The sequence below is a fragment of the Beta vulgaris genome, chromosome 4 (assembly GCF_026745355.1).
Source record: "Beta vulgaris subsp. vulgaris cultivar EL10 chromosome 4, EL10.2, whole genome shotgun sequence".
In the NCBI taxonomy this organism is placed as follows: domain Eukaryota; kingdom Viridiplantae; phylum Streptophyta; class Magnoliopsida; order Caryophyllales; family Amaranthaceae; genus Beta; species Beta vulgaris.
In genome coordinates, this window is record NC_079205.1 from 53817753 (window position 1) to 53889841 (window position 72089).

The 72089-nt window shown below is 39.1% G+C and overlaps 4 protein-coding genes and 1 non-coding gene across 6 annotated transcripts in view; 4 read left to right on the top strand and 1 right to left on the bottom strand.

The window, feature by feature from the left end:
- Nucleotides 1-10317: 10317 nt before the first annotated feature.
- LOC125497200 (small nucleolar RNA R71) lies at nt 10318-10424 on the bottom strand. The gene has a single exon (XR_007273834.1). It is a non-coding gene; the product is annotated as a small nucleolar RNA R71 (small nucleolar RNA).
- Nucleotides 10425-41304: 30880 nt separating this feature from the next.
- Nucleotides 41305-43783, top strand: LOC104885073 (putative pentatricopeptide repeat-containing protein At1g12700, mitochondrial). The gene is given in 4 exon segments (XM_057394366.1): nt 41305-43018; nt 43021-43281; nt 43284-43349; nt 43352-43783. Coding segments are annotated over 4 exon segments (1845 nt in total). The 5' UTR covers nt 41305-41607; the 3' UTR covers nt 43459-43783.
- Nucleotides 43784-52940: 9157 nt separating this feature from the next.
- LOC104886320 (putative pentatricopeptide repeat-containing protein At1g12700, mitochondrial) lies at nt 52941-54863 on the top strand. The gene has a single exon (XM_010670779.3). It carries the CDS (start codon nt 52960-52962, stop codon nt 54556-54558), a length of 1599 nt encoding a protein of 532 aa, XP_010669081.3. The 5' UTR covers nt 52941-52959; the 3' UTR covers nt 54559-54863.
- A 7923-nt stretch (nt 54864-62786) lies between these two features.
- Nucleotides 62787-66953, top strand: LOC104890784 (putative pentatricopeptide repeat-containing protein At1g12700, mitochondrial). Its single transcript, XM_019248726.3, has one exon. It carries the CDS (start codon nt 64805-64807, stop codon nt 66713-66715), a length of 1911 nt encoding a protein of 636 aa, XP_019104271.2. The 5' UTR covers nt 62787-64804; the 3' UTR covers nt 66716-66953.
- Nucleotides 66954-68902: 1949 nt separating this feature from the next.
- Nucleotides 68903-72089, top strand: part of LOC104890783 (hypothetical protein) — a 3631-nt gene continuing 444 nt past the window's right edge. The window contains exons 1-4 of one of the 2 annotated variants that reach the window (XM_010676373.4): nt 68903-69061; nt 69586-69704; nt 69852-70066; nt 72018-72089. The exon at nt 72018-72089 is cut by the window's right edge and continues 444 nt beyond it. In XM_010676373.4, coding sequence (XP_010674675.1) covers nt 69615-69704; nt 69852-70066; nt 72018-72089 — 377 coding nt within the window. In that variant the 5' untranslated portion in view covers nt 68903-69061; nt 69586-69614. Of the gene's footprint in view, nt 69130-69585; nt 69705-69851; nt 70067-72017 lie in introns of both variants that reach the window. The other variant, XM_048643309.2, reaches the window with a different exon arrangement.

The window sequence follows — 72089 nt, forward strand, 5'->3', positions numbered from 1 at the left end:
ATAGAGATAAAACGGTGAACTAGAGAAGAGGAATTACCAGTAACAAGGATATCATCGACGTATAAGAGAAGATAAAGGAGATCTGTGCCACGACGAAAGATAAACATGGAAGTGTCAGCCTGACAACAAAAAAAGCCCTGTTGGAGTAAGAAACTGCTAAAACGATGAAACCAAGCGCGAGGGGCTTGTTTGAGACCATAGATAGCCTTCTTAAGACGACAAATATGATGTGGATACTGAGGATGAGCAAAACCAGGAGGTTGTTTCATGTAGACCTCTTCGGTTAGGAAACCATGTAAGAATGCATTTTTGACGTCTAATTGACGAATAGGCCAGCCAAAGGAAATAGCCAAGGAGAGAACTAATCGAACAGTGGTAGGTCTCACAACAGGACTAAATGTTTCATCGTAATCTATACCAGCTTGTTGGTTGTAACCCTGAGCGACTAAACGAGCCTTCTTCCTCTCAATTGTTCCATCAAAATTATATTTAGTTTTATAAATCCATTTTGAGCCCACAACATTTTTAGATTCGTCAAACGGAACTAAGTCCCAAGTGTGATTAGTAATAAGTGCATTAAACTCGTCGGCCATAGCATTACGCCACTCAGGATCCTTAAATGCTTTTGAAAAACATGTAGGATCTGGAGAAGCTTCAATTGCACTGTAAGTAATATAGTTTGAAAAATCTTTCGGTTTAAAAATCCCACTTTTAGCACGAGTTTGAATAGGGTGCAACGAGGGAAGCGGGGAGGGTGACACAGTAGAGGAGGAAGGAGTCGGGGCAGACTCAAGTACCGGGCTGGAGGGGGAGGTCTGGGTTGGTGGACTGGACTGGGCAGAGGGGGTTGAATGATGGGGTTGCTGTGGCACAACATGGGGGGCAGCACTACTGGGTGAAGAAGGTGCAGCAAGAGGACTGCAGGGAGGAGGCGACTGGGCACATGAGGACAACGACCTGGTGGTGTCATTAGGGGGCAACAGAGAGCCACAAGAGGGTGGCGGAGAGGAGCGGGGCAGCTCATGGGATGCTACAGGAGAGGCAGCTAAAGTATCAATGGGAAGAGGGGGGGATAAGGGTGACAAAGAAAAGGAGGTGGGACTCCAGGACTCAATCCAGTGACGGGGATCATTGTTACGAGATAGAGGCGAGCCAACGAGCTCGGTATAGGGGAAAACAGACTCATGAAACGTGACATGGCGACTGACATAGACACGACCCGTCTTAGGATCTAGACACCTATATCCTTTATAATGAGGAGCATAACCCAAGAAGACACACCTGACCGACCGCGGGGAAAGTTTATTAGAGGGTTTTGCCGGGAAATTAGGAAAACATTCACACCCAAAAACCCGTAAGAAAGAATAATCGGGAGATTTGGAAAAGAGTTTTTCAAAAGGAGATACACCTTGCAAAATAGGAGTAGGCAACCTGTTTATTATGTAGGTGGCAGTATAGATGGCATCTACCCAAAAACAGAGTGGCAAGTTTGCTTGAATAAGCAAAGTACGTGCCATTTCTAGAAGATGCCCATGTTTTCTTTCTGCGACACCGTTTTGTTGTTGGGTATCAGGACATGATTTGCGAAAATGAACTCCGGCTTTCAGGAAGTCATCAATGAATTTACGATTGTCAAATTCCCGTCCACCATCACTTTGAAAATATTTAAGTTTAGAATCAAATAAATTTTCAACTAAGTGCTTGAAATTAAGAAAGTGACCAAAAACCTCTGATTTATATTTCATAGGATAAATCCAAGTAAAACGAGAATAATCATCAACAAAGCTAACATAATAACGATACCCAAGATTGGATGGAAAAGGAGATTGCCATACATCGGAATGAATAAGTTGCAAGGGTTTATCAAAAGTGTGAATTACATCCTTAAACGGCAAACGTTTAGATTTTCCTAATTTGCAACAGACACAATCATGCACAAAACTAGTGGCAGTAGCAATGGCCTTATTTTTACTAAGAGTATGTAAGACTCTATCACCACAATGTCCTAGACGCTGATGCCAAATTGGGCCAGTAGAAGTACGAAGGGCAACAGAAGACTGGGATGTAGAGATGTTGTGAAAAGGGTAGACACGACCGCTACTGGTGGCTTGAAGAAGTACTGCCCCCGAAGTGAGATCCTTAACACAGAAAGAATTTTTATCAAAATTAACAGTGCAATTGTTATCTTCACAAAGTTTTTGAATGGATAGTAAATTATATTGCAAATTAGGAACATGTAAAACAGATTTGAGTTGAAGGGGGCGACCAAACGAGTTTAATGAAGCATCACCAATATTAACGATAGGGAGATTAGTTCCATTTGCAACCGTAACTTGTGTAGGACCAACATATTTGGATTTAGAAAACAAAATACCTTCATTATTGGTCATGTGAGAAGAGGCACCCGAGTCGGGATACCATAAAGACTCGTTAGTGTCGCCCATAGGCATATCAACTAGAGCAGGTGCAGATTGAGGAGTATAACGAGAAGAACAAGTTTGAGCAGAATGACCAGGATGATAGCAAATTTGACACACTATAGGAGGATTAGAACCATTCACTCCCTCCACTAAGGATGTTCCTGCAGACAAGTCATGAGAAACAAACGAAGAAAGAGCAACAGTACTATTAGATGACAAAACCGACTTACGAAATGCCATACCTGACCCTATGGGTTGTGTTTGGTTGGAGGGTTGGGTTTGCATACTCCCAGATTGCTGAGCGCGATTGCCACGACCGCGTCCTCGAAATCTATGGTTACGACCTCCTCGACCATTATTATAGTGGCGATTGCGATTGTTGGTGTGATTAGACCGTGGTTGTAATTGAGTGGAGGAATTACCAGTAGAAGTACTAGTTGTAGCAGAACTAGTCTGAACACCAAAAGCTTGATGTTGAGAAGGAGTGGTCAAACCTTCACGACGAGATCGAACTCGTTGTTCCTGAACTAACAGCTTAGAACGCAAATCATCAAAGGTAAGTTCACCAGGATAATGAGTGATAGCTGTGATAAAGGACTCATAATCATCACCAACCACACCAAGAATAGTATGCTGAACAAGATCGGATTGCGAAACTGGTGAGTTAATAGCAGCTAGGGAATCTGAAATTAATTTGATGTCACGAAGGTATTGCTCCATAGTTTGGGATTCAGATTTTTGAATAGTTGTGAGCATTCGTTTAAGTTCCATTGAGCGAGCAAGACTGGCAGACATAAAACGGTTTTGTAATCGCTCCCATATAAGTGCTGAAAATTTTAAGTCATGGACCTCAACCAATAATTCTTTAGACAACGTAGCAAATAGCCAAGACCGAACAGTTTGATCAATCTTTAACCAGGCAAAATAATCAGAATTCATAATTTCACGACCTATGGGATCATAAGCATACATAGGAGGCATCGGGATAGTGCGGTCAATCATTCCCAATAAGCTATTTGATACAAGAAACGCTTCAAATTGAGTACGCCATGGAAGATAATCCTCAACAACATTCAAAATAGTGGTGACTATATTTTTAACATTGGGTGCAGAGAATACCGTATTTGCTTGAAGTGAAGCAAGATTAGAAGAGAGAGGATTACAACCATAATAATTTACATCAGCAGGAGGTGCTCCAAAACCTGGCGGAAACGATGGTTCGCGCACGAAGGTGGAACCCGCAAAGGGCGCAGTCGACGGTTGGGCTGATGGCCGTGAGGAACTGGATTGACCCACTTCCAACCGAGTAGGAGGCGTCCAACTGAACGCAGCAGGCATAACATGGGGGCCGACCATGGTGGTGATCGGTACAGCAGCGGACAGATGCGAGAGAGGAGCACAAATCGACCCGAAAGAGGGGGAGGCAGAGACCGGAGGGAGAGAACCCTCGACGGTGACTGGCTGAGCAGTGGCGGCAGGGCTGCCGGTGGCCTCTGATTGTGATGCAGGGGATTCCATAGTGTGAGGCAGAGAGTGAAATTAATTTGGGGAAAAAAAATGACGGCTTAATTTAGGGTTAATTAATTTCTATGGCTCTTGATACCATGTGAGAATGAATACGGCTCCCTAAAACATAGGAGCCCTGGCGTTCTATATATATATACGATAGGAAGAGTATTACAACCTAATATAGAGTTACAATAATACCCATAGGTATGATCTATTAGTATCTTTCTTGATAACATGGTGCACGTCTACAGAGAGTGCCTTTCGCAACAACTTTTCGCCAAGCACGTCTACAGAGAGTGTGCCTTTAGGAAGAACTTGTCGCCAAGCAGTGTGTGAGAAAGAGAAGTTAAGTCAGTATTCATTGATGCTTATATATTTATAAGGAAGCTAAGACCTAAAAGCTCAGAGTTCGAAGCTAAAACTCTTGGGCATATGTTTCAAGAGCTATGTTTTGCAGAGTTCTGAGCACTTGAAAAAAGTTTCGAGCTACTAATTCCAAATTTTCCATGATTTCTGCCTAAAATGACTGTTAAAGACTTGAAATGTTGATGGTTTGTTACGAGTACTTGAGGTAAAATGTCTAAGCAATGTAGTTAAAAAGGTTGTCTTCTTGATTACCAATTTGCAACCTATTCTATTTTTCCCCAGGTAATATACTTATTATACCTCTGCCAAGATGATGACAAATAAATTGAATTCGAGAAAAGGCTGATGTTGTGATACAGAGACACTGAAGAAATCTTCAAGAAGAACCTGTATCAGCAGAAAATCTCTTCAATGAAACTGCTTGTTAAAGAAAACTTCATCAATTAAAGCTGGTGCAAACAACTTGAATCGTTTTTATTTTCTTCTATGGTGTATATATATGCCTATTTGGTAGGTGGCATGGAAATTTGATGCACTAAGGGGCATTATCATTTCTCATCTAGAGTTTTTACTAAAGTTTGAAACCTGAGATCATGAATTATTGAATTCAGTATCATCCATATTTTAATTACTAAAGTTTTGATCCATGAGACCCATTAGAAAACAACTAATTTTGAATTACAGACTACAAAGCCTTAGAAATATGGAGAATAGAGTATTTTTATTTGCTATTTCTATTGTTGGTGATTTGATCTTTTTCTTGAAAAAGTTAACAAAATAGTAATGATCTTGTGCATGGTTCTAAACCATCTCTCTCATTCCTCACAACCATCGGTAACTCACATCATTTAGTAACTAGTCCTGTTCCGGTATGGGACAAATCACAGGGTTCTGAACCGGTAAGTCCTTGTATTCAAGCCGGGTTGGATTCCTGCAAAATAGAATAAGTGAACTAGCCTCGGGGGTTGATCCGAGGAACGCCCCTCCGATGCCTAAGTCAGTATTAGGTTTAAAGCCGGTAGCTCTCAAGTATAATGTATTGGGATTCGTGTACGTACCTTATGACTCAGATCAACGGAGTATATATAGGGACTTGATTAAGCCCATCTCTTTGTTGGCCGGTAATTCACGGGAGAGATTCCCAAGAATATTCCCTTAGGATATATTCTTATCTTTTACTGAAATATATCTTTTAGGCCCGTAGGCGCTGTGCAGATATAAAATGGATCTTAGCCCAGACTCGTAAGCCCAAAAGCTATTAGACCGGTATCAATTGAACCGGTATGGAACTTAGTCAGCCCCCATACAACTAGCCCCCAAGCCGGTATGCCTATTATAGGCGTATCCGGTTTAATAGGTTGCAAACCGTTATGGGAAATGCTGAGTTACTTTTAGCAAGAGAATGTGAATCGTTGTCAGGGAATTCCAACGGTCACCTCGAGCTGCGCACCTACATTGAAAGCTCTTCGAAGAGTGATTGCTTCACAGCTGGGTGCTACTAAAACACGTGGCATGATCATGTCGGGAAGACGAAGCGTCACTTAATCTCGACCGCGACTTTTTCTATAAATACCTCTTGCTGACCTCCGCTTCTCACTTCTTGCAATCTCTCTCTTGTGATCGCGCTCATATCGGACTTTCTCTCTCAAAAATCCTTTCGCTTCCTTGACGGCATTTGCTTGATCTCTCATTCCGGCCTCACGCTACCAGTTGATTCCGGCATATTTTCCTTCGCGTCTTTACTTCCAGGTATTTTATCAAAACTTTTTCCGATCTTTCATACCGTCTTATTTATAATGTCATCCAACTCTGAAAATTCTGATTCCCAAGACATATCTAAGTCTCCTCTATTATGAGTGAGAGTGATGCCGAGTCTGATAACACCTCCATTAGGTCTGTAGAGGTTACCACATCTCCCCGGCTACTCCTACTTCTGAACATAGGGTAAATAGCCAAAATGGTTGTAGTACTTCCGGCAGACAAGATGTGGAGCCGGCCATTCATGCCTCCCCCTTAAAGATGGTACTGGGACAAGCCGGGGCTTTAGGTCAGTATGGAACCATGAGAGGTCTAGCTGAACATTCCCCGAATTATTTCCTTCCGGCTCGTCTCCTGTCAGGCGCTCTACCTTTGAGGTGGGTGAGACATCCCATAGACCGGTACCTAGGGAGATCCCGGCCTCCCCTGTCCACTCCGATGCTGTAGAGAGTATAGAAAAATATGTAGCCGGGACGGATGAGGAGTCTACCACCTTAGAAGCCGAGTCGGATTCTGACCGAGAGGACCCTCCCGAGATAATCCCTGAGGATTCTGATGAGGATACCCTAGCGGAACTGTACATGCCGCCCAGTGATGAGGGCTGCTGGTAGTGTCCAATTAGATAGCGGCTGGGCGGAGGACCTGCCGGCAAAGCAAATTTCTGATTAAGGGTCCCCAATATTTTGCTTTTCCGGATGATTACAAATTAGTCCTTCCGGCTGAAGGGAGCCGTGTAACAGATTGCCCTTCCGGTCATGTGGCTATTTATGCCCACATGCTTGATTTTGGACTGCGATTTCCCTTGGATCCATTCTTCGTCAAGGTCTTTAAAGCCTGGAACATATGTTTGGCTCAGCTGACCCCTTTAGGATGGCGGAATTTAATGGCCTACGCTTGGGTTGTCCGTTATAAGGGTTTTCCGGAAACCTTGAACCTCTTCCGAAAACTCCACTGGATTAAGGAAGATGGCTCTGCCAAGGGTAAAGGGGCCGGGAAGAAGAGGAAGTCCCGTGATGACGAGCTTGAGGGCCGTGGCGGATGGATGTCGATATACACGAAAGCGGGTAAGTTGACGGTTTACCCCAAACCTAGCTCCCTCAAGCTCTGGAGAGGCCGATTCTTTTGGGTGCGTGTTCCTGACGACTTCCCTTTAAGACGTCAATGGACTAAACCCCGTTCTCGCATGGAACATATCAGGGATAGGGGTTTAACCCGCCGGGAACGTGTGGCCTTTGATTATTTTGCGTCGGACTCTATCCCGGCGCTGAGAGGCAAGAAGAGGGTACCAGTCCCCAAGTACTGGCTTCCTCACACCAGCTATGTTTTTACTAACCCGGCTTTGTCGGCCTTAGGCTTCTGCCGGGCTGACCCATACGGTGTGTTTTGTTTTTGCTTTTGTTTGCTATACTTCTGCTTTAATTGCTGTTTTCTGACCGCGATCTCGTCCTTTGTAGGCAAGGATTTCCTGATCCGTGAGCCCTTCACGTCGACAGATCCTACCGGCCATTAAGCAATATGCCTCCTAAGCCGCAAGCAAGTACGTCCCCATACAAATGCCGGCTGGTGGCGGCCGAGGAGGGCGCGGTGGTCGAGGATCCGGCCGGAAGTCTGGTAACGAGGACGATGTCAGGGATACCATCCCCCTGCAGCGTCGTCAGGCGGAGGTCTTGGCCCGGAAAAGGAAACCGGAGCAGACCTCTGTGGCCAAGCCGGCGGCCAAAAGGGTTGCCTCAAAGACCGGCAAGGATAAGGAGGCTCCTGCTTCTAACGCTCCTCCTCTTCTTTCCGGTCGTGTGGCCGAGGTGGGCACCTCCTCCTTGCGGCCCAAGATCTATAAACAGCTTACCCTACCGGACATGGTTCCCGGCCTTGAGCCCTTCACCAAGCCCAGAAAGCAGGCTATCTGGAGCGAGACGGATGGAGATGCCGGATATTCTGAAGAGGCGCTGGGCTCGCTCTCCGGTGAAGAACGGCGAGAAGTTCGATCCAAAGATAACCGTTTTGGACGACGAATCGCTGCTCTTGGACCGTCCTCTTGAGGGCGGGAACCTGGGATATTGATATGTCATATTTATATATAGTTTTTAGATGCATTTTGATTGCATTTAGAACTCCTTTTAGAGCATTTAGGTGTATAATGGAATGAATTACGTAAGTTGTGCTCTACTACTCCCCGTTTGCGTGTTTTGATCATTTTCAGGTTACTTTGATGCAAATTGATTATGATTACCTAAGATCAAGCCTATTAATCATTGAAGATGAAGATATCTTACACAAGGATCACAATGCATCATTTCGGGACAATTTGAGTTAGAATGAAGCAAAGAGTTGTTGAAAGAAGTGTCAAAACTGACACCTGTTACTATTTTGATCATAACTTTTGATAGAAAATTGATAATTAAGAAATTCCAGTTGGGTTGGAAACTAGACTTCAAGGGCTTTCCAATGATAGGTCCACGCCGAAATCGACTTCTGGTTTGAGAGATACAGCCTTCGCAAGTTGACAAAAATCGCAATTTCTTCGCCCGGTCGACCGGGCGGATCCGCCCGACCGGGCGAAATCAAAATTTCACTACGATGCAAGGCAAATTAGCCCGGTCAACCGGGCGAGAAAAGATCCAAAATCGCTTGCGCGCCCGACCGGGCGGGTTCCCGGTCGACCGGGCGGATTTGCTTTTTTGTCGTAATTTGCTGATCACCGTCGCCCGACCGGGCGGATTTCGCCCGGGCGACCGGGCGGATTTCGCCCGGGCGACCGGGCGGTTTCTCGGGACGCGTTTTTTCGGGTTTTTTTAGCCGGTTTTGTTAGAAGTATAAATTGGTTTTTTATTTTCGAGGGAACTACTTTATTTTCTACGTTATTAGAGCAAAACACTTAGTTTATTCTCTCTAGTTTTGTTGAACTTTTACATTGAAGATTATATAGATCGTCGATTTGGTTTTTCATCGTTCTTCAATCATTTGGTATTCTTCTCTACTTAGTTTAATTTTATGAATTCTTTTACTTTGATTATGTTTATTGCTTTCAATAGCATCATGAGTGAGTAGTCTATTTATAGGGTTTAGAGAGGGAAGCCGTGTTTATACCTTTTTGATTATGATTTGATGTTCTTCAATAATTGGATTGAATTAAAATAATTCCTATTGATTTTTATACTTGTTTAATTCATGTAATTGCGCAATATCATGAGTTATGTTTAGCTAATAGAATTAGAATCGAAAGATCATATTCATTAGAGGCTTATTACAATAGGTAGATTTGATTATGTTGAGCGACCGTACTGGCATATGTTAATCTAGGAGTTGTTAATGCCTGACCAAGGATTAACGAAATACTTTATTATTTGAACCTCAATCCAAGTGTTGTTGAACTATATTATATTGATTAAACTGGTATAAGCATGGTGGACCGATCGATTGCCCTAGGCTTTTAATTATTTGATAAATTCCATTTTTCTGCGTTCTAGTTATTTAGCTAGTTATTAATTCTCAATTATTTTCCTTTTGGAAGTAGTTAGATAATTGAATAAATCTGTAGAACTCCTCTCCCTGTGGATCGACCCGTATTTGCCAGTTTCTGCTAAACAGACACCGTGCACTTGCGGTATATTTTAAAACACATCAAGTTTTTGGCGCCGTTGCCGGGGAGACGGCTAGTTTCTATAGCTTTCTGATTAATTATTTGACTATTTTTGCTGTCTCATTGGAACTTCAAGTTCCAATTGAGGCCATCTCACTGCACATTTTTCTTTGTTTCTTTTATGCCCAGGTCTAAAAGAACAGGTTCTCCAGTTCAGACTGATCCTGATCTTGAGAAAACCATCCGGCAGCTCAAGAAGACACAAAAGAAGAAAAAGCAGTCGCTAATCAGAAAAAAGCCACGGAAGAACCAACTGAACCAATTATGCCTCCTAAGTCGCTGAAATCTTATGGGGTACCTTCTCCTGGCAATGTTCCACAGGCCCTACTATGCCTGATATACAAGCAGTCAACTTCGAAATCAAGCCTGGCCTCATCAACATGATCCAGCAGAATCAGTTTGGTGGCCATCCATCTGAAGACCCTGCAAATCATTTACAACGGTTTCAACAGCTTTGTCGTACCGTTAAGCACCAAGGGGTCACTCCTGATCAGTTGAAGGTCATAATCTTTGAATTTTCACTAAAGGACAAGGCACAGAAGTGGCTGAATGATGTTAATGAAACTGAGTGGAGTGCTATATCTGAAGCATTCCTGAAAGAGTACTACCCTCCCACAAAATGCAGAAATAAGACACAAGCTTGCCACCTTCCAACAAGAACCCGATGAAACACTGAAGGAAGCATGGAATAGATTCAAGGATCTGCAGAGAGAATGCCCACACCACAATCTGGATAAGTGGTTCATCACCCAAGCATTCTACAATGGTCTACAACCCATATCAAGAGTACAGTTGATTCATCTGCAGGGGGAGTCTTCTTAGATAAGGAGGTGGATGAAGGGTATAATTTTCTGGCCAACTTAGCAGAGAATGATCATAGTTTCTTCCAGGACTATTACAAAGAAAAGTTGGATGTTGATGCATATGCCTTGTTGTCTTCACAAGTAGCCCAGTTGAGCATGAAGATGGACTCACTGAAATCTTTGCAGTCTAGTATTCCTCCTATGAGTATTAATGCAATGTCTTCCATGGCTCCTATTACTTCTTCCTTTTGTGAAGTGTGTGGTGTTCAAGGCCACTTTGGTCATGATTGTTGCTACAATCAACCTGATCCGAATCAAATGGCGCATGCAAATGTTTTTCAGCAAAGACCTCCACACAACCCATACTCTAACACACCAACCCAGGTTGGAGAGAACATCCTAATTTTTCCTACAAGAACAACAATGTTCAAAATCCTCAACCTCCACCACAATCTTCCTACAACCACCACATCAAAACCACCACAACATGCTGCTAGACAACCATATTATCAAGGGGCTCCTCAAAACCCCCTCCTGGTTTCAATAGGCCTTCACCCCAAGGCTATCAGCAGCAAACTCCTCATAATACCAGCTCTCAAGAGCCTACTATGTCTGATCTAATGAAAATGATGGTTTCTATGCAGAAAAATCATGAGGAGAGCATCAAGGAGCTGAAGAACACCAGCATTTGGAGACTCAACTTGCTCAGGTGGCGGAAAATAATGCACAGAGGCAACCAGGTCATCTGCCGGGACAACCCATCCCAAAGGAGACTGTCAATGCCTTACACTTCGTAGCGGCACTGTTTATGATGCTCCTCCCATGCCCATTGATGATGATGCTCCTAGCAAGGAGAAAGAGGTGGTAGAGGAAGAAGCGGAGAAGAGTTCGATGTCTGAGGTCGAACTAGCTAAGGAAGATCAGACAGGAAAGCGGAGGGAAAAGGTTTCTGAAACGCCTATTACACCAAGGCTACCTTTTCCCCATAGGATGCAGAAGTCGAAGGTCGATCAACAACTTGGTAAGTTCTTGACTATGGTCAAGAACCTTGAGGTAACAATTCCTTTTACTGAACTTATTTCTCAAGTGCCTGTTTATGCTAAGTTTTTGAAAGACATGATTACTAAAAAGAAAGACTTTGGTGGGGTAGATCGAGTCGCTCTAACTGAAGAGTGTAGTGCTGTTTTACAAAATGAACCCGCCTAAGTTGAAGGATCCTGGTAGTTTTTCCATCCCTTGCCATGTAGGTGCGTTATTTATAGATAAGGCATTGTGTGATTTAGGTGCTTCTGATCTGTCATGCCTTTATCTGTTTATAAGAAACTGAATATGGGAGCACTTAAGTGCACTCAAATTACTTTGCAAATGGCCGATCGTTCTATAAAATACCCTCTAGGTGTTTTAGAAGACGTCCCTGTTAGGGTGGGAAAGTTTTATATTCCTGTTGATTTTGTGGTGCTTGATATGGAGGAGGATGCTCAAATTCCTATTATTCTTGGTAGGGTTTTTGTGTACAGCTGGTGCTGTTATAGATGTCAAGTCTGGGTCTTTAACTTTGAGTGTTGGTGATGATAATGTCACTTTTAAACTAACCAATGCTGTTAAGTCTCCTATGCTTGAGCAAAATTGCTGCAGGAGGAAAATGTTTGATGAGGGGGGCACTCATTGCCAAGCCCCTCCGATTTGAGATTGAGGAGGTAATATGGTCGTGCGGGACCTTTATAAACCAGCGCTAAGCGGGAGGCAACCCGTAGTTTTTTTCTTTCTTTTTTTTTCTTATTATTTTTTTATTTTTTCCCTTTTAGAGAGTGAGAGAGCGGGAGCGTACTAACGTTAATTTTTCCTTAAGCATAGTCCTATAGTTCATCTTGCGGCACTGAGGACATTGCCACGTTCAGCTTGGGGGAGGATTTTTGTATGTATTTTCTCTCTTTTACTACCTTTTAGTGTAGATTTTTTTGCTTTTAGGCCAGATTTATTTGCTTTCAGACAAAAAAAAAAAAAAACAAATTTGCTGAAAAAATACAAAAATACGATTTGACTGGATTGGTGTGATTGCTTCCCGTGCCCCATGATGTTCTTTGAAAGTATATTTGGGCTCTTTATCTGGATAGTTGGGCACTTGAGATTGTGATGCTGGAATGTGAACTCTAAATGCCTTGACCCTCAATGAGTTTTGATAATAAAGCGCTTATCTTGACTGCATACTTGAATTGGTTAGACTGTGAGGATTCATTCTTGCCAATGGATTCATTTCTATATCCATTCTGTTTTCTTGTGTGTTAGTTCCTCATTAGCTGACTGATCTTGACTTTGACATCGTACGCATTGATATCTGATGGCTTGTGGCAATTGTTGTGATAGAGGCGTTCTTTTGTTTGCTTTTTGAGCCTTAAAGTGATTTTTGTGATATACTTTTATCCTCCTTAGCCCCGCTGAGCCTAATGACTATTTCAGGTTACTAAACCTCATTACATGCCCATGGCCCTTATTTTGATATTAATCCCAAGCCTAGCTTGGGGGAGCATATGTTTGAGTTAGTATCTGAGATAGTTTTTATGAGTTACTTTGGATGGAGATGATTGTATTAAGGTACAAAAGTTGAGAAAAAGAAAAGAATGAGCAAAATGAAATACATGTGATTATGGGATTGAAAAAAATGCAAAGAGAAAGAAAAAGAAGATTGAAAAAGGAAACGAACAAAAAGTCAAAAATTCTTTTTTACAAGTGCTTGCAAAGAAAAAAAATTCATCACACTGCTTCAAGGATGAGTTTATTGAAAATTTTGTGATTTATAGAATTGGGACACTGTTATTTGCTATATTCAGGTTGATACTTCTAGTAACTTGTGCTCCCTATTCTTGGTTTTTCCACCACATTTCCCATACATAATCCATACCCATACCTAAGCCCCATTACAACCCTGAAAAAGTCCTCTTGAGCTTGCGCTTACATTGTCTATCAGATTGATGTGGTCAGTTTGTCAAGGTTAAAGAGTACGTTCGCTATTGAGTCGACATGGTTAGGATGAGTGGCATTATTATTTTCTAAACACATGAGAGTGTGAGTGGGAAGGGTTATTATGGTTGGGATGGTGAGTGATCGGGCACATCTTTTGCCTGCCACAAAAATGTTGAGAGGAGTGACACCCTAGTTAGTGCCTTTTCGAGATTTGCATGTCATATAAGGCAGCCGCATTTGACTGCTTATTTGGGCGATTGATTAGAGTAATCTGAACAGTTGAACTTGAATTGTGCCTGCTTGAATGATTTATGAGCTTTACAAAAGATTTTGATCTCTGTTTTCATATTTGAAGGGGTGAAGCAATCATATTCATGTTCATGTCTTGTTTGCTTGAGGACAAGCAAAGGTTTAACTTGGGGGACTTTGATATGTCATATTTATATATTTTTTGATGCATTTTGATTGCATTTAGAACTCCTTTTAGAGCATTTAGGTGTATAATGGAATGAATTACGTAAGTTGTGCTCTACTACTCCCCGTTTGCGTGTTTTGATCATTTTCAGGTTACTTTGATGCAAATTGATTATGATTACCTAAGATCAAGCCTATTAATCATTGAAGATGAAGATATCTTAACAAGGATCACAATGCATCATTTCGGGACAATTTCGAGTTAGAATGAAGCAAAGAGTTGTTGAAAGAAGTGTCAAAACTGACACCTGTTCACTATTTTGATCATAACTTTTGATAAAAAATTGATAATTAAGAAATTCCAGTTGGGTTGGAAACTAGACTTCAAGGGCTTTCCAATGATAGGTCACACGCCGAAATCCGACTTCTGGTTTGAGAGATACAGCCTTCGCAAGTTGACACAAAATCGCAATTTCTTCGCCCGGTCGACCGGGCGGATCCGCCCGACCGGGCGAAATCAAAATTTCACTACGATGCAAGGCAAATTAGCCCGGTCAACCGGGCGAGAAAAGATCCAAAATCGCTTGCGCGCCCGACCGGGCGGTTGCCGGTCGACCGGCGGATTTGCTTTTTTGTCGTAATTTGCTGATCACCGTCGCCCGACCGGGCGGATTTCGCCCGGGCGACCGGGCGGTTTCTCGGGACGCGTTTTTTCGGGTTTTTTTAGCCGGTTTTGTTAGAAGTATAAATTGGTTTTTTATATTTTCGAGGAGAACTACTTTATTTTCTACGTTATTAGAGCAAAACACTTAGTTTATTCTCTCTAGTTTTGTTGAACTTTTACATTGAAGATTATATAGATCGTCGATTTGGTTTTTCATCGTTCTTCAATCATTTGGTATTCTTCTCTACTTAGTTTAATTTTATGAATTCTTTTACTTTGATTATGTTTATTGCTTTCAATAGCATCATGAGTGAGTAGTCTATTTCTAGGGTTTAGAGAGGGAAGCCATGTTTATACCTTTTTGATTATGATTTGATGTTCTTCAATAATTGGATTGAATTAAAATAATTCCTATTGATTTTTTATACTTGTTTAATTCATGTAATTGCGCAATATCATGAGTTATGTTTAGCTAATAGGAATTAGAATCGAAAGATCATATTCATTAGAGGCTTATTACAATAGGTAGATTTGATTATGTTGAGCGACCGTACTGGCATATGTTAATCTAGGAGTTGTTAATGCCTGACCAAGGATTAACGAAATACTTTAGTTATTTGAACCTCAATCCAAGTGTTGTTGAACTATATTATATTGATTAAACTGGTATAAGCATGGTGGACCGATCGATTGCCCTAGGCTTTTAATTATTTGATAAATTCCCATTTTTCTGCGTTCTAGTTCATTCTAGCCTAGTTATTAATTCCTCAATTATTTTCCTTTCTGGAAGTAGTTAGATAATTGATATAAATCTGTAGAACTCCTCTCCCTGTGGATCGACCCGTATTTGCCAGTTTCTGCTAAACAGACACCGTGCACTTGCGGTATATTTTAAAACACATCAGATATCGTATTTTAAAAGCTACACAGCTTAAATACGATATTCCGGTGGACGAGGTTTATACGCTTGCCGCCTCGCATGCGCATAATTTGGCCCTGGTAAGATTAACAAACTTTATCCTTTCTTTTGCAAGTTTGCTATCGGTTTATTTGTTGTCTTGACCTCTTTGTTTCTTTTTGCCTTTTGCAGTCTGCCCAGTCTGGTAAGGAGCTCTGCGATTTCTATCGGTACTTTCAGACTTCTTACTTCAACGAAGTTAAGGAGAACAAGGAGCTGAAAGGTAGAATGGCCGTTAAGGAGCAAGAGCTGCTTGCGGCAGTTACCGAGAAGAATGACGCGCTGGCACGGAGAGCAAGGCCGATGCCACCTTACCAAGGCGGTGGAAGACCACTCTCTGGTCCTGTTTAACAAGGATGAGGAGATTAGGCTTCTCCGGGAGCAAATTTCTGAGGCCAGAGAGCTGGAGCGCGCCACCGTTAGGGAGTACCAGAAGGGTATGGACTTCGTGAGCCGTTTACTCAACCGGTACAATGGTGGCTGGTCTGCGGCCATGAGATGCGTTCGCCATACCTTCCCGGAGCTTGACTGGTCCAAGATCGAGGAGGCGCATACCAACCTCGTCCATGGGCTACCAGTTGAAGGTGAGGACCTGGATCCTGGTGTGACTGAAGCTGACATCGCCAATGCCGACCCCAGGATTGAGTTTGAGGAAGAGCAAGAGGCCGTCAATGACGCCGCGGATATTGCCAACCCTGATGCCGATCCTACTCTGGAGGAGCCAGTGGTTGTTGTTGACGGCTCTGAGGGGGAAGAGCAGACCAAGTAGGCTCTCAGCCTTCTTCCTTGCCCTTCTTGTATTGGGTCGCTTTGTGCGTGGTGTGCTTTATGCTCTCATGCCGTCTTTCTTCTTGGGCAGCCAAACTATCTTTACCGTTCTGTAAATCCGTTCGCCTGTGATCGGTTTTTTTTTTTTTTTTTTGGCGGTCACACCGTATGTGGTTGACTGCTTAGCTCTAGGACTGTAATTTTTCATTGATTAATGAAGTACAGCTTTTTGATGAACTTTTGTATCGTCTTTTATTATTATTTTTTTATGTTTTTCCGATATATTTATCGTGGTTATTGACCGATTTTACTTTATTGATTAATTCAGCAGATCCACCAAGGTCATTTGCTGATTAATCAATAATGCTTAATTTATGTTTTATACCGGCAGACCCACGAAGGTCATTGACCGGTTTCACACTATTGATTAATTCAGCAGATCCACGAAGGTCATTGACTGATTAAACAATAGCGCTTAATTTGTGTTTTATACCGGCAGATCCACGAAGGTCATTGACCGGTTTCACACTATTGATTAATTCAGCAGATCCACGAAGGTCATTGACTGCTTAAACAATAGCGCTTAATTTATGTTTTATACCGGCAGATCCACGAAGGTCATTGACCGGTTTCACACTATTGATTAATTCAGCAGATCCACGAAGGTCATTGACTGATTAAACAATAATGCTTAAATTGTTTTATACCGGCAGATCCGCGAAGGTCATTGACCGGTTTCTCACTATTGATTAATTCAGCAGATCCACGAAGGTCATTGACTGATTAATCAATAGTGTTTAATGGGATGGGGCAGCATTGACTGTTGTATGTGGAAGATGCTCATTTTATTAAGATAAAACGGCTCTTCTCGGTTATACCGGAATTATTGCCTACAATTAAGCTGAGTAAAATTTTCGGCACAAGCGCCTGATTATTCAATCCTACTGGCAACATTGCCCATCTTTTAACTAAACATAGTATTTCTTAAGGACACTGGCGTTCCAACTATTTTTCAACAGCTTGCCTGCCATGTCTTCGAGCCGATATGACCCTGGTACTATCTCTTCTTTGACCAAGTAAGGTCCTTCCCAATTGGCCGTAAGTTTTCCGTCCACGTGGGCTTTTCCCGTTGCTGTCGTCCGCCTGAGGACGAGGTCTCCTTTAGAGATAGGACGGCTTCGTACTCTTTTATTGTAGGCTTTGCTTATCCGGTCCTTGTATGCTGCCGACCTCAGCTCTGCAGCTAATCTGACCTCCTGTAAGAGGTCTAAGTCCTCCTTGTGTATTTGTTCATTCAAAAGGGCTCATAGTTCAGAATCCGCCAGTTGGGTAGTCCTACTTCCACCGGGAGTACCGCCTCTGCTCCGAAAGCTAACCTGAATGGGGTTTCTCCGGTGGCCTCCTTTTCGGTGGTCCTGTTGGACCAAGCACTGCTGGTACCATGTCGGCCCATGCTCCTTTCAGCTCATCCAACCTTTTCTTAAGGGCATTGAGGATTTGTTTGTTAGCGGCTTCAGCTTGGCCGTTGCTTTGCGGATGGCAGACTGAAGAGTAAGCAAACTTGATGCTGTAAGGGCGCAAAAAGTCGCGTATCGGACCGCAATCGAACTGGACGTCATGATCCATCACTATTCCCATCGGGATGCCGAACCTAGTGATGATGTTCTGCCAGATAAATTTCTTTACCTGATTAGCCGTTATTTTTGCCGTTGGCTCTGCCTCCATTTCGTGAAGTAGTCAATACCAACTATTAAGAATTTCCTTCCCCGGATGCCGGCGTAAAGGGCCTATATATGTCCATCCCCACTGTGCGAAAGGGATTGGATTTAATATCGGCTGGAGATCATTGGCCGGCTGGTTGATTACTAGCGGAACCTTTGACACTTATCGCATTTTTTCACGTAGGTTTGGGCATCTGTCAGCATTGTAGGCCAGTAAAACCCTGCTCGCAGTGCTTTCAGTGCTAACGCTTTACCCCGATATGGTTCCGCATATTCCTTCATGAATTTCCTCATATTTTTTTGTTGCTTCGTTGGCCGTGACGCACCTTAGTAAAGGTAGCGAGAACCTTTCTTGTACAACTGTCCCTGAAAGATGCAATACCAGACAGAATCCCTTCTCAGTTTTTGTGCCGTCATCTTATCTTCGGGAGCTCGCCTTTCAGCTTTATCTAGTATACCTTCATACCACTCTGGTTCGGTAGCGATTGTATTAACGGATGCTGGGACAACTTCTATACTTCTGTCTACCAAGGTCTCCACCCTGATGTTCCTTTTCTTGTCGCTTAGACTGGAACTCGCCAGCTTTGATAAGGCATCTGCCGCCATGTTTTCTGCTTCGGGACCAATTGCACTTCGAAGCTTCGTAGTCCCTTTACTGTTCTTACCAGATGTAGGTATTTTGCATTACCGGTTTGGGCCTCATACGTTCTCAATTTGGCTTGAGATTAATTGCGAGTCCGTTATCATAATGAGTTTCTTGCTCCAGCCGCAATGCTCAGACTTAGTCCGGCCAGGGCTGCTTCGTACTCAGCTTCATTGTTGGAGGCCTTAAACCGAAGCGGATGGCATGTTCAAAGATTTCTCCTTCTGGGGATGTCATGACCACTCCGTCCGGCTCACTTGGGCTGCTGATCATCCACCTCAATTTTCCACCTGCCGGCGGATTCGCGGGTTCAGAGTAGTTGTGTCTACTATGAAGTCTGCTAAAGCTTGGGCTTTGATCGCGGTACGCGGCCGGTATTCTATGTCGAACTCCGACAGTCAATTGCCATTTCAAAGTCTCCCTGTGGTGTCTAGTTTGTGGAGGGCTTTTTCCAAAGGCTGATTTGTGAGGACTTGGACAGTGTGGGAGTCAAAGTATGGTCTCAGCTTTCTTGCTGCAATCAAGACGGCATAGGCATTTTTCACAGCTTATCCTTGCTCTGCTCCGGCAAGTAGTGACTGACAAAGTATATGGGGCTTTGCTGCCCCTCCCGATTCACCAGTAATACGCCGCGACCGTCTTCTCGGTACCGACACATATAGCTGTAGTTTTTCCCCCAACTCTGGCCGAGTTATGGTGGGCAATCGCTGGAAGTGTTCTTTGACCTTTTCGAAGGCTTGCTTCTGCTCTTCTCCCCATTCAAACTTCTTATTTCCCCGGAGTATTTTGAAGAATGGCAAGGCCTTCTCTGCTGATTTTGAAAGAACCTTGTTAAGGGCCATCCTCCTGTCAGCTTTTGAATGTCCCGGATGCTCTTTGGCTCCGGGAGGTCACTGATGGCTTTAATTTTGTCTGGGTTGGCATCTATCCCCCTTTCTCACCATGAAGCCGAGGAACTTGCCGGACCGTACTCCAAACACGCACTCTTCGGGTTTAACTTCATTTTGGTGTTGCCGGAGTGTTTCGAAGTTTCTTCTAGGTCAACTATATGGTCTTCTTCAGTTAAGCTCTTGACAATACTGTCGTCCACATATACTTCTACATTTCTGCCTTTTTGGTGTTCGAAGATCTTGTCTACCAGCTTTTGATAGGTAGCACCGGCATTTTTGAGTCCAAACGGCATTGCTTTGTAGGCGTAAACCCCCGTCTGTGATGAAGGCGCTTTATTCCTGTCGGACTCGAGCAAGCTTATCTGGTGGTACCCTGAGAAAGCATCCATGAAGCTTAACAATGCATGGCCGCTAGTTGAGTCTACTAATGGTCAATCCTCGGCAGTGGGTAACAGTCCTTTGGGCAGGTTTGTTGAGGTCGGTAAAGTCTACGCACATGGCCATGTCCCATTGGATTTTTTTTTCACCATTACTACGTTTGTCCAGCCACTCCGGGTAATCGCAGGGTTCAATAAAGTCTGCTGCCAGCAGCTTGTCTACTTCCACCTTAATGGCCGCGTTCTTCTCTGCTGAGAAGTTTCGCTTCTTTTGCTTTACCGGCCTTACATCCTCTTTAACGTTTAGGCGATGTACCATGAAATCCGGATCGATGCCCGACATTTCGTCCGCCGAGAAGGCGAAAATGTCGGCATGCCCTCTTAACAAGGAAATTAAGTTTACCTTCACTTCTTCACCCAAATCAGATCCGATTTTCACTGTTCTGTCAGGTCTGTCTTCTTCCAAACTTATTTCTTCCGTTTCTCCCCAGGGCTAGGTCCGGCTGATCTGCCGGCCTTCCCTCGAAATTCTCCATGGATAGGTCCTTCCTGACCTTATTTTCCAGCCTCTCCGTTTCTTTCCGACGGTGGCGTGTCGGCCGGTCTTTTATGATCAGAGTGTTTTAGTGCGGTAAGGTAACATGCCCTCGCCGACTCTTGATTGCCTCTGATTTTCTCTGGGTTACCGTCGTTAGAGGTGTAGATCATGGTAAGGTGGTATGTTGAGACCACAGCCTGGGCATCATGAATTAACGGCCTCCCAATGATGGCATTATACGCCGCCGGGACGTCTACAACCAGAAATTCCACCATGAGGTCTTTCGACCTGAACCCTTCTCCTATTTTGACCGCCAGCTTTACCGTCCCTTCTGGGACAACAGATGCTCCTGTGAAGCCGATAACCGGGTAAGAGACCGGTTTCAGACATGTTTCGTCAAATCCCATCTTTTCAAATGTCTCTTTGTAGAGGATGTTGGCGGAGCTTCCGCCGTCCACTAGAACACGGTGAACCATCGCATTGGAAATTTGCAGAGATACCACCAAAGGGTCATCGTGAGGATAGACGATTCCCTTAGCGTCCTCTGAGGTAAAAGCTACAGACGGCATAGATGGGGGTGCCGGCCATTTTCTGGCGTTGTTATAGTTCACCTGGTGCCGGACCTCTTTGAGGCTGGCTTTCGCTCCGTGAATACTACCGCCTCTAGTTGGTCCTCCACTGATGATGTGGATCTTAGTGATCCTGTCTTTTACCGGCCTTCTATTGCCATTGTCGTCCTCCCTTGGGGGAGTCTTGCGGTCGTTCCTTGATAGGTACTGGGTAAAGTAGCCTCGTCTAACGAGGTCTTCGATCCCGTCCTTAAGGTCCTTGCAATCATCTGTTTTGTGACCGTAATCATCATGAAACTCGCACCACTTGGACTTATCCCGGCCCTTAGTACATTTTTCGCGGCCTTTGCCACTTATCGTCCTTACTATGAAGTTCAAAAATCCGGGCCCGGGATATTGTTAGAGGAGTGTAATTGTTGTATTTATCTGGCCTCCCTTCGAACCCCTTTTTACAGAGTTGCTTTCCTCTTTTCTGCCAGTTGACTCCGTTTTTTATCCTTCCGGTATTTGTCATCCAGGCGATCCTTATCTTTGTCTTTCTCTTTGTCTTTTTCTATGGCATGGCCTTTTTGCGTTAGCTGCCTTGTCAAACTCTTCCCCCTAATGAAGTCATTAGCCTTTCCCAGACTTCTGTTAGGCATGTCATCTTTTTTCGGCCGAGATAACTGCGAAATGGGGTGCCTTCTTTCAACCCCGTCATTAGGGCTAGTACTGCTACTTCCTGCTGCAGTGTTGGGATGGTGACGGCTTCGGCATTGAAACGTCCGACATAATCCCTCAAGCTTTCAGTTTCCCCTTGTTTAATAGACATTAACTCGCCGGTTGTTCGTTCGCGACGCTTGTTGCTGACAAAGTGTGTTACGAACATGGATGTCAGTTGCCGGAAATCGAACACAGTTGCCGGCGGAATGCTTTTAAACCAGGTCTGCCCCAAGCCGGCTAAGGTTATGGGAACACCTTACACCATACTGAGTCAGTATCAGTATACAACATCATATGGCCCTCATAAGCCGAGAGGTGATCCTCCGGGTCCGTCTTACCGTCATGCTTACATGTCGGCATTTTCAGTTTTTCCATGGGCTCCTGTAGAATTGCAGTGGAAAAGGGGGAATTCCGCAATGACACCTGCGCTCTACGCCGGTATTCACTTCGGCTTCTCGGCTGGGAGGAATGCTGCTGAACCTCAGTATCCTGCGCCTCCTCCTCTTCTTCCTCCTCATTCCCTACCTGCTCTGTGGGGGTCTTCGAATATGCCACCTGATCCTGGTCATGCCGGTCTCGCTCACCTTGGCGGCCCGTCCATGGAGTGCGAAGTTTTCTCACCGGACTGTGGGCTCTGCTCAAGGCTCGCTTTGGCCGGGGACCGGTCGGTGGAGTTCCGCTTGCCATTGCCTGAAACACTTCCGCTGCGCTTCTGAGTTGCTCTGGGGTGAACATATTCTGCAAGGTGTGGAAGATATCTTCTTGGGGAGTTTCAGGAGTTTTCCTAGTGTTCACAGGCGGTCGAGTGTGCCTAGCGGCCGGCAGCGGAGTTGAATACCCCGGGGGTGCTTGGTCAATGGGGACATTGTTCTCATCGGTTTCCGGCATCCCTAATGGCTGCTTAGGATCCATAAGGGTTGTTTGGATGCAAGGGATGGCTTAGACTACAAGGTATTGTTCGCCCCTCCTTCTAGCGCCAATTGTTCCGGTATGGGACAAATCACAGGGTTCTGAACCGGTAAGTCCTTGTATTCAAGCCGGGTTGGATTCCTGCAAAATAGAACGAATAAGTGAACTAGCCTCGGGGGTTGATCCGAGGAACGCCCCTCCGATGCCTAAGTCAGTATTAGTTTTAAAGCCGGTAGCTCTCAAGTATAATGTATTGGGATTCGTGTACGTACCTTATGACTCAGATCAACGGAGTATATATAGGGACTTGATTAAGCCCATCTCTTTGTTGGGCCCGGTAATCACGGGAGAGATTCCCAAGAATATTCCCTTAGGATATATTCTTATCTTTTACTGAAATTATATCCTTTTAGGCCCGTAGGCGCTGCAGATATAAAATGGATCTTAGCCCAGACTCGTAAGCCCAAAAGCTATTAGACCGGTATCAATTGAACCGGTATGGAACTTCGTCAGCCCCCATACAAGTTCTATAATTTATCAATTAAAGAAATGGACAAATACCATCCATCAACCACCATGTAGTAATCACTCATAAATCGTAATAAATCATTATGATGGAGTGATGGTTGGTCCGAATAACTATGAAGACATGTGAATATGTGATGGCCTAAGATAATGTGCTTTTGCTTTAGTTTCTACTTCTATGACACAATAAGCAAAGATAAAAATTAAGACAAGATAGTCTTACTTTAATTTTTATGACACAAAAAATAAACAAAGATGAAATTCAACCATTCATATATTATATGAAAATATTATTTCCATTATTGTTTCTTCTTAAGTGTAGCACTTTGACTGTTGCACTATTCACACATTTCACTTAGACTTTTTTACTATTATATAAAAATAAAATTGATCATATAAATTATTGTTAGATCTACATTTCAATGAATATTTTCATGATATTAACTTTTTATAACTTATATAAATACATAATTAGAGATTAAAATGATCAAAGTTGTGCGTTGACAGACAGGACAATCAAAATGTAGTGCATATTTAGAAACGGAAGTTAGTATCTTGTAATCCTATTATTTACCATTATATATTTTGTTGCTTTATAACCTTATTTTTCACAAATAAAGTAAAATATTAATATAATGGCTTCATTTTGGAGATTTTATTCAAAGATACTTCCTCCGTTCCATAATAAGTGAAACACTTCTCTCTTTTATGTGAGAGTTTTTTCAGAGAAGTGTTTCACTTATTATGAAACGGAGGAAGTAGTACTTAATGAAGTACGTAGAATAGTAGTAACACCGTTTATTGAACCAGGGGCGGATAAACTATGGGTTCACTGGGTTCATGTGAACCCAATGATTTTTGGAAAAATATTGCCTGGTTTTTTTTCAAAATTAAAAAATATTTAAGATATTAGATATATACTATATACGTGCGAAACAAAACATGAGAAAAGCATGTGTCCCAGTGGTTTTGTGTCTCATGGGCCGTGGGATTTGAAGTTTGAGGTATGGGGTTCGAAACCTCCAAGGCTCCAACAATTTTTTTTTTAACCCTTCTCATTTCTTTTTCCCCCACCCCAGCCAACATTTTTCATTTTCCTCCCAAACCAAAACCCTAACTACTAACTCCCTAGCATCATTTAAATGTTGATTGTTGTCTTGTTGAATAATGAATACTTGAATGAATGAATGTGGATTGTAGAATGTTGAATGAATCATGAATGAATGTGGACTTTGGAGTTTGGATTGTGAAATTGTTACTTGTTAGTATTACTTATTTACTTAGCACTTAGCCACTTACTCAATATTCAATTACTCAATATTCAATTACTTAGCCAAAGTTCCAAATCTTCATTGTTTTTGGGTTGAAATGTTTCTAAGTGTTATTGATTTGCAACTTCAAGAGCTTAACAATAGGTTTGATGAGAAGAATATGGAGTTGCTTATATGTATGTCTTGCTTGAATCCTATCAATTCATTTGATGCATTTGATACACAAAAGTTGCTTAGGCTTGTCGAGTTTTATCCAAAAGAGTTCCCATGTAATGACATGACAACACTTCGACATGAACTTGAATATTTTTATGATGACATGAAGAAAGATGCAAGGTTTGGAGGAGTGAAGGATATTAATGAACTTTCTATGATGCTTGTTGAAACAAAAAAGCATCATTCTTATAAACTAGTTTACTTGCTCATAAAACTAGTACTCCCTCCGTCCCATAATATAGTGCCTATTTCATTTTTGGTGGTCAAACTTTAAAATCTTTGACCGAATATTCTCATTTGTATATATAAAAAAATATATTCATGTAGGATCTTGTTAGTTTCGTCTCAATGTGTAGTTTCATAATATCAACTTTTTATATTTTTTATTAATAAGGAATTGAAGATATTAAAGGTCAAAGTTACGTTTTGGAGATCGTGAAAAAAGAAACAAGCACTATATTATAGGACGGAGGGAGTATTAATTCTTCCGGTGGCAACGACAAGTGTGGAATGAGTCTTCTCTTCAATGACTTATGTGAAGAACAAATTGCGGAATAGTATGGGTGATCAACTATTGAATGATAGCTTAGTCACATTTCTTGAGAGAGATCTTTTTGTTCAAGTTAGTGATGATGATGTATTAAAATGTTTCCAAAGTATGAAAACTCGTAGGATGCTTTTGTAATTTTATTTAGCTATTGTAGTTTGATATTTGAATTAATGTATTGAACTTTGATTGAATGAATGTATTTTTTTTTTACCGGCTCCGAACTCATAGGGTTGGAATCCTGGATACGCCACTGTATTAAACTGAAAGACGCATCAAAAACTGAGATCATGACAAGTTTTACAAAATCATACACTAATTCTATTGTATGTATTGTGTGTTGATTTTACTGAGATCAAGTAGTTGGTTGACTAATTGAATTCATCTTGCAAAAACTTTTAGGTGGGCAGTAGTCAAAACAACAAAAAAACACACAAATTAAAGATCTAGAAACACAAAATAATAAATGTGAGCAGTAAAGAACAACTGCCTCAATTGGGTGTACCACACTACACTCCATGTCTACACCCATCCCCCTCTTTCTCTCATCCTTGATACATTTTCTGAACTACCCCAACCCATTGATATTCTTTCTTCATTGCTGGTTTTCTAAATTATGTCAACTATCTTTTAGCTATTACTAAGAGTTGATCTATGGTAGTGCATGCATGCCTATTAACTTTGCATTCATACACCACTTTGTTTGAACACTACTCCCCCTAACCCATAAGGTCATAACCATTATATTGTTCTAATTCTTTGTAATTAAAATTCAAATGCCGAAAAAGGGCTTAATAGTACGGCCTTCTATCACTCCCAAATCAAATGACTAGTGGTATACTGGTATGTAACAACGACATACTATTATAAGATGCTTTTTTTCCATTAAGGTCGACATAAACTTGTGATTTAAAAGTAGTTGTCCATATATTAAACCATCACCAAGACCCCTTCCCATACAACTCGAACGAGATCCTCCAAAACCCGTTATGTCTCCTATGGCAACCTGCTCCCAAAATAGTCAAATTATCATCTTCCCTGGCCTCGGAACTCGGAAGTGTGGTGTCCCCCACCACCCCTCCTGGTTTTCTAAAATGGAATGTAGACGCTTCGTCTCATCCTATTGCTTCTCTTTATCAATTGGTGGAGTGTTGTGAAGATTTTTATAGAAATAGGAAAGGTAAGATCATCCTACTGTTATGAACACAGCAGTGTTAATATTTGGGTTTAAGGTTGGCAGCTCAATGACGGCACAACCTGAGGTTTTGTATATATTTCTGTGTATTACAAAACCTTAGAACCAGCATATATATACTAGGTTACAATCCCTAGGATGATTCTAGTATGTAGTGCTATGAAACAGACAACAGACTATTACAGACTACAGACAAAAATAATTAATGTCCTGCTGAATATTGCTGATATTCTAGTCATGCTGCTGATACTCTAGTTATGTGCACAACACATGTTCATTACATTGCTGCTAATATTATGTGCTCTTACACTCCCTCTCAAGATGTGAGTGTGAAGGCATGAGCACTCCCATCTTGCCTAAGAGCCTGTGATGTTGATGAGTAGGCAAAGCCTTGGTGAGAACATCAACTAGTTGTTCTTTAGAGGGCACATAGGATGTCTGATAGTGCCTTGCTTGATCTTCTCTCTTATGAAGTGACAGTCCACTTCTATATGCTTGGTTCTCTCATGATAGACCGGATTGGCAGCTATAGAGAGAGCAGCTTGGTTATCACATTTAAGAACAGCAGTAGGGAGTTTCTTTAGACCAAGGTCCTTGAGTAGACTCATTAGCCAAGTAATTTCACATGTGGTAAGAGCCATAGCTCTGTACTCAGCTTCAGCTGATGATCTAGCCACAACACCTTGCTTTTTACTCTTCCAAGAGATGGGAGAAGAGCCTAGGAGAATACAGTAACTAGTGGTTGATCTCCTAGAAAAGGGACATGATGCCCAATCAGAGTCACAGTATGCTGTAAGCTTAGCTGAGCTACTGCTTGCTAGAAGAATTCCTTGTTCAGGTGCCTGTTTGATGTACCTAAGGACTCTTCTAGCAGCCTGCATATGAATTGAAGTTGGTTATTGCATGAACTGACTCAGAAGCTGCACTGAGAAGTTGATATCAGGTCTGGAAAGTGTCAAGTAGATCAATTGACCTATTAGCCTTCTGTAAGGTTCAGGGTTAGGTAGAGGTGTCCCTTTATCAGGTTCCAACTTCACATGAGTATCAAGGGGAAGCTTCAAGGACTTTTGCTTATCTATCCCATATTCTTTTAACAAGTCAAGTGCATATTTTCTTTGAGAGATAAAAATGCCTTGAGATGTTCTAGAAAATTCCAACCCCAGAAAGTAGTTAAGATCTCCTAAGTCCTTCATGTGAAATTGAGAGCTTAGAAGGTTTTTAACTCTGGTGATTTGCTTGGCACTGTTGCCTGTGATGATTAAATCATCCACATAAATCAAAATGGCAGTGAAGGTAGCATCAGTGTCTTCAATAAACAAGGAATGATCTGCCTGAGATTGAATGAAACCAAATGAAATCAAAGCACTATACAACTTTGCAAACCATTGTCTAGGTGCTTGTTTGAGCCCATACAAGGCCTTTTTTAACTTACAAACCAAGGTAGAGCCATACTCCCTCTGAGTTGGTGAATCTGTAGAACTAGGAAGAGTATAGCCTTGTGGTATATGCATGTAGATATCTTCTTTTAAGTCACCATGAAGGAATGCATTTTGCACATCCATTTGACATGTGTCCCAATTGTTCAGTGTAGCTACAGCTAATAGAGCCCTGACAGTGCTCATTTTTGCCACTGGAGCATAGGTGTGAGTGTATTCAACACCCTTTTTCTGATTACACCCTTGAATGACCAGCCTTGCCTTCTTCCTTTCTACACTACCATCTGCTTTATATTTAGTTTTGTAAACCCATCTACATCCTATAGCTTTTCTGCCAGGTGGAAGTGAAGTAATCACCCATGTATCATTATCTTGAAGAGCTTGCAACTCATTGTTCATAGCTGTCACCCAGCCAGGCTGAGCTGCAGCTTCATAGTAGGATCTTGGCTCCTCACTTTCCACAATGTGAGTGACCATGTTGGCAAAGTGAGCATTAACACTTGTACTAACAACTGAAGTGGCAACTTCAGCCTGATTAGTGTTAGTTTTAGAAGTAGTAACAAAGTCATTAAGCCAAGTGGGAGGATGAGAAGTTCTACTGGATTTTCTGAGAGTTGGTTGAGGAGAAGATGAGATGTGATCAACAGGTTCAACACGCAGTGATAGGATCAAAATCAGGAAGTGGGTTAGGTTCTGTGTTTGGTTCTGTGTTTGGTTTAAGATGAGAGAGGTCAAAAGGGAGAGGATTCATAAATGAAGTAAATTGAGTTGACTGCATAGGAAATACATGCTCATAAAACTTGACATCTCTAGACACAAATTGCTGTTTGGTTAGCAGATTTTCAAGCTTGTAACCTTTTTGAGTAGCTGGATAGCCAAGAAAGATACAAGGAACAACTTTAGTAGTGAACTTGTCCTTGTGTCTATCTCTTTCTGAATTATAAGCCATGGCTAGACACCCAAAAGCTTTTAGGTGAGTATAATTAGGCTGTTTAGTGAACATCAGCTCATATGGTGTCTTGTTTTTAACAACACTAGAAGGAAGCCTGTTGATGATATAAGCTGTAGTCATAACACAATCTCCCCAATAAGACAAAGGTTAACCAGCTCCCAATCTCAGGGCCCTACTTATCTTAAGTAGGTGCCTATGTTTTCTTTCCACCACAACATTTTGTTGTGGCCTGTCCACACAACTGGTTTGGTGAACAATACCTTTCTCAAAGAAGAAAGCAATGCAATCTTTATCCTTGAATTCTAATGCATTGTCAGATCTGATTATTCTCACTTTTTATCAAACTGAGTTTCAGCATAAGCACAGAAGGTTTTGAGTGTCATGAAAGAGTCAGATTTATACTTCAACAAATACACCCATGTAGCCCTAGTGAAGTCATCTACTAAGGTAAGAAAGAATCTGTACTTTCCTTTATATGGGACTTTATAAGGACCCCATATATCTATATGAATCAGATCAAATGGTCCTGCCACAGTGGTTTTACTCAAAGGAAATGGTGTTTTTGTGAGTTTGGCCATGGGACAAGACAGACAAATTTCTTTTCCAGCATTTTCTACACATCCTTGTAAGCTTGGTATGTGTTTCATTTTATCTAGAGAAGTGTGACCTAACCTAACATGCCAAAGAGAATAATCTGACATCTTTGCATTCATAGAAGAAAATTCATTGCACAAATTTCCAAAGTTTAAACCATTGACATAAAAATCACAAGTATCATTACAGTTGTTAACACTAGTAACAACATTTGATTCAAAAACATGGCTGCTATTGCTATTTGCCTTGAATTTAACAGGTTGTATTTGAAGCTTGTTGTCTGGTGTTGGGTTTGAGCAGGAGGACTCTCTTGTGTCTTGGTTGATGAAAGGTTGGTTGTGAAGGTAATAAAGACCACCTGTGGCAGTACCAGTGCCCTTAATGCTCTGTGTTGTGCAATCCTGCATAACACAATAGTTTTTATAAAACACCACACAACAGTTGTTCTGTTCATTCAGCTTTTGGACAGACAAAAGATTTTGTTTAAACTCAGGGACATAGAGAACATCCTTAAGTAGGATTCCATTTCTCAACAACACATTACCCATGTGAGTGACATAGGCTGTACCACCATTTAGAAGATTTATTTTAGGTTTATGAAACAAGTGTTTCACATTCTGTAGTTTATCAATACTGGCAATCATATGATCTGATGCACCAGAATCAATAATCCATGCATCATCACCATGTTTCACATAGTGACAAGAAATAATACCTGCAAAGTGGGAATCTAGTTCCTTATTTGTTTCATCTCCTCTTTTTACAGCAGAGTTACTTGAGCTTCCTCCTAGCTTCAGCATTTCTTGCAGTTGGTGAGCTATAGCAGTAGCAAGTTCATTGTTGCCCACACTCAGTTGAGCATTTGAGGCATTTTTCTTCCTGAAATTTTGACCTCCAGCATTTCCTTGTTGTCTTCCTTTGTAACTAACTGTTCTGCCTTCTTGATTGTTCTCAAAGGTCTTAAACCCTTGCTTTGCCTTGTTGTTGTTACCAGCTGGAAATCCAATTTTAAACCAACATTTTTCAGCAACATGATTGGTTTTCTTGCACACTGTGCAGAAGGTCTTTGTTTCATTCTTTGTATAGAAGGTTGTTCCCACTTTCTCTTCTTTTTCTTTTCCCAAGACATCATTTTGTGACTCTTCCTGTTGAACCATTGACACAGCAGTTTCTACAGATGGTAATGGACTCATTAGAAGAATATGACTCCTCAAACTACCATATCCCAAGTCCAAGCCATTCAAAAACTGGAATAGTTTTTGTTCTTCTTTTTGTTGATTAACAGCTTCAATGAAGGCTGTTATTTCAGCATTAACATTAGTAATAGCTGGATAATCAGGTAGAGATTCAAGTTCTTCCCACAAAACTCTCAAATCAGTGAAGTACTCAGAAACTAGCCTTTCATTCATCTTAACTTCATAGGTTTCCTTGTTAAGTCTGTATTTTCTACTACCATTGCTCACAGTGAACCTGGTTTTCAGATTAAACCAGATCTCTCTAGCTGATTTGATGTACATGACAGACCTTCTCAAAGTCTCATTCATGTTGTTGAGAAGCCAGGCAGTAACCATGCTATTACAGGCTTCCCAAGCTTCCATTTTCACAGAATCTTCACTTGACTTAGTCAAGGCTCCAGTAACAAACCCAAGCTTTCTCTTTGTAGCAAGAGAAATCTCCATAGACCTCTTCCAGGGTCTATAGTCTGTAGTTCCAGTTAATCGAGGATCAACTTTCAAGGAGTTAGGTCCCTCAGATGGATGCATATACAGAGGACTACTAGGTTCAATGGTGGTTTTTGAGGTTGCTCCTCCAGCCATTTTAAAACGGACAAAAGATGAAAACTTTATCTATTTTATGAGCTTTAAAGAGAGAAACTTTATACAGTAGTTTCTACTTACCTTTCTCCAGCTCTGATACCATGAAGATTTTTATAGAAATAGGAAAGGTAAGATCATCCTACTGTTATGAACACATCAGTGTTAATATTTGGGTTTAAGGTTGGCAGCTCAATGACGGCACAACCTGAGGTTTTGTATATATTTCTGTGTATTACAAAACCTTAGCAGCAGCATATATATACTAGGTTACAATCCCTAGGATGATTCTAGTATGTAGTGCTAGGAAACAGACAACAGACTATTACAGACTACAGACAAAAATAATTAATGTCCTGCTGAATACTGCTGATATTCTAGTCATGCTGCTGATACTCTAGTCATGTGCACAGCACATGTTCATTATATTGCTGCTAATATTATGTGCTCTTACATGTTGCGGGATCACAAGGGTAATTTTGTGTGCATCTTTTCAAGTCCAGTGCCGCATATGGACATTAATCAAGCTGAAGTCTTGACTATCCATCGAGCTCTAAAAATCTCCTCCCATGGAGATAGGGTAGCAAGAGTTCCCATTATTGTGGAGTCGAAAATGCAGTGGAATGGTGTTGTGGGGATGTGGAAGGGCCCTGGAATCTTATGTTCATCATCAACTTCATTAAAAACGCAACCGAGAATGAATCGCAGGCCACCATTATCTACAAAGGTAGAAGCTCCAATGTTGTTGCGGATTCTTTAGCGAAGCTGGGTTTAAGGCGCTCAGATGAGTTTGTAGCATGGATTTAAATCCTCATGTGGAGTAGGCTGCAATTTTAGATCTCCTTCTCTGGAGTATCGCCTTGTAAATTTAGATATCTCTAAGATGCTATGTAATCTCTAAAATGGGGTGTTTTTCTTCACCTCCTAATTAATAAATAAACCAAATTATCAAAAAAAAAGTACATGGGTAAAATATCATAGCTACTGTTCCTATTAATAAATAACAAGTCGTTGCCTCTTTATAATTTTGATTATAAAAGATCATATATCTAATAAAAATTCTTCGAAAATAATCCTCCTTAAAAATTATAATTCTTGTATAAGACTTTAGCCATAAAAGAAAAGACATAAATACCATATACGTTCATAAACCTTCTTAACAGTAGTACCAGCAAAAGTAACAATGAAAAAGCATGCTAGTATAACAAATCTACCATACTGTTGTTTTAGTTCGTATATATAAGAAAATCTTCATGCTAATATAGTGCTATTGTGCTAAAATATGAGAGTTGCCACTAAGTAACATGATCATAAATTAAATGTACAGCTAGATTCCAAAATCCAAGTAAGTGGTGTAAACTAATAGCAATAACATGTTTAACAATCTATACTAATATATTAAAAGGCGTTCCTAAACGTGGCACTGTGCCATGAGGCGCTCTCCCTAAATCATTTTACTCCATGTAATCCTCATGAAATAAAAACTAGAAATTGCATAGCATAAGGTTTGAACTCATGACCTCAAGGTCATATATTAAAGTCTTAACCACTAGACCAAGTGATATTTGCTGTTATTATTTTAAAGCATAATATTAATAAATGAAAATTCTCCTTACCCGGCCCGGAGCATAGCCCGGGCCTAATAACTAGTTAGATTCCAAAAACCGAGAAAGTGGTGTGTTAATAGCAGTATGTTAAGTATTGAGAGAAGAGATGTTGTATTATTGTGCCGCCATTAACTACAATTACATTACTTATATATAGAACATAACATAAAATTAACCTAATAAATTTAACCTAATGGGCCTTTCCCGTAGATATAAACCTACGGTCCAATATCCTCTAACACCCTCCCGCAATTGTAACGGCAGTAAAACGAACGTTACAATTGGACAAAGAGATCGTATTGTGTCGGACTCGTCCGACCATAATCTTTGGTCGGACGACTTTCAGTTGGTTCCAATTTTTTTTTCAGTTAGTCTTAATTTTTTTTCAGGTAGTCTTCATTTTTTTTCAGGTAGTCTTCATTTTTTTCAGGTAGTCTTCATTTTGTTTTCAGTTGGTTTTTGTACTTCAGTTAGACTTACTTTGGGTTTCAGTTGGTCTTTATTCTTTTTCAGGTAGTCTTCATTTTTTTTCAGGTAGTCTTCATTCTTTTTCAGGTAGTCCAACTGAAAAAAAACAAAGTCCAACTGAAACAAAACAAAGTCCAACTGAAAGAAACACAAAGTCAAACTGAAAGAAAACAAAGTCCAACTGAAACAAAACAAAAGTCCAACTGAAACAAAACAAAGTCCAACTGAAACAAAACAAAGTCCAACTGAAACACAATAAAGTCCAACTGAAACAAATCTAAGCTACGAAGAAGAAGGAGAGAGAAAATGAAATGATGAAGAAGATGAAGAAAAAGAGACAAACTTGTAGATTGTATATCTCATAATCACAGACTCGTGACCACCACAACCATTTTGTTTAATGAAGAAGATGAAGAAGAGTCAGGTGTGATATCGCAACTGGCCATGTTGTCGAACTTCATGAAGAAGATGAACTTCATGTTGTCGAACTTACCAAGTTTCAAATTCAGCAGGATTTTGTCGACTGTTAGAGTTTGATACTGATGGTGGTGAAATGGGTTGATGAGAAATTAAAGGTGAGAGTGGAATAGATGGAGAAGAGGAGAGAGATTGATGAAAACTGAAAAACTAAGAAAGGAGAGAGATTGATTACAAGGATTTTTTATCATGAAAATAAACGTTAATTTCTATGGAAACTGAAAAAGGTCAACCTCTCTCATGGTTATTTTCATGGAGTACAGTAGTTCCTCACCACCTTGGTGATCTCACAAGAGGAGATTGCATTTGTAGAGAAGATGTATTGGGCTCAGCCCGTCTGACAGTAAACAATAGTCAGACGGTCTGACCCAATACTTTCACTAAATAGCAATAAAAACACCACTAAAAATAAAATCGAACTCAAATTCTTCAATTCTTCAATTCTTCAATTCTTTAATTCTTTAATTCTTTAAATCTTCAAATCTTCAATTCTTCAATGAAGAAACCTCGTCTCAAGGTACAAGGAGAACCCATAAACCGTGTCTCACGACACACGGAGAGTCAAAACATGTCTCACAATCTGTTTTGAAACAGATCTGAAATTGAGACCAAAGAACCAACTTTTGTGAAAGTTGTGATGGAATGATCATCATCACAGAAACAAAAAAACAAATTTTCGATGGAATGAACATCATCGACATTTTTAAAAAGAAACTGATCTGTTTTTGAAACAGATTTAAAACTGAATATCAAACAAACACTACCAACATCAAACATTCCGTAAAAAACTTCCTGCCAACACACTACATTTTTTTTGAAAAAAATAGCAAAATCACTCATTAAAATAATGTAGGGGGCACCAATTTGTGAGACAAACCAAGCACACCATCACAAACAAAGAAAAGTATCTAATAAAATAAAAAATTTGGACGCAAGAAGGCAGAATGAGCAGGAGAGAAAAAAAAATGTATTCAAAGGCTAAAGAAAATATATATCCAGCCGGTGGGTTTTTACATTAACACCCACCGCCGTGGAGTTTGCGGAAGCGTAGGATTTTTCAATCCAATATTTTGGCTGGCTCGGATACCATGTTAAAATATAGAGTAGAAGAGATGTTGTATTATTGTTCTCTCATTGATTACAATTACATTACTTATATATAGAATATAGCATAAACTTAACCTAATAAATTTAACCTAATGGGCCTTGCCCGTAGATATAGACCTACGGTCCAATATCCTTTAACACATTATGTAACATGTTTAACAATTATCTCAAGGTTATATACAGACGCTGTAATACTCCGTATTTTTGGAATTTAGTCGTAATAATTAAGAAATACCAAGAAAATAATAAAAAGGTATTTTAATATTATTTACAGAATGATAAGAATATAATAATAATATTACGAGTCAGTTGTGTTAATTTCGGATTTATAAAAGGTAAGCCAAGTTCACCCGATCTAGGGTTACCACTTTTAGAAGGGTATAAAAAGGGAAACAAGAGGAGAAATTTCAGAAAACCCTAAGTTTTCCTTTCTCCTTCTCTGCCGTCACCTCCTTCTTCCCTCTCAATTTCTCTCTCCTCTCTCGCTGCTCTTCACTTCTCTCTCGGATCTCTTGTCTCTCCTCTCCGTTCGTCTCTTCTTCGTCCCCTCGTTGAGTCCTTCGCGGATCCTCGTCGAGGCTGCTGGCGTGCGGAGATGAGCGCACGAGCGAAGGCTGTGCATCGGTTAAGAGAGCGAGCGAGCGAGCTGCGACGTGAAGTGGTGCGAGCGAGCGGGTTTGTGCGAAGGGAGTTCGTAGATCGAGCGAGTCGCGACGATTGTGCGCGACGAGCAAGGCTGTGTGTGTGTGCGGTGTTCGAGACGAGCGACGAATCTCGAGGACTGTGCGAAGAGGGCAGCGTGCTGTGCGAAGCCTCGCGTTGGAGTGTGGTGCGAGGGCGTGCGAGATGAGCGAGCGTTGAGTGCTGCGCGAGCGTGGGGTTGTGTGCCGTTGCCGGAAATCGGTCGCCGGAACTTGATTTCCGGCGAGCTTAACGGTATAAAACATTTTATATATTGAATATATTATATTAAGTTTAATTATAATTTATGTTTTCATAATTATGTTAAATTAATTAGTTAATTAATAATTCAAGTTAATTAGTTTATTTTATTATTCTGACTAAAGTTGTGAATCTGACTTTTGGACATAATACTGGATCGGACCTAAAACTTTTGGACATAAGATTTTGGACATAAAACATGGTTGGACTTATAATTTAATTGTTGGGTAAAGATAGTGGACTAATGACACTAACTAATATTAGTATGCTCACTAACTTTGACTCCTAAAAGACGTTAAACTCTTTATAATAAGAAAAGTAACGAAAATTCTTAAACAAGGGGTTTAGTTATCGTTTACTTCGAATTATTAAACCGTATAGTCTTAGTTACGTAGTAGTTGTTAATATTACACAACGTAGCATAAAGCTTTTATTTAACGGTTTAGGTCCCAATTTCATAAGCTGGAACGTTCGATTAAGACAGCGAAAATTCTCCGTTACAAGGTACGTACGCGTACCAGTTTAATCCCAAGTATTAGTATCATGATTAGGTTGCAATCTATGTTATTGGAACCTAGAAGCATGATAGGGAATTTGATTGATTGAGATTGTCTGGTTAGACATTTGTAATTGAAATCGATATGTTGCATTGGAATGCATAATTCTATCGTAGTATAAACATGAGCATTTTTAATCTTATCCATAGTGTAACAAGGTTGTTACAAGAGATATGATTCGAGCATTGTAACTAAGAGGACAGGTAAATGATTCTATGTATCCATAGTGTAACAAGAGTGTTACAAGAGATACAATTTGAGCATTGTAACTAAGAGAACAGGTAAATGACTTATGTGGTTATGAAATGAATGGTTAATATTAAAATGAATTATGGCAATACTTGTAGTTGGACTCCCTACAAGGATGAACAATGGGGGGAGTGTGGGACTTGTCCTACGCTCATACGCAGGCCTACTGTGACGACAGTAGTGTCCTTATATTTTTGACAACTCAAGTAGGCGGAAGGTTCCGTTCGATCTTGGGGGTATGCATACTAAGGTGATGGGTGTGAGACGGAACAAAACTGTATTTGCATTTCATCTAATAGACCTAGTGTCTTATTAAGGATTCAGAGCCCGTATGATTCTAGTAAGATGACGGTGCCCGTTCGATGCCAAAAAAGATTAAAGATATAAAGGTTAAAGGATGTAACATAATGTAGCATCATGCTTAAGATTGTTCATGTGTGCATCATTTAGCTTATATGTATTCAATGGTTCATTACGTACTCAGCATAGCTGATTGTGTGTTATTATGTGTTTGATGAACTGCGATGAACCATTGATGCTACAATGGGGAGCAGACTAGGTGTGCTGGAGCTGCTGCATATACCGAGCATACGGGGCTAGTCTTTGGTATTTGCATTTAAAGCATTTTGAAATAAGTATTATTGTTTTTTTAAGACTTATATAAATGGTTTGTGGTTTGAATGAAATGGGTCATTGGTGATTCTCGATATATTTTAATTCCGCTGCATTTTAGTTTTCAAGAAAATATTTTAAGTTATTGTTAACTCTTATTATGCCTTGCGTTCCATCGCGGCGGTAACGCTCCCGAAGTCGACGCGACGTAGCAGTGGTAGACGCGTGTGGATTTTGGGGGTGTTACAGACGCAATCCAAAATTTAGTTAACATTATGCTCGTGGGATATAAATTCAACATGAAGCGCATACTAAACTCATACTTAAATACGCATGACAATTCAAGATAACAACCCTAAGAACATGATACTATATATGCAGAATAATATTTAAAGATCTACATATACATGCGCCTTGAAAATTAATAATTCTTAGGGAGGAAGAGAAAGGTAGGCTAAGAGAGGGAGATAGTTTAAACTTGTGAAAAGAGATTTATTTCACAAATTTGGTGTGAAAAATATGATGGGTGCGTGGAGACCCTTATTTATACTAGTTGGATGAGTAGAATAGGAATAGGATTAGGAAACTAAAAGATTAATTTAGGGAAAAAGATAAATTAGTCTAGCTAAGATATAGCTAATATTTATGATTATCCAAAGATTAGGAAAAGATATAAATTATCCCACAATACATAATTATATAAGGTAAAATAACTAAAAGATAAGCAAAAAGGAAACAAATAACCAAAACTTTATCACACGCTTAACTTCTTAGCCGCATGCGCTTAATTTTTTTTCTTTTTCTTTTTTTTATTTTTCTTTTTATAAATCTTTATTTTTCTTTCATTAAATCTTTTCCTTTTTTTGTAAATCTTTTCTGATTTTCTTTTAAGAAAATATCTTCAACTACTAAACTAAGGGACTGTTCTCCCCAGCTTATTTCAGTTCAGTTCAGCTCCATTCTTTTATAACCATTTTGTTAAATATTATTATTATGTTGGTATAATTTATTTTACTAATTACTCTTATTATTATTATTATTATTATTATTTATTTTTATATCATTACTATTAAGTATTATTATTGTTTCTATATGTTATTTTGTTTATTATAGCTTTACTCATTATTATTACTATTATTATTAGGAGGAACATAGTTTAGGTCAAAACATAAATAAACCCACGTTTTTTAGCCCATAAACCAATCAAATCGCATCAAAACGGTTTATGATGCAATTTTCGCGGTCCGATCCAATCATTATTTTTATTACTAAATATGATTATATTATTAAATCTAATTATTAAAATAGTAATATTAATTTACTTACTAGATACTACCTCCGTTTCCTAAAGATCTTCCTTGTTACTGTTACGTACTACAGATACCAATGAGAATTAATTTGTGGGGTGTGGGGTGGGTAAAGTAGGAGAGAGAAAGGGGTTAAGAACTTAAGATAAATAAACAAATAAAAAGAGGTTAAAGTAGGAGAGAGAAATGGAGTAAAATTGAATTAATAATGTAATGGTGGACCATATGATAAGGACATGAGAGGGTAAAAAGGGAAAAAAATTCCAAATAAAGAATAAAGTAAAAGAGGGAAGATCTTTTGGAAATACACTTAAACGAAAAGAGGGAAGATCTTTAGGAAACGGATGGAGTATTATTGTTACTATATAACCATCATCAAGTATTAATATATTAATACAAATAATACAAAATAATAATTATTAATTATCATTATTATCATCAATTATTATTATTATTATTTCATGATTATTAATATTATTTATTTATAACTATCATTTAAAAATATCCAAAATACTATTATTATTATTATTCATTATTATTACTTATCATTATAATTATTATTTAATATTCATATTATTATTGTTATAATATTATTTATATATTTATTACATTCAATTTAATTTAATTCAATTCAGTTCAGCCCCTAAGTACTTGGATTACAATTTGTAAACTTAGGCCCAATATTTAATTTGGGTTGGAGTCTATTTGATAAACCCATAATACATCATAAAAGCCTATTTAAAACCTTTATAATTAATAGTACGTAAACCGGCCTTTTAAATAAACAAATCCTTTTTAAAAATTATAATTAATAACTTACTAAAAATACGAAGTACTACAGATAAATTAGAGTCAAAATTGATCAATAAATAGTGTCATTTCTCCCAATGTTTCAATTAAAGCAGCACGGAGGAAGTATAAGAAATTTACAGCCAAAGAATTCTAATTACAAACAAAGTTAAATCATAAAATTTCTAGAAAATGAAGAAGAGATGAATGTTTAAATAAGATTACTGCCCAAACATCAAAATGAAAACTTTGTTTCAAAGAGATAAAAAAGGGAAAACCTGAAGACTAGAGGAAAGAGATAAGAGAGAAAAAAAATCGGTATATGAACAAATACAAAAAGAGGCAAGAGTTAGTATAATCCACGGCCTAATAATGAAAATTCTAGTTTTTAATCCTATTAAACTTCTCCTAAACAAACCTTTGAAATTTTGAAAGACCCGATTTCACGACTTCATTGATTACTATTGATTTTCCAACAATCCTTTTTTTTCATTGTATTTTTCCCTACTATTCCGGCCAAAAAGATATTCTCCCGGCCTCTTTTTGTATTTTTTTTTCTTTCTATCTCAGTAAATTGTTGAGAAATATTTATAATTTTCTCTATCTTGAGTATCACAACACTATTTTTTAGGAGATAAAACACATTATTTTCTCTCTCTTTCTCAGTATTTTTCTCAACTTCTATACATCGCCCTACAATTACTTAAAATCGCCCAAAAAAATTAAAATTACATTTATCACCTTTTACATTTTTATTCTTAAATTAACCACCATACCCTCATGCCAAATTGCCACCACCACCACTCACCTCCTGCGTGGCTGCTGCTGCCATCCATCCACCCACTCAACCTTATTTTTAAAGATTGATCCATACTTTAGAGTTCATATCAGAAGTTATACGCAATCATTCAACGAAAAATAGGGCAGAGATAAACAATGAGAAGGATATCAAAGAATGAAGACTTTACCTGATTCGTGGAAGTCAAAAATTCGCGGTAGAGATTAGAGAACACAACCACCACCACCTTTGCGTCACGCTTCACGTAGCCACCACCACCTTCGCGAAGCCAGCGATTTTATATTTTTTTTACATCCCGAACGTCCGGCCAAGACGTTAGCCCTATGGCCAGGACGTTGTGGCCATGGGGCGAACGTCCTGGCCGGACGATCGCCCATGGTATGAACGTCCTGGCCGGACGTTCATACCATGGGGTGATCGTCCGCTGGAGATGTTCGCGATCTAAAAAAAATTGCAGGCTTTTTGCGTGTGCGGTGGAGGATGTCGTGGTGGTAGTATTTCGCGGTGGTAGGTTGTCGCGGTGGCAGTGGGAAGGTAGACGGTTGTGGTGGGGTGGTGGGTGGTGTGGAAAAGAGGAGAAGGTGAAAGACAATGGTGGGAAAGTGGATGGTGGGTGGTGGGTGGTGGGTGGTGGGTGGTTTGGAAAAGTGGAGAGGGTGAAAGGGTAGTGGGGAGGTAGGTGGTGGTGGTGGGTGTGGTCGGTGGTGGAAAAGATGAAAGGGTAAAATGGTCTATAAATATAAATTTGGGCGATTTTAAGTAATTGTGGGGGCGATGTTTAACAATCCTCGTATTTTTCCCTCTCTATCTCATTAAATTGTTGAGAAATATTTATAATTTTCTCTCTCTTGAGTAACACAACACTACTTTTTAGGATATAAAGCACATTATTTTCTCTCTCAAGTTTGATAATAACAAATATTGTTTGTGTATATACAAAAAAAAGTGTTATTCATATTTCGTACAACAAATAAGGGAAAAAAACACAAATAATATTTTTACATATACAAATAATATTTATTATGTGAAAACTTATATATAACATAGATAGATTTATACCATCCTTCCTCTTCAATACACTATCCCACTATTGTTGCATTAAAATTCTTTTTTGAGGAGGTTGAGCCACGCACCATGTATTCTCTCTTTCCTCACTTTTATTTGTTAGGGGCCACACATCATAATTCATATGTATCCGACAAAGTATAATTGCCATCCCAAAAGTCCGAAGTCCAGACTCCACTCTCATTCTTCAGTGTTGCTACAACACAAAGTCACAAAGCCCGCTATCTTTTCACAGCAACTTTGAACTTTTGTCCCATTAAACAAAAACCGACCCAAACCCTCCTCGACCAAGCATTGTTTGGAAATTGGAAGTCAAGAATTTCACTGTAGCAGAAATAGATAGTACCAAGTTTCTTCTTCAATGAAGATGTTGTAGATTCATCACTTGTATTTTGCATTCTGTTTTGCACTTTCATGAATGCCACAGCTTTATAGCCTAAACTTAAAGTATCTGCAGTTGCTGAGAAGATGACAATGAGGCTGAGGCGTCAATTAGTTGGTACTAGCTTTTTTTCTTGTTGTCTCTCTTCTTCTTCTTTTCCCCTTTCCCCTTTCTTTTATGCTTTTCATTTTCAATTTCATTCACGCAATTATTACTCCATTGCAACTCATGAACATCGTCAGTTGTTTCTTCAATCAGTTAAAGAACACTGCAAATTAGGGTTTTCAAATCTCAATTTCCCCCTTTCTCTCTTTCATCAAATGACTTCATTGCACCCTCTTCCTTCTGTTATCGACTTCAATCAGCTCTTCACTGCCATTTCCAAATTGAAGCGCCTTCAACCTCACTCCACCATTATCTCTCTCATCAGAGACCTTGAGTTCTCTGGCATTCGACCCGATAGGCATTCTATTGGTATTCTTGCCAACTGTTACTGCCATTTGGGCCGTGTTGATTTCGGCTTCTCTCTTCTCGCCAAAAGACTTAAGCTTGGTTACCCCTTTGATGGTGATTGTGTTATCTTTACTACTTTAATCAATGGCTTTATCCACTGTGATAAGCTTCCTCAAGCTCTTCAATTGCTCGATCAAATTGTTAAGCTAGGTTTCCAACCCGATATTGTTACCTATGGTGCTATTTTCAAAGGTCTTTGTCGGATTGGTGACAATGCTTCTGCCCTCCACTTGCTTAGGAAAATGCAATCGGGAACTTGTGAGCCTAATCTTATCATATATAGCACCATTATTGATAGTCTCTGTAAGGATAGGCTGTTGAAAGAGGCCCTCAACCTGTTCACCGCCATGAAAAGTGAGGGCATTATACCCGACGTTGTCACTTATAACTCCTTGATTAGAGGTCTCTACAACTCCGGCTCCAAGGTCGAGGCTAAAGATACGCTAGCTCAGATGTTGGAGTGTAACATAACACCAAGTGTTATCACCTTCAGCATGCTTGTTGACATGTTTTGCAAAGATGGGAATGTTGATGAAGCACAAGCTATTCTAGACTACATGATTGAGAGAGGTGACATTCCAAATGTCATAACTTACAATGCTTTACTCGATGGTTATTGTTTGCGTGGTCAGATGGAGGATGCGGAAAAACTACTTGATTTGATGGCCAAGAATGGTTGTGAGCCTGATATTGTAAGTTTTAGCACTATCATTAATGGATATTGCAAGGCTAGAAACATGGACAAGGCCCTCAACTTGTTCCAAGAAATACTTCAGAAAGGGATGACACCTAATGTTGTTACCTATACCACTCTTATTGATGGACTATGCAAAGCCAATAGACTCCCACTTGCGCGTGAATTGTTCAAGGATATGCAAGGTCATGGAATTACTCCTGATGTTGTCACATATGCTTCATTGCTTCATAGCTTATGCAAAAATGCTTTACTTGATGAGGCAGTGACATTACTTGAAGAAATGGAGAATATGGTGTTAAGCCTACTGTTGTCATATACGGTATCCTAATGGACAGCTTGTGTGAGGCTGGGAAACTTGAAGATGCTGCAAAATTCTTCTTGGATCTTGTATTGAAAAGGCTGGAACCTGATGCTAAAATATACACAATTATGATAAAAGGCTTGTGCAAGAAAGGCCTCATGGATGAAGCTAATCAACTGTTGAGGAAAATGGAGGATGATGGTTGCTCCCCTAATGAATTTACATATAATACAATCATTAGAGGATATATTCTCAAAAAGACTTATCAAATGCATCGTATTATTGTGATCTTATGGTTAGCAAGGGATTCAAAGGTGAGCTGACACTTTCTCATTACTTATTCACCTTTTGTCTTCAAATAACTTAAGTGACTCATCAAAGGACCAAGTGCGGAAGTTCATCAATCGAATAGATGCTAAGTTGTAACCTGTAATTCTCTTATTGATGGCCTAATTAAATCTAGTATTACATTGGAGTAGTATCTTGCTGTACCTTTTAGTTTCCTTGTTTTACTAGGATGCCTTTTCTTTATATATTGCCATTTTATATGCACGTTTAACAATTATCTCCCATAAGAACTTCAAGGAAACTCCATCTTAAGGATTTACTTTGGACATCTTCACTCTCACTTCATTGCTTGGGTCCTATGCAAAAGTGCACAGCTTGGGGAAGCAATGACAGTGTTTTTGGAGATGGAAGTGGCTTCTGATATTGTCCTCTGTTATATGTACAAACTGTTATTAGTGGACCACTTTGTGAAGAAAGTAGGGTGAATGCTGTTCTGTGATCTTTATCCTTCAATTTCGTAGCTGGAAATTCGAAAAAGTGCTTCTGATTGAATCATGAATTGGCTGCAATATCGTTGGTTAACTGTGAAAAGATTACTTAAACAATTTTAGGGTAGTTACTATTTGTTACTTACTAGACTGTGATAGAATCCCCTGACTCCTTCCACAAAATACTCAACAATGGCAGCCAACAAGAAGATATTTTAAGAATAACAGAAAATAGAGGAAAGAGAGAGAGAGAGAGAGATGTGATATTAATATGAGCCAAACAATTTACAAGAGGTTTTCGAGTGACCCCCTTCACTCCTTAATTACTATTAATTACTGAATTTCTGGATAAAAATCCTTCTTACACCTCTACCTCTATATATAGTAGGACCCTAGTGATTCTCTCTCTTTAGGAAGGTTCCATGCTCTTTCCCCAATGATTGAGCCAATGATTACAGCCCCTCATCCCCTGCCACATGGCTGTCAATCCGCAGAATCCGGAACTGCCCCAGGTGCCCCTTTGCTGACGTGGCGTCTGGAGTATGTAATTCTCACAGGAGGTTTTGGGTGAGCTGTCATATTAGTGGGATCTATTACATTACCCGCCGCCCACACTTTCACCTTGTCCTCAAGGTGGAACTCAGGGAACTGCTGTTGGATGACCTCAAACTCCTCCCATGTTGCTTCTTCCTTTGGTTGGTTGTGCCACTGAATTAAGACTTCCTTGGCATCTGCTCCGCGAACTCCCCACACAGCCTCTGGCCTACTAGGTAACTCCATCTCAGCAGTGAGTTCCACGGGTAATTGCATTGGTGTAGGGATATCACCTTTAACCCGTTTCAACTGAGAGACATGAAAGACCGGATGGATTTTGGTTTCTGGGGGCAGTTCTAACTTGTAGGCCACCAGTCCCACCTTTTGGACCACCTTATAGGGCCCGTAGAAGCGTGGAGATAATTTTTCAAAGGCCCTTCTTGCCAATGACTGCTGACGGTATGGTTGTAACTTCAACCACACCAAGTCCCCGATGATAAACTGCTCCTCTGTCCTCCTTAAGTCTGCCAGCCTCTTCTGTCTTTGCTGCGCTCTCAGCAGGTGCATTCTCAATTCATCCCGAATCGCATCCCTTTCTTGTAACTGTTCCTCTAGTGAATCCACTGGTGTTTGCCCCTTCCCTATGCGCACCAATGGTGGCGGTTCTCTCCCATATAAGGCCATAAATGGGGACATGTTAGTGGAGATGTGTGGCGAGGTGTTGTAGGAAAGCTCAGCCCAAGGCAGCCATTTTGCCCATTGTTTCGGCTGCTCGTTAATGAAACATCGGAGGTATGTTTCGAGGCTTTTGTTGACTATCTCTGATTGCCCGTCACTTTGTGGGTGGTAAGCGGTGGAGCGGTTTAGCTGAGTCCCTTGTAGGCGGAAAAGTTCCCTCCAAAAAACACTTAAGAAGACTTTATCCCTGTCGGACACAATCGAGCTAGGGAACCCGTGGAGCCTCACGACCTCTTTGATGAAGGCTGCAGCTACGGTGTAGGCTGTGAAGGGGTGGCGGAGACCGATGAAGTGAGCGTATTTTGATAGCCTGTCAACCACAACTAAGACCGTGTCTACCCCCATAGAACGAGGCAGACCTTCCACGAAGTCCATAGTGATTTCGTCCCAAACCTGGGCTGGAATGGGTAAAGGCTGGAGGAGCCCAGCTGGGCTTGTGTTTAAAGCCTTTTGCCTTTGGCAGATGGTGCAGTTGTGAATGTGCCTAGCTACCGCCTTGCGTATGCCAGCCCAATACCATTCTTTAGCCAAGCGTAGATAGGTTTTAAGTTCTCCGGTGTGTCCTCCCAGCGGGGAATCATGATATTCACGCAACAAGGCTTGCGTGATTGGTGAGTTGGCAGGAACCATGATGCGGCCTTTGTATAAGAGTTTGCCCCCAACAAGTTCAAACCCATAAATCTGCTGCCCCCCTTCTTGTATCTCCTTTATCAGTTTCTGCATGAACTCATCTTGGGTGATATGTTGCTGTATTTGTGACCACGGTACTCCACACACTGCCTCCGTATTCTTCAATTCAATTTCCATAGTCGATTTCCGAGACAAAGCGTCGGCCACTCGATTGGATGTTCCCGGGTTGTATTGGATTTCAAACTCGAATCCCATTAACTTACTTACCCACCGTTGATATTCGGGTCCTACCACCCTTTGCTCCATGATGAATTTCAGACTTTTTTGGTCGGTGCGTATGGTAAACCTCCTTCCCAACAAATAGTGACGCCATTTTTGGACCGCCAACACTATAGCCATAAGCTCTTTTTCATATATTGACTTGAGTCTCGCTCTAGGACCCAAGGTGTGGCTGTAGTATGCGATGGGGTGGTTGCCCTGTAGAAGGACCGCGCCCAGCCCGTGGCCTGAGGCATCGGTCTCGAGCACAAACATGCTGTGAAAATCAGGCATGGCCAGCACCGGGGCTGTCACCATGGCCTTTTTCAGGTTTGCGAAGGCCTGATCTGCTGTGGTACCCCACTGGAAGCTATCTTTTTTCAGTTGGGCAGTGAGGGGAAGAGCGATTTTGGCATAATTCGCCACAAACTTTCTGTAATATCCGGTCAGGCCGAGAAAACCACGAAGTTCTCTGAGATTCTTGGGCGGTGGCCAGTCAAGCATGGCTTGGACCTTCTCCATGTCCATAGCAACACCCGCGGCAGAGATAATGTGGCCAAGATAGGCCACCTTCCTTTTCCCAATTTCACATTTTTCACCATTTGCATATAGCTCATGTTGAGCCAAAGTTTCCAGCACAATAGCTAAGTGATCACGATGAGACAATTCATCTTTGCTATAAATCAGAATATCGTCAAAGAAAACAAGAACGAATTTACGCAAATATGGTTTAAATACCTCGTTCATTAAGGATTGAAATGTGGCCGGTGCGTTAGTGAGTCCGAATGGCATCACAAGAAACTCGTAGTGACCCTCATGAGTGCGGAAGGCGGTCTTTGGGATGTCCTCCTCCTTTACTCTAATTTGATGATACCCGGATTTCAAATCCAATTTGGTGAACACCCGTGACCCGTGAAGTTCATCAAGTAATTCATCTATAACCGGAATAGGGTACTTATCCGGCACCGTGGCCCGGTTGAGGGCTCTATAATCCACGCAAAACCTCCAAGATCCATCTTTTTTCTTCACAAGCAAAACCGGGCTAGAGAACGGACTTACAGAGGGGCGAACTATACCTGCCTTCAGCATGTCTGTAATGAGCCGTTCGATTTCATCCTTCTGCCCTTGGGGGTAGTGGTATGGTCGAACCGACACCGGGTCCTGCCCCTGCTTGAGCACAATTGAGTGTTCTCGGTTCCGCTGGGGAGGTAACCCAGAGGGAAGGTGAAACACTTGTTCATATTGTCTGATAGTGGCCTGGAAGAATTCTGGAACAGCCACTTGTTTACCCCCATCCTTCTGCTCCTCTATCTGATTTAATTCGACCCATAGACCTCCCTTTTCTTTCTGGAGGGCCCTAAACATGGCCTTCAATGATACTCGTGACCGGCCCAGCGAAGGGTCCCCTTTTATTTCCACCACCTTTCCTCCCCTTTGGAACCTCATCCATTGTTGTTTCCAGTTCGTTAACATGTTCCCCAATTGCTCTAGCCACTGAATGCCCAGTATAACATCCGAATTCCCTAGCTCCAGTGGTAGGAAATTTTCGCAGATCCTCACCCCCTGAATTTCGAGCTCCACGCCTCTACACTCTCCGCTACCGCGAACCGCCTCCCCATTTCCCAAAGATACGCCGAACTCCTGAGTGGAGTTTAGGGGTAGTTGAAGTTTTTCAATGGTGGTCAAGGAGATGAAATTGTGTGTAGCCCCGGGGTCCACCATTACGACCACCTCAATCCCTTTAATCACGCCCAACATTTTCATGGTTTTCGGGTTAGAGAATCCTATAACCGAGTTTAGAGAAATTTCCGGCGCTAGTTGCTCCGGTAAGGCTTCTTCTACCTCATCGCCTCCTTCCCCGGCTTCCTCTTCGCTCCCATCTTCCCCCTCCATGGTCACCATCACGCTGAGCTCACTCCGACGACAGCGATGACCGGCCGACCACTTGTCGTCGCACCGGTAGCACAGACCTCGCTCCCTCTTATATTGCAACTGTTGGTCGGTAAGTCGCCTTATAGCTCCAGTGGGTTGGGGAGTATTTTGGGTTCGTGGGTTTTGTGAATTATGGGTGGGGTGATTTTGTGAGTGAGGTCTATAGGTGTTTGGGTGGGCTGGGTTATGGTGAGTGGGGTTTTGTGTTTGTGGGTAGGGGTATGGTAATAATTGGGCTTGGTTTGTTCTGGTTCCGTAGATGGGCCGGTTTTTAGCATTTAGCCCAACCCGGATTTTGTCCTCAATTCTCAAGGCAAGATCCATGGCCTGGTCCACGTCTCTTGGGTTTTGAAGTCGAAGTTCGGCCTTGATGTCCTCTCTTAACCCATTCAAAAATGTGCCCAGGGTGATATCTTCAGATACGTTGCTTAATGGGGCTGCCAACTCAATAAACGCCCTTCTGTATTCCGCCACCGACCCGGTTTGTCGGACCCCCAGCCATTGTTCGTGGAGGGAACCGGCGTTGGGTGGTCGGAAACGGCGAAGCATCAAAGCCTTCAACTCCTCCCACCGATGTATTGGCCGGCGACGGTGCTCCCACTGGTACCACAGGAGTGCGTCGCCGTCCATCCCTACCACCGCTGCCTCCAGCTTCTCCTCTTCGGTTAGATGATAAAACAAGAAGTATCTCTCCGCCCTTAGCACCCATCCGTCGGGATTGGTACCTTCACAAGTTGGCATATCCAACTTCCGGTATTTCCAGTTGCTTCCTTGACTCGAGTGGAAACCGCCCCGAAACCCGCCTCCTTGCTCCATGTACTCCGGGTTCCGATGAGGGTGGCTTCCCCCTCTAAACCCATTGGGCTGATTACCACTACCTTCGTCTTCCCAGTCCCCTTCTCTTCTTACCGCCGGTATTCTCTCCTTGATGGCTTCAATGGAAGCCCTAACCTCCTCGTGGAACTGCATTTGCCCGGACTGCACCCTTTCCACCAAGGCATCCTGGTTCTCCCTACTCCGAGTGATCCTACTTTCCAACCTCAAGGAGAGGGCACCCATGTCCTCCGTAAACTTTTTTGAGATAACCTCCAGGCTTGCTGTCAACTGGGCGGAGATGGAGTCCTGCATTTTTCCGGCAGCCTCTCCCACGGCCGTCGCTACCTCCGTAGCAATGGTACCCCGTATATCCGCCAGTTGGCTTTCGAGCTGTTCGACTCTTTGCGCGGCGGTCGGCGGCATCTTTGCTCTGATACCACTGTGATAGAATCCCCTGACTCCTTCCACAAAATACTCAACAATGGCAGCCAACAAGAAGATATTTTAAGAATAACAGAAAATAGAGGAAAGAGAGAGAGAGAGAGAGAGAGAGATGTGATATTAATATGAGCCAAACAATTTACAAGAGGTTTTCGAGTGACCCCCTTCACTCCTTAATTACTATTAATTACTGAATTTCTGGATAAAAATCCTTCTTACACCTACCCTATATATAGTAGGACCCTAGTGATTCTCTCTCTTTAGGAAGGTTCCATGCTCTTTCCCCAATGATTGAGCCAATGATTACAGCCCCTCATCCCCTGCCACATGGCTGTCAATCCGCAGAATCCGGAACTGCCCCAGGTGCCCCTTTGCTGACGTGGCGTCTGGAGTATGTAATTCTCACAGGAGGTTTTGGGTGAGCTGTCATATTAGTGGGATCTATTACATAGACACCATTGTTCGATTTCTGTGATATCCAGTAATGCTTTTGACAGATACAATAAGCACATCCCAAGGTTTCTTTTAGAAAGAGATGACACCAAATATTGTTATCTATAGCACTCTTATTAGTGAAAATATGCAAATCCTATGGACTCCTACCTGGAAGCAAACTATTCTAGGAGATATGTAAGCTCATAGAAATATTTAAGAAGTCGAAATGAATATCAAACACTAAATTCAGGTACTTTTATAGTTGATTTGTAGTTTTTCCTCAGTTCTAGAGAAATTAAGTACCACCGTATTGTTTGATGTTTAGATTTTTCAAATAGATTGTAATTCTTTTTCCAGCATATTATTATTTTTACCCAAATGCTTGTGTTTTCTGAATTCGATTTTTTTTTTTTTTTTGAAGAAAAACTATATTGCTGCATCACTGAAAGTTCATCTAACCAGGAAGGAAAAACTTTTAATCTATTCATGTAGTTCTGAATGATCTTATATGTTACTCCCTTCAATTTTTATTACAGTCATTCCGCTTTGAATTTTGCACTATCTAAATACCCCTCTCATGACCATTTTTTTTACTAATATTTAGTAAAAATGTTATGTTTGACATATGTGGTAATGCAAAATATGTAGTAACTACAGATATGTATTGCTCCAATTAGTTTGACACTTGTGGTAACTACAAAAATTGGAACACTACCTTTGTAGCAAAAACACAGGATTCTTCAACTTTTTGTATATGTGGTAACTAAAGGTAGGCAGTGTTCTAATTACCAGGTTTGAAAAACTTAGTTTGTAACTTGCAAATACTATTTCATTATAGGTCTACTATGATAAAGTATTTGGTCGCTGGCTCCTTCTGTTTTTGTCTTGCTTGAGAGTGTGCACGTCCTACAGAGAGTGTGCCTTTAGGAAGAACTTGTCGCCAAGCAGTGAGTGAGAAAGAGAAGTTTAGTCAGTATCCATTGATGCTTATACATTTATATGGAAGCTAAGACCTAAAAGCTCAGAGTTTGAAGCTAAAACTCTTGGGCATATGTTTCTAGACAGTTAGACCTATGTTTCGCAGAGTTGTGAGCACTTGAAAAAGTTTGATGTAGCTACTAAATGCAAATTTTCCATGATTTTTGCCTAAAATGAGTGTTGAAGTGTTGATGCCTTGATGGTTAGTTATGGGTACTTGAGGTAAAATGAAGAGTCTAAGCAATGTAGTTAAAAAGGTTGACGTCCTCTTGAGTACCAGTTTGCAAGCCATTCTATTTTAACCCAGGTAATATGTTTACAGAGTATTCAATTGTTTGTGAGATGTAGGAGCAGAATAGCTGCTACATTCTTATGCTATGTTTAGCTTCATGTGAGTTTTTGACATGTATAGAATTTTAGATGCTCCTTGTCGGTGTTAGTTTTCCGGAGTCAGTAAGTCATGCAATTGCCATGATTTAGAAACTGTGACTAATTGCCTTCTCTAATTCATACTTATTATACCTCTACCAATATGATGATAAATAAATTAGATCCAAGAAAAGGTTGATGCTGTGATGTAGAGACACTGAAGAAATCTTCAAGAAGAACCTGTATCATCAGCAAATCTCTTCAATGAATCTGCTTGTCAAAGAAACTTCCTGTATCAATTAAAGCTGGTGCAAACAACTTGACTCGTTTTTATTTTCTTCTATGGTGTGTATATTTCATATTTGCCTATTTGGTTATGTATTGAGTCTAGTACTCTAGTTACCTTTTACTTTATTGCTTGAAATTTAACTCACTTGTATTTCTAAATTTATGTGCCTGATTCATTACTATACTGAACATGGCTTTAACCGCGTTATCGAGCTTTGCTCCTTTCCAAGGGGTGTTGTAACGTAATTGCTCATTTTTTATTCATCCTTTCAGTAGGTAGCTTGGAAATTTGCTGCACTAAGGGGCATTATCATCTCTTATCTAGAAAATTTTCTGAAGTTTGAAGCCTGAGATCATGAAATATTGAATACAGTATCATCCGTCTTTTAATAACTGAAGTTTGATCCACGAGATCAAGAGTGAAGCCAAGGTTTTTTAGTTGCGGGGTCGAATGGTCACTATTTTTTTTCTAGGGATCTAATAATGACCGGTATAAAGGGAATGCAAATTAGCCGATCCAACTTGCGAGTTGTTTGAGCTTATTTTTCCATTGCATTATTATAAGTGCACTACCCATATTTTCCCACTTTTCATGATAACCTCTAGGTCATATAACCAAGAAACAAACATAACAAAACAATATAAAAAAGCCAAGCAATTAAGAAATTAAACAATTAGGCTGTGTATATAGTTCACCTGAAATTTTCTGATCTGAACTTATCTGATATGAACTTATTTTTTCTGATCTGATCTGATTACAAGATTTTATCTTTTAGATTTCTCTCAATATATAAGAAAAAATATAGTCATGTGGGGTCTTGTTTGATTCGTCTCAATGAGTACTTTATTAATATTCAATTATTATAATTTTTACTAATATGTAATGAAAGATATAATGATTTTTAAATATAAGCATGATCTGAACTGATTTGAACTTATTTTTTCTGATCTGATCTGATTAGATCTGAAAAAAGCAAAAATAAGGTGAACTGAACATAGCCTTAATAAAAGACAAAAAAAAAAGTGTTTAGATAGAATAATTGCTAATGTATTTAACAAAAACAAATAAAAAGTGAATTTGAGAGGGAGAAAGATTGAATGCAGGGATGAAAAATCATAAATAAAGAAGATGAAAATATTGGTCTGTACATACGTGATCTTGGAGAGGCAAGGAAGTAGTAGAAATCAAGGGGAGAAAATTAAAAAGATAAAATAAAAAAGAAATGGAAAATGAGGAAGCTTAACAGTAGTACAAGTAAAATTCTGAACTACAAACTACAAAGTCTTAGAATTATGGAGAATGGAGTATTTTTGCTATTCTGGTTGTTGGTGATCTGATCTTTGTCTTGAGAAAGTTAACAAAATAGTAGAGTAATAAAATAGACGACTATCATCAATCTACCACCGGCAAGGTGGTATTTACTCAAAATAAAATCATTATGATGGGTTGATGGTTGGTACTAATAACGGAATAAGTATGAAGACATGTGAATATGTGATAGCTTAAGACAATATGGTCTTGTTTTAATTTCTACTTTTATGACACAATAAGCAAAGATGAAAATCAAGAAAAATAGTTTTACTTCAATTTCTATGACAAATAAAAAAAAGCAAAGATGAAAATGAATCGTTTAGATTGTGTATGAAAATATTATTTTGTAATCCTATGATATGTCATTATATATTTTGTTATTTTATAACCTTATTTTTTCCCCTTTCTCTCTTCCATCAAATGCTCTCTTTGCGCCCTCTTCCTTCTATCATCGTTTTCACTCAACTCTTCAATGCCATGTCCAAATTGAAACACCTTCAACCTCACTCCACCATTATCTCTCTCATCAGAGACCTTGAATTCTCTGGTGTTCGACCCAATTGGTATTCATTGGGTATTCTCACCAATTGTTACTGCCATTTGGACCGTGTTGATTTCGGCTTCTCTCTTCTCGCCAAAAGACTTAAGCTTGGTTACCCCTTTGATGGTGATTGTGTTATCTTTACTACTTTAATCAATGGCTTTATCCACTGTGATAAGCTTCCTCAAGCTCTTCAATTGCTAGATCAAATTGTTAAGCTAGGTTTCCAACCCAACATTATTACCTATGGTGCTATTTTCAAAGGTCTTTGTCAGATTGGTGACAATGCTTCTGCCCTCCACTTGCTTAAGAGGATGCATTCTGGTTGTTGCAAACCTAACCTTGTTATATATAGCACCATTATTGATAGTCTTTGTAAGGATAGGCTGTTGAGAGAGGCCCTCGACCTGTTCACTGCCATGAAAAGTGAGGGCATTATACCTAATGTTGTCACTTATACCTCCTTGATTAGAGGTCTTTACAACTCCGGCTTCAAGGTCGAGGCTAAAGATATGCTAGCTCAGATGTTGGTGTGTAACATAGCACCAAGTGTTATCACCTTCAGCATGCTGGTTGACATGTTTTGCAAAGACGGGAATGTTGATGAAGCACAAGCTATTATAGACTACATGATTGAGAGAGGTGAGATTCCAAATGTCATAACTTACAGTGCTTTACTTGATGGTTATTGTTTGCGTGGTCAGATGGAGGATGCGGAAAAACTACTTGATTTGATGGCCAAGAATGGTTGTGAGCCTGATCTTGTAAGTTTTGGCACTATCGTTAATGGATATTGCAAGGCTAGAAACATGGACAAGGCCCTCAACTCATTCCAAGAAATACTTCAGAAAGGGATGACACCTAATGTTATTACCTATACCACTCTCATTGATGCATTGTGCAAAGCCAATAGACTTTCCCTTGCACGCCAGATGTTCAAGGATATGCAAGGTCATGGAATTATTCCTAATGTTGTCACATATGGTTCATTGCTTGATAGCTTATGCAAAAATGCTTTACTTGATGAGGCAGTGGCATTACTTGAAGAAATGGAGAATAATGGTGTTCAGCCTACTGTTGTCATATATGGTATCCTAATGGACAGCTTGTGTGAGGCTGGGAAACTTGAAGATGCAGCAAAAATTTTCTCGGATCTTGTATTGAGAAGGCTAGAACCTAATGTTAAAATATACACAATTTTGATGAAAGGCTTGTGCAAGAAAGGCCTTATGGATGAAGCTAATCAACTGTTGAGGAAAATGGAGAATGATGGTTGCTCTCCTGATGAATTAACCTATAATACAATCATTAGAGGATATATTCTCAAAAATGACTTGACAAATGCATTGTATTATTGTGATCTTATGGTTAGCAAGCGATTTAAAGGCGATGCTGACACTTTCTCGTTACTGGTTGGCCTATTGTCGTCTGGTAACTTGAGTGATTCATCTAGGGATCTTCTTAGAAAGTTCTTCTAAGATGATTGGAAATTGCAACTACCGTTGATACTTTATCATTACTGGGTTGCCTATTGTCATCTGCTTCAAGTATTCAAGTTAGCACTCTATTTGAGGAGTTAGGCATCAAACATCGCAGCTGAATCCTATAGACTCCTACCTGCACGCAAGCTATTCTAGATATAGGCGAGCTAATAGAATTTGTTATGAAGTCTAAATGAATATTTAACACTACATGCAGGTATTTCTACAGTTGATCTGTAGTTCTATATCAGTTCTAGAGAAATAAATTACCATCTTCATGTTGATTGGTGTTTATATTTTTCAAACAGATTGTATTTTCTTCTTCCACAATATTCCTTTATTATTTTTACCCAAATGCTTATTTGTTTTCTGAATTTGAATTTTTTTAGAAGGAAAAACTATGTTGGTGCATCACTGAAAGTTCATCTAATCAAGAAGGAAAAGCTTTTGATCTTTTCATGTATTTTTGAATTATCTTAGTATATTACTCCCTTCGTTATTTACTTATAGTTATTCCGCTTTGACTTTTGCAATATCCATATATCTCTCCCGAGTCCAGACCATATTCTTTTTACTAACATTTAATAAAAATCTTATGTTTGATATATGTGGTATTGCAGAATATGTAGTAACTACATATAGGTAGTGTTCCAATTAGTTTGGTATATGTGGTAACTACAAAAAAATGGACCACTACCTCTGTAGTAAAAAACAAAAGATTCTTCAGCATTTCGCATATGTGGTAAATAAAGATAGCTTAGGTAGTGTTCTAATTACCAGGTTTGAGAAACTTAGTTTACAAGACTCATGTTCAGTTTTGTAAGCTTGCAAGTACTATTTCGTTATAGGTCTACTAGACCACACTTGGGTGATTATTATTGGTTTTGCTCATCTTTCTGCTTGAAATCCTTTGTTACCTTTGCAGATGAGTGTTAAATTGTAGACAGGTCAGTGTTTATATGTCTATAACTTTCCAGTTACAGTTGTGACTTGTGACAGCCCTGAACCCAGAAATTCTATTGTTTTTATCTCGAATAGGTAAGAGTAGCAAAATTTTGTGATTTCGCATTGGTACATCAAACTCTCTGTCATTTACATTTTTATGGTAGAAAAATTTTGAACTTTTGGAACTCTGAGAGCAGATATCAATTGCCAAATGGAAGGAATTATCCATAAAAAATATCCAGTACTACAGGCTAATTTGCCAATAATGGAAGTTTGATCCTTTCTTCATAGAAGGTTTTATGGTTAATTTTTTTTTTTTTGATGTACAACAACATTACTAAAGAAGCCAGCTTTATCATCCAAAACTAGTTTGGCGTGGGTCTTGCTAATTTGCCATCTTGTTCATTTACGTCTGCTCTGATGATATGGATGTTTCCACTTTCCATCGAGGGTGCATATATGTCATCTAATTCAGCATCTTTCACTATCAGGTGCTTGCCTGCTCGGTTTTTACTGGGCTTTGTATCAAAAATCTTGTGAATCTCTGGACCCTTGACTAATGTGGCCTCTGTAGTCTTGGAGGATACTGGGCTAGATATTCTGATGTTTACTAACATTTTAAAGCGTAGACTCTTAACATGGATATGCTTTTTAATGCACCTGCTAAAAAAGACAGCTTTCCTTGAGATTAATAGAGGGAAAAATTGGATTAGCCAGTTGAAATGGTAGATGCAATTTTTAATAAAGTTCAACCTATTTCTTGCAAATCGGTATACAAAGTGAAGACTAGACCTGATGGTACCATTGAAAGGTACAAGGCACGGCTTTAGCTCGAGGATTTTCTCAGCAATATGGGCTAGACTACGATAAAACGTTTAGTCCAGTTGTGAAGATTACTACAGTACGTGTTTTATTAGCACTTGCAGCTAGTAATTCTTGGAAGCTCTGGCAGATGGATGTCAAAAATGCATTTCTACATGGTGAGTTGGATAGAGACATCTACATGGATCAACCTAAGGGGTTTGAGAGTCATTCTTATATCACACCATGTATGCAAGATGAAGAAGGCGCTCTATGGTTTGAAGCAAGCACCACGCGCCTGGTATGGAAAGATAGCGGAGTTTCTGTTACAGAGTGGTTATTTGTAGCACCAGCTGATTCGAGCTTATTTGTGAAAGCTCAAGATGGAAAGTTGGCAATAGTTCTTGTATAGTGGATGATCTTATCATCACAGGAGATTTTGAAGAGGAGATTCAACAAACAAGAGCTAATCTTTCAGTACGTTTCCAAATGAAGGAGCTCGGAGAATAAAACATTTTCTTGGTCTTGAAGTGGAGAGGACTAACAATGGGATATTTTTATGCCAACAGAAATATGCCCGTGATCTTCTAGAAAAATATGGAATGGTCGATTGCAACCTATGTCAACTCCATTGGAGGTTAATGTAAGGTTATGTTCAGTCGAAGCAAAGATCTAGAAAATGTAACCATGTACAGATAATTGGTGGGAAGTCTTATCTATCTCACGTTAACCAGACTAGATATTGCATATGCAGTGAGTGTGATTAGTCGGTTTATGCAAAAACTGATAAAGCGTCACCTCGAGGCCGTACGTCGGATATTAAGGTACGTGAAAGGAACCATTGACTATGGAATCCTGTACCGCAATGATGAAGAGATTAAAATTGTCGGATATTGTGGTGCTGACTATGTGCTGGTGAATTGGTGATCTCGACACACGTCGGTCAACTACGGGTTATGTATTTAATCTGGGTTCTGGAACAGTCTCTTGGTGTAGCAAGAAACAACCAACAGTGTCATTGTCAAGTACGGAAGCGGAATATAGAGCGGCAGCTATGGCTACACAAGAATGTGTGTGGTTAACGCAATTACTCAAGGATCTGCATCAACCAATTGATCCGGGAATCAAGTTAGCTTGTGATAATCAGTCTGCGATACATTTAGCGGAGAATCCTGTTTTTCACGCAAGGACAAAACATGTGGAGGTACATTATCATTTTGTCCGAGAGAAGATTCTACGGGGTGAGATTGAACTTACGCAAGTGACCACGGAGGACCAAGTTGCAGATATATTCACAAAAGGTCTTGGAGGACCAAAGTTTGAAAAGTTCTGGAAACAACTTGGTACGACCTCGAGACTTACTCTGAGAGAGAGTAGTCGTTGATGGGGAGTGTTAAAATTCAGCAACTCTCTCTCTCCTAGCTTCTAGATGGGGCTTAGTCAAAATAAAACAACTCTAGCTCACACTCAATTTTCTTCCTCTTGATTACAGTGAAGTAAATTGTCAAAATGAGTGAGCTTCACATTAAATGCAAAGGTAAAGGCTACACCATGCTAGTTATAGGCATAGCTCTCAAAAGTTGAAAAGCTTGCTCCATGCTACATCATATTGAGTAGTATAAATAGGTATTGCATTTTGGTGGTAAGGTATGCCTCGGGAGTTTTGGAGTGCATCAAGAAAAGCTCTTGTGAGCAAATATTTGTGTGTGAGAAATGAGTGGAATGAGTAGTTTTGTAAAACAAAATTCCAAGTGTTATATTATGTTTTAGTTTATGAGTGATAAAGAGTATTAACTTTACATTTACAAATATATTTTGTTAATCCTTCCATATAAATATACCCCAAAATATCTTACACTTCCTTTGGAGTTGGTATGTGATATTCTAGTGCGGTACCAGTTGAAGACATTGTCCGTTGCAAGTGCGTTTGCAAGCGTTGGCGTGACAAAATCAACACCCAACACTTGATGGATTTCCACATTCGACGCACCATCAATAATCCTAGTAAGAATGGGATAATCAGCTCCTTTATTATCTTGTCGAAGGATGGTAATAGTATGATATACGTTGATTTTCAGTGTCCTGAAAGAATAAAGATGAAGCCAATTCATTATGACTCTCATCTTGATCCAATTTTTTATCCTTCTCAACTTATTGGTTCGTGCAATGGCTTACTTTGCTTCAAACATTTGGATTATCTTCAAGTAAGCAAGGCAACAACAATGTTGTTTTCAGTTTACAACCCGATCACACACGCCTTCAAACTCACAACTCCGATCCACGGCAACCTTTAAGTCCGAGGCTTATTGTTAGTGGGTTTGGCTATGATAGCACAACTCGTGATTATAAGATTTTATGTTTGTTACCTAAAGAGGCTTCCATAAGACTTTACAGCTTGAAGAACAATTCATGGAAACTAATAACTAGCAACGTGAGTGAGTGTGATTATCCTCATCCACTAACTGAAAATTATACTATGATTTATTCTAATAATGCATTAAATTGGATAACTAAGTCAAATTCTATAATAGTGTTTGATCTTGGAAGCGAAAATTTTCATAAAGTTCCACTACCTGTGTCATATGGATCGAAGTTAATTGATTTAAGGGGTTGTTTGCATTTGGTAACATATACAGGAGAGATATGGGTTATGCAGGAATTCGGTGTAAAACAATCATGGACTATCAGGGGCGGAGCCAGCAGGGGACATGGGGATAGGTGTCCCCCCACTTTGGAAAAAACAATTCACAGACTTTCGCGGTATTATTAGTAGTTGGCCCTAATCATATTAGTCCAACAAACCACAATTAGATTCTAGCAAAACGTTGTGATCATCTAATATTATTGAATATATTATCTCCATAACTTATCCTAATATTATTTAGTTTATTACACTTGATCGAGGACAAAATCCTTCACATGGTTTAGGTCAAAACACAAATAAACTCACGTTTTTTAGCCCATAAATTAAACCAATCAAATCGCGTCAAAACGGTTTATGATGCGATTTTCGCAATCTGATCCAATCATTATTTTTATTACTAAATATTATTATATTATTAAATCTAATTATTAAAATAGTAATATTAATTTACTTATTAGATACTACCTCCGTTTCCTAAAGATCTTCCTTGTTATTGTTACTACAAATACCAATGAGAATTAATTTGTGGGGTGTGGGTAAAGTAGGAGAGAGAAAGGGGTTAAGATAAATAAACAAATAAAAAGAGGTTAAAGTAGGAGAGAGAAAGGGAGTAAAATTGAATTAATAATGTAATGATGGACCATATGATAGGGACATGAGAGGGTAAAAAGGAAAAAAAAAATTCAAATAAGGAATAAAGTAAAAGAGGGAGGATCTTTTGAAAACACACTTAAACGGAAAAAGGGAAGATCTTTAGGAAACGGATGAAGTATTATTGTTATTATATAATCATCATCAAGTATTAATATACTGTATTAACTAGTGAGTGTCCCGGGCGATGCCCCGGATCGTTTCTTTTCGTAAATTTTTGTCTTGTGAGGAAAAAATTGACGTCATAATTCGAAGAATACAAGAAATTGGAGTAAGAGTTTATGTCTACAATAGTCAATTACCACTACCATTAATGAGTTAGTTATCTAACTACTTGTGCAATCTTTTAATGAGATATAATTACAAGACCTTATTATATTTTATTTTAAAATACTAAACAATGATGTTATGTTGGATTAATGGTTAAGCTTTCACTTTAACTTTCAAAGGTCACGTGTTCGATACCTTCTAACCACACAATATTATTTTTTCAATTGAGGGGTTTGACATGAAAATGGATCATTTACATTAGAGCCTTAGAGGAGAATGCCACATGGCACATACACATTCTTATGATGTCTTTTAATATATTAGTATAGATACAAATAATACAAAATAATTATTATTAATTATCATTATTATCATTAATTATTATTATTATTATTATTATTTTATGATTATTAATATTATTTATTTATAACTATCATTTAAAAATATCCAAAATACTCTTATTATTATTATTATTCATTATTATTACTTATCATTATAATTATTATTTAATATTCATATTATTATTATTTAAATATTATTTATATATTTACTACATTCAATTATATTTATTAGACTCAATTTAATTTAATTTAATTTAATTCAGTTCAATTCAGTTCAATTCATCTGTTTTATGCCGAAGAGAACAACCCTAAGTACTTGGATTATAATTTGTAAACTTAGGCCCAATATTTAATTTGGGCTGGAGTCTATTTGAAAAACCCATAATACATCATAAAAGCCTATTTAAAATCTTTATAATTAATAGTACGTAAACCTTTTCAATAAACAAACCCTTTTAAAAATTATAATTAATAACTTACTAAAAATACGGAGTATTAATACATATAAATTAGAGTCAAAATTGATCAATAAATAGTGTCATTATTTTCTCCCAATGTTTCAATTAAAGCAACACGGAGGAAGTGTAATATCCCAAACTTTTAAACATGTTTAATTAAGTAATTAAGAAAGTTAAATCGTTCACTTAATAATTGTTTTAGTTAAGTAAGTCTAATTATGAATTATTTTATTTTTTTTGAGCTTTTAAATAAACTAACTAATTCTATAAAATATTGTAATTGAAGAGTAAGATTACTAATAACACCTAAGTTAGTCACTTATATTACAACAAAGGAAACCAACCAAGTTTAAGCAAATTAATAAATAAATAAAAAAAAAAAAAAGAAGAAACCCCCCAAACCCACGGTCAACACCCACCTCTTTTCCCCTACACTATTTTCCCTTAATTGAACCACCATTAATCACCTACCATCTCCCCCTATCTCCTACTTGTCCCCTCTCCTAGCTTCCTATCAACAAAACCACCAATCACCATCCTTCCACCTTCAACCTTTGTTCCAAAAATCTGTCCATAAATACACAGAAGAAATGAGCTTCAATTACAAACTTAAAACCACAAGAATTCACAAAAAAATTCTTCTCTCTCTCTCCTCTGTTTCGACCCCCACAACCGACCACCGTCGGCCACCGCGCGCGCCACCTGCGCCGCGCTCAGTCGCGTCTTCACCCCGCTGTCGTTCGCCGACCACCGTGCAGCTCGCCGGCGACCCACGTCGCAGCCCGACGCTGCTTCCTCTCTCTCTCACTCTCGCTCGCACGCTCCTCTGTTTCGCGTGCTGTTGCTGCTCCTGTCGTTCCGCCGCCGCCGGAGCTCCGGAGATCTACGGTCGTCGCTGTTCTGTTTCCACCGCCGACATCCCGCGCCGTCATCTGCGCCGCTCGCCGGAGTTCGCCCGACCTGCGTTTTCGTCCCTGCTCAAGAGAGCAGAGGTATACCACCTCTTTTAATTTCCCTCTTAAAACTGATTTTTAAGTACTATAATGATAGTTCACTTGTACCCTTGTTAATTAGTGTAATTGGGCCTAAAAACTGATTTGCTTTAGTAAACCAACTCAATGCATGTGTTGCATGTTCTTTAGTTGGGCTCAAATCTGACTTTTAATTGTATTAGCTAAGCTATTTAGTATTAGATGGACAAATTGAGTTAAACTAAAACTGATTTAGTATTAGATTAAGTTATACTGATTTAATTTATTAAGTTAAGTATAATATTGGGCTTATAATCTGATTTACTTAGTTAAATCATTTAAGTTAATCTTGTTGCTTTAATATATTGAGCTTTAGTGGACTGATTTAGTTAGTTTTACTAAACCACCCAATTTATTTACTAAAATCTATTATTGGGTTATAATTCATGATTTCTAAACTAATTAAAACCTGATTAAAAAATAATTCATTAAGCTTGTTGTTATAATTGAGTTTAAGTTATGAGTACTTCACTAATCCTTAAGTTCACTTATAATAATTAGTTAATCGACTTGTTAGTTTTAAATGACTAAATAATATTAAAATAATGTTATGGGATTATTATAATAACTAATTAACATAATTATTTAGACGACTAAATTATTATTAACTATGAACTAGAATAATGTTATGTTTTCGAAAGGTTTTATAATATGTAATAGTATAACTTTAATGTTTCGATAATTCTAAATATATAGTTAAATGAGTTATTCATTAAATAGTTGTTAAAGAGTCACCCTAATTAAAAAGTTATTAACGATTAAGAAATAATGACCTACGACGTTATAATAACCGTTATGACCTTAATAAGCGCTAACCAATATTTAGGCTTAAAAGCTAAATAACGAAACGTTCATTAATAAAATTATTCTTGAATAGATTAAGGAAGATAAAGGATATTACAAGCCTCCCCCGGCTATCAAGGTTATTAAGCAGGAATTCAGGTAACGTCTACTGCTAACACCCGCATTCCCCTTCGAAGTATGTTTTATGATCATGATTAATATTATGCTTTATATATGGATTGCGGGAAATGAAATGTTTTATGATTATGATTATGATGATAGATGCTATGAAATAGATGATGATGTTATGATATGAAATGAAAGAATATAATTATTCACGATGATGATGATATGCTTAAAAGAAATGAAACATGATAAATTCAAGTGAAAGACGGTTCTTGGCAAGTATTCTGTTATCCCGGGTCGTGCACGTACCTTCCGGCCGGTTAACCACCTTCCGTTTAGTGAGGGCTTTTGTCCTCGGGTGGCACCGCGCAAATCTGGGCAAATAACGCCACCTTCCGTTTAGTGAGGGCTTTTGTCCTCGGGTGGCTGCCTTCCGTTTATGATGTTATGATGTTTTGGGGAGACGTCCCTTCCGTTGTACTAGCCAAGTTACCAAAGTAAAATATATGATGATGAACATGATAAAGAAGATAATGTAACATGATATGATATGTTTGTGAAATGTTTTACTTATTCTATTCTCCCTGTTTTTAACTAAAATGATGTGAAATGAATTTACGATGTTAGAGTAGTATGTTACTGAGCCTCGGCTCACGACGTTTTGTTTTATGTTTTAGGTACCGATGGGATAACGGGATGGCGTAGCAGTGAGGATTTAATTAATATCTAGATTATCTAGACTCTCATGGTTTTAATTTAAGTTTATGTCAAAACTCTGATTAGTAACTAAGATTCTGTTAATCAAGACTAATGTTGGATCTATATTATGCTGCATGTTATAAAATGTTTAAGGTTATGATTTTATGTTGCCTTGTATTTTCCTTATGGAAAGTACGGCGGTAACGCACCGACTATCTAGGTTCCGCTACTAATAATCGATTTATTAACATAACCACGATGATTAGAGGTCGGGGCGTTACAGGAAGTATAAGAAATTTACAGCCAAAGGATTCTAATTACAAACAAAGTTAAATCATAAAACTTCTAGAAAATGAAGAAGAGATGAATGTTTAAATAAGATTACCGCCTAAACATCAAAAATGAAAACTTTATTTCAGAGAGAGAGAAAAGGAAAAACCTGAAGATTAGAGTAAAGAAATAAGAGAGAAAAAAATCGGTATATGAACAAATACAAAAGAGGTAAGAGTTGCTATCATCCACAGCCCAATAATGAAAATTCTAGTTTTTAATCCTATTAAACTTCTCCCGAAACAAACCTTTGAAATTTTGAAAGACCCAATTTCACGACTTCATTGATTACTATTGATTTTCCAACAATCCTTTTTTTTTCATTGTATTTTTCCCTCCTATTCCCACCAAAAAGAAATTCTCCCGGCCATCTTTTCGTATTTTTTCTCTTTCTATCTCAGTAAATTGTTGAGAAATATTTATAATTTTCTCTATCTTGAGTATCACAACACTACTTTTTAGGAGATAAAACACATTATTTTCTCTCTCTTTCTCAGTATTTTTGCCTCCCTATCTCATTAAATTGTTGAGAAATATTTATAATTTTCTCTCTCTTGAGTAACACAACACTACTTTTTAGGATATAAAGCACATTATTTTCTCTCTCAAGTTTGATAAATCTCTAAAAGTCAGATGTATCTAACACAAGTTTTCGTATAACAAATATTGTTTCTGTATATACAAAATAAAAAGTGTTTGTGTATGTAAAAGTATTATTCATGTTTCGTACAACAAATAAGGGAAAAAAATACAAATAATATTTTTACCGACACAAATAATATTTGTTACGTGAAAACTTGTATCTAACATATTTATATGATAGATTTATATCATCCCTCCACTTCAATACACTATCCCACTCTCTTTGCATTAAATTTTTTTTTTGAGGAGGTTGAGCCACGCACCATGTATTCTCTCTTTCCTCACTTTTATTTGTTAGGGGCCACACACATCATATATGTATTCGACAAAGTATAATTGCCATCTCCCGAGTCCAGACTCCACTCTCATTCTTCAATCTTCAGCAACTTTGAACTTTTGTCCCATCAAACAAAAACCGACCCAAACCCTCCTCGACCCAAATAGATAGTACCAAGTTTCGCTTCAATGAAGCTGTTGTAGATTCATCAGTTGTATTTTGCATTCTGTTTTGCACTTTCATGAATGCCACAGCTTTATCCTAAAGTATCTGCAGTTGCTGAAAAACAGATTTCATTTGTGGCGAAGACGACAATGATGCTGAGGCGTTCATTAATTGGTACTAGCTTTTTTCCTTCTTGTCTCTCTTCTTCTTCTTCTTTTCCCCTTTCCCCTTTCTTTTCTGCTTTTCATTTTCATTTTCATTTACGCAATTATTACTCCATTGCAACTCATGAACATCGTAAGTTGTTTCTCCAATCAATTAGAGAGCATTGCAAATTAGGGTTTTCCAATCTCGATTTTCCCCTTTCTCTCTTTCATCAAATGACTTCATTGCGCCCTCTTCCTTCTGTTATAGATTTCAATCAGCTCTTCACTGCCATTTCCAAATTGAAACGCCTTCAACCTCACTCTACCCTTATCTCTCTACTCAGAAACCTTGAATTGTCAGGTATTCGACCCGATAGGCATTCTATTGGTATTCTTGCCAACTGTTACTGCCATTTGGGCCATGTCGATTTCGGCCTCTCTCTTCTCGCCAAAAGCCTTAAGCTTGGTTACCCCTTTGAGGGTGATTGTGTTATCTTTACTACCTTAATCAATGGCTTTATCCACTGTGATAAGCTTCCTCAAGCTCTTCAATTGCTCCATCATATTGTTAAGCTAGGTTTCCAACCCAACATTGTTACCTATGGTGCTATTTTCAAAGGCCTTTGTCGGATTGGTGACAATGCTGCTGCCCTCCACTTGCTCAGGAAGATGCAATCTGGTCGTTGTAAACCTAACCTTGTTATATATAACACCATTATTGATAGTCTTTGTAAGGATAGGCTGTTGAGAGAGGCCCTCGACCTGTTCACCACCATGAAAAGTGAGGGCATTATACCTGACGTTGTCACTTATAACTCTTTGATTAGAGGTCTCTACAACTCCGGCTCCAAGGTCGAGGCTAAAGATATGCTAGCTCAGATGTTGGAGTGTGACATAGCGCCAGATGTTACCACCTTTAGCATGCTTGTTGACATGTTTAGAAAAGATGGTAATGTTGATGAAGCACAAGCTATTCTAGACTACATGATTGAGAGAGGTGAGATTCCAAATGTCATAACTTACAATGCTTTACTCGATGGTTATTGTTTGCGTGGTCAGATGGAGGATGCGGAAAAACTACTTGATCTCATGGCTCAAAATGGGTGTGAGCCTAATATTGTAAGTTTCAACACTATGATTAATGGATATTGCAAGGCTAGAACCATTGACAAGGCACTCAATTTATTCCAAGAAATACTTGAGAAAGGGATCACACCTGATGTTGTTACCTATAACACTCTTATTGATGGACTATGCAAAGTCAATAGACTCCCACTTGCACGTAAACTGTTCAAGGATATGCAAGGCCATGGAGTTACTCCCGATGTTGTCACATATTCTTCATTGCTTGATGGCTTATGCAAAAATGTGCTACTTGATGAGGCAGTAACGTTACTTGAAGAAATGGAGGATAATCGTGTTAAGCCTGATGTTGTCATCTACGCTATCCTAATGGATAGTTTGTGTGAGGCTGGGAAACTTGAAGATGCAGCAAAAATTTTCTCAGATCTTGTATTGAAAAGGCTGGAACCTGATGTTAAAATATACACAATTTTGATGGAAGGTTTCTGCAAGAAAGGCCTCATGGATGAAGCTAATCAACTGTTGAGGAAAATGGAGGATGATGGTTGCTCCCCTAATGAATTTACATATAATACAATCATTAGAGGATATATTCTCAAAAATGACTTATCAAATGCATTGTATCATTGTGATCTTATGGTTAGCAAGGGATTCAAAGGTGACGCTGACACTTTCTCATTAGTGACTGGCCTATTGTCGTCTAATAACTTGAGTGATTCATCTAAGGCTCTTCTTACGAAGTTCTTGAAATTACCCGAGTAAGATGATTGCAAATTGCAACTATTGCTGATACATTTTCGTTGTTTACTTCAAGTATTCAAGTAAGCATACTCTTTGAGGAGTTAGGCATCAAACATCAGTGTGATATTCTGTGTTGTGTACTTGGCTTTTATGTATGTGATTCCTAGTTGTATTATCTTTGAGCTGATTAAAGCTAGCTGGCATCTTGTGGAAAATGAGTCAATATCTATGGAAACCTGAGCTTCTAGTCTTGTGCATTGATCTTTATGTCAGATTAGCTCCCTTCCCTGTTCTAAACTTTTCTTCCACCCTCCCCCTTCCTTCCTGTGCATGTGTAATTTCATATTTCTTTTCTAAAAATGGCGACTAAAAATTTGTTGTTAATTGGGTTGCAAACCACAACTTGTTGGATGTAGCATATAATCACCATTTCGTAGCCAAACCTGACAACTCAGTTTCCATCGTAATACCCTCTTATGACTTTGAAGACACAAAAATTATAAAGAGGCATGTATATATCTTGAAGCAAGTGAACGAGATTCTCGCTGAACATTATTGTCTTGTTTTTTTGTTGGAGGAAATATTTGCCTTTTGGTGAGGGAATTAAAATAATCAAATGTTGGATCTATAAAAACATATTATATAATATCATAGTTACTAGATCATGTTTTTCAATAGAGGAACATATTTTATGTGTTTTTCACTATTTATAACAAGGCCTAAAGAAATGCAAAAAAAAAATTTAAAATTCGAGATTCTAGTTTGAATCGAAAACAACCTTTAGAATTGAATCGTAAAATCGAATCGTATGATCGTAAGATTCTACAAACATGTATAATCAAGATATTGCACTCAATCTTCATTGAATATGCTAAAATTAGAAGTTAAAAGACCTAAAAATTGAAAAAAAATAGTTGTTTACCCACCATATTGGCAATAACTAATAATATATATCTCTTATTTTCTTTCTTAGCATGATTTAAACTTGCGAGGTTTTCGCTAGTCAACGAAAATGTATAGAATCGTCTAGAATCGCAAATCGAATCGTCTACCATCTTTTGAATCGTAAAATCGTAAGATTTTAAGATTTGAATTGCGATTTTAATAACTTTGATAATCACTATCTTGAAATAGGTTTTGATTCAACCCTAAAATAGTAGGGAAAACCATAAGTTCACACATTTTATATAATATTGCATATATTGTGGGCTTTTGTATTTCAATAATACGTGTATATTATATTAGAAAGAAATTGGCCTATCTCGGATTAAATTGAAATTAATTTTTTTTAAAACAGTTGAACGTTTAGAAATTTGTATTGTCATGAAAGGATTATAAGTGCTAAGATTACAGACTTACAGTAGAATGTGGGGTTAGAGCAATAACTCGCATACCTACTAATACGGGAGAGGTGTAAACATTAAAAAGAAAAGAAGAGAATTTATGATTAAAATAATATAAGACTCCTCAACAAAAAAAAAATAGAAATCTTGTTAACGGACGCCCGGGGCACTAGATAAGAAATATATTGTTGTACTTAAGTACTCATATTTATACAAAATAATAGAATAATGTATAATTCCAACGCAAAGCATTTAATATTTTTCAAAAGGAAAGAGGAAAACATTAAATTCAAATGCAAAGCATTTAAATGCATTGCATTGGAATTATACATTATTATATTATTTTATATAAATATGAGTAATTAAATAGAACAACATATTTCTTATCTAGCGCCCCAGGGCGTCCGTTAGCTTTTGCCTATAAAGAAAAATATATTCAAGTGGGATCTTGTTAGATTTGTCTCGATACATACTATTAAATTATAATTTTTGCATATTTTTTTACGTATACACATTTAAAAATATTAATAATTAAAGAAGCGTGTTGGAGTGCATAAGAAAACAGACGTTTTATTTAAAATACTCCCCGTCTTTTATTAGTTTACCCCTTTTAACTTTTGACACTATTCACATACATGACTTTGACTATCTTTTGTAATTTGTATTTAAGGAAAAATATAGTCATGTGAGATCTTGTTGGATTCGTCTCAATGTGTATTATCCAAATATCAACTTTTTGTAATTTTTGCTTATCAAAAATTAGAGATAGTAAAGTTCAAATTAGTATCTCGACAAGAGAATGAGGGAGTAGAACGGAGAAAGTATTAGTTTAGGTTGATTTCATATCTTTGAAAAGCTGAAAACTAGTACGTAATAGATAGGATAGGACCCATCTGGCAGTAACGGATTGCCCGCTGACTACCGCTTTCTCTCTCTCTCTCCTCTTTTTCCGTGTTCCCTTCTCGCTAAATTTGATCCAGAAAGTCGCACTTTCTCTACTTCTAAGTTCTATCTTCAACTACAGGTAAAGTAGTTGCTGAATTACTTCAGTTTTACTAATTGCAAATTTATTGTTTGATTGCCAAATTTCATGTAAGATATTAATTTTCCCCATGTTTAATTCTTCTTTCCGTCTTTTGCTAGGATTGCTAATTACCGATTTTTTTGAATTCGACAATTTTGGTTTGAAATTCGCACTGATTGTAGAAAATCTGATATAGATATATCGTTTTTGGAAGGTTATGAGAAATTGTAGAGATTGTGATTGAATCTTAGGGTTTGATGGAAATTGGCTGATCACTTGCTACTGAATGTACTCATTTATGTTTAATGTTTTCAGCTTTGCCGCTATTTTCTTCGTGAATTTCCCACTCTAGGTCATCTCTATTATTGAAGTGAAGTTAATTTTGGTCTCTGAGTGTTGATTGTTTAATTTGATTGAGCTGATAAGTTTTCGAAACTCGATGACGGAGGTTTTAATGAAGTATTAATGTTATATGAACAAAGTAACAGACCAACGATTCTGCTTTTGAAAATGTCCTTTTTCAGGCTGAAGCAAGGTACTTTTGATTGCAAAGATGGAGTTAAGCATGAAACAGACTGCTCTCATGACTTCATTCTTTGGCATATGCTCCTTTTTATGCGGCGTTGTTGCTGAAAACAAGAAGGTATATCTGTTTTATAGTACTTCACTACTCATTGTTGTCTGGCTTTGATATGTTTCGGATCATATGTTATGTTCCCTCAATTGTACCTGCCTTAACTTTAAATTGCGGGCGTTTTATTTTTGTACTGAGAGTCTCTCGTTTATGAAGCCTGCAGCGGGAACACCAATACCTGGGAAGGGTATGGTGATCTGCAAATATCCATCTGATCCTACAGTGATTCTGGGATATATATCTTTTGCCGCTCTGATAATAACGACTGTTGTTGGATACATGTCAGTATTTTATCCCTACAACAAGAGGAGTATACCATCTGGCGCCCTGTTTCGTAGCAAAACCATGCTTGTCTTTTTCAACATTGCTTGGTAGGTTTTCTTCTCCCACTTCGTTGAATTATTTATACTGTTTTAATTTCTGTGCTTAAAAGGATCATGAGTTTTGGTGTTGTGCACTTTAAAATTCTTCTATATTCCCAACTTGTTGATGCAAGTAATGCGTTCCCTTGCACAGATTACTTATTGCAATGAAGATGCTGACTTGTTGATTGCTGTTTAACAGCTCTTGTACATGTTAGCAGCTAAATATTTGAACCATAGGAGAAGTATATTAGTCGCAGTCGGTAGTATTTAGGAACATGGAATTCATTTGGATAATGGAACTCAATTCTGGAATGTGAAATCTCATATTTTCAATTTAATATTGGATGTTTGGGACACACTAAACTTATATACTGAAAATTTCAAATAAACAAGAGCTTGTGAATTTAAAAGAGTAGGAGTTAGAATTAGGATTAGAGATAGAGACATAGAGTTACAGAAATAGGAATACCTATATAGCATCACGGCTCAAGGCAGCAGCATGGAGTTGGCGGATTGAGCACAATGACTTTTTATGAGGAAGGAGGATGAAAGAAGAGGGAGATGGGGATTCAGAAATATGGAACTGAAGCAGAAATTGAAATTCTGTCTAACTGGGAGCGAATCTGAAATGAGAACTACTTGAGCCTTTTTTCGATGGTCAGGACTTAAGCAAAATCGAAATCCTGTAGCATTCCGAACAAACGTATTCTGGTTAATTACAAAATTGAAATCGGTTTCTCATTCCCAACCACAGCATCCTATTACTGATGAATTTCTCTATTAGTATATCCACGAACTCTACTTATTGATTGCCAATTTGCCACTTCAGATCCTGATCAGGAATAGATCTTTTTTGTCAAGGGAATAAACAATATACTATGCCTTTTTGAGTTCCTTAGAAGCAAAAGATGTTTAATATCTATATTAAGACACAAAAGCTGAAGTTGACTTCACATATGTGATCAGCTGCATTTGAACTAATCTGACACAGAGAAGCCTCTTGAGCCTTGACTGATCATATCAACCAGAAGTTGAGAGGCTATCAGTTTGGTGTTCAACTTGAGCAACGAGCCTTTTTGTTTCACAAGCAGAGAGCCTTTGCCTTTGTGTGTGGGCGAGGACATCCTTTACCAAGAACGTATATTAGTGTTCCATCTTTACCAAAAAAAAAAAACATGTTACGAGCTCTTGGAAAGCCCCTTGCAATTTTGTTTTTATTTTATCAAATTCAATACCTGCACTTTTTTATTAGTTTGATTGAGGATAGAGCTAGATCGTCATTCTGTTTTAGCCTCACAAATTTGTCTTCTGGGTCGTTGTTTTGATTCCTATTCTGCAAGTGTTTTAAGGCTAAGGTGTTCACTTAATCTTGTTCCTCTAAAATCTAAATATACAATAATTCCTCACCTATTCATGTACACTACTAGATCATAGTTATAGTGATTAGATCACTTTCCCCTTCTTTGAGCTTCATCATATAGCTGGCAGTTTTTCAACACTCCAACACGTATGGACACTTCAACAATTCATTTTGAGTCAAAAATCACGAAATTTTGTCAAAAAAATAAAAGCCAAGTTAGACACTCGGGACGCATATATGTGTCCAACACGAGTACTTGAGTCGAGTAACATAGCAGAAAACCACCTCAACTGGAATCTGCATTATAGAATTCAGGTTAACACCTGATGGAAAGCCACCTCACAAGTCACAATATTTAAACAAGAGATTCTCGTGTCTCTCTCTTGTTGCATTCGAAATGTTTTGTTGAGCTTGCCTTTAGCACTATAGAAGTATGCTAACTGGAGTTTTAGTTAGTGAGTACTGTTTTCCCCTGCATGGATTACCAAGAGTAATGACAACTTAATCCTAAATAAAGTTATTAGTTGACAGCAAATATATGCTATTTATTTATTGGCGTATAAGACATAACATTGGTTTATTTTGGTTTATAAATAGGGCAACCGCTGGTTTAGCTGCTGCATTGCTCCTATGGCCAACAATCACTGAGCAGTTCCATCTAAGTCGTAC

What these genes read in the sequence shown, in the direction of transcription:
- LOC104886320 (XM_010670779.3), top strand. Translation starts at nt 52,960, where the DNA reads ATGCTCTCTTTGCGCCCTCTTCCTTCTATCATCGTTTTCACTCAACTC.
- LOC104890784 (XM_019248726.3), top strand. Translation starts at nt 64,805, where the DNA reads ATGCCACAGCTTTATCCTAAAGTATCTGCAGTTGCTGAAAAACAGATT.